Below are 72,089 nucleotides of genomic sequence, written 5' to 3'. Positions count from 1 at the left end.
CATCATTAGCCAAACGGCTACACTATTACTTTACACCATACTTTATCAATTATTTTATCATTCACTTTACCTACTTTAACCACTCTACCCTGAACTTTACAGGAATTATCATTAAGTCTCCGAAGACAACCGGAGGCATCATTTGGCTATTCAGCCGTTTCTGCATTAGCCGAACAGCTACGCTATCACTTTACTTTACTAATTATCATTTACTTTACCAACTTTAACGACTTTATCCTGAACTTTACAGGAATTGTCATTAAGTCTCCGAAAATAACCGGGACATCATTTGGCTATACAGCCTCATATGCATAAGCCAAATGGCTACATTCTTATCATTTACTTTACCTATTTTAACCACTTTACCCGAACTTTACGGGAATTTGCATCAAGTCTCCGAAGACAACTGGAGACATCATTCACTTTACCTACTTTAACCACTTTACCCGAACTTTACGGGAATTTGCATCAAGTCTCCAAAGACAACCGGAGACATCGTTCACTTTACCTACTTTAATGACTTTACCCTGGACTTTACGGGAATTTGCATCAAGTCTCCGAAGACAACCGGAGACATCATTCAGTTTACCTACTTTAAAGACTTTACCCTGGACTTTACGGGAATTTTCATCAAGTCTCTGAAGATAATCGGAGACATCATTCACTTTACCTACTTTAACGACTTTACCCCGGACTTTACGGGAATCTTCATCAAGTCTCCGAAGACAACCGGAGATATCATATGGCTATACAGCCTCATTTTCATAAGCCAGACGGTTTCACTCTTATTTCACTTTCTACTTCATCAATTACCTTATCATTCACTTTAATAACTTTACCTTAATTTCGCAGATATCATCGACTCCCCGAAACAACCGGAGACATAGTTTGGATGTAGGGCCTCATCAACATATCATTTACCATCAAGTCCCCGAAAGCAACCGGAGACATTATATGGCTATACAGCCTCATTTTCATAAGCCAAACGGCTGCACTTTCACTTTACTCTCTATTTTATTACTTTACTTTATTATCCACTTTACCTACTTTAACGACTTTACCCTAAATTCCATAGACATCATTTATCACCAAGTCCCGGAAGACAGCCGGAGGCCTTATTACTATCATTAAAATCTCCAAATACAACTGGAGATATTATTACATCTTCGGTATAAACATCACGCATTCATTCAAGTCCCTGAAGACACCAGAGACAACAATTGGCCACACCGCCTCATTATAAGCCACACGGCTTCACCCTCATTTTCACATTCATATTTATTATCATTTTTACATTCTTTTATAAGTTTTACATTTTCGACTTTATCCCAGACTTTATTACTAGTTTTGACATGAATTTCAGTTTTGACAGAAATTACAACCTACATACAGAGACACAGCGCAACGTGGAACTTTATCTTATGCAGTGAACTCGGGCAAACATGCTGAAGAGGAATATCAAACTCACAAGCAAAGGTCACGGATCTACTCTCGAACTCAACTCCGCCTACGTCCACAAACACGTGATACGTAGGTTAATCTTTCTGTCATATCCACCGTTAAAACTCTACTCAATCAACTCCTTTCACAAATCTTGTAGTTTTACTATATCCCAGTCTAACTATAATTCAACACTGGGGCAAAAAGCGTAGTGTAGGTATCGATTCGCTTCTTTCGAACTACATACAGCTTGATTCTCACGAAACCTGAGATATGTAGGCAACTCAAAACCGTGGTTTGGCCATAATTCTTTCTATCCCATAATATTTGCCACCAATTCTCCTAATCCATATATTTCAAGTTCGTACCTTTTTGTCGGAACAAAATTGGCTACTACGTCAACTTCTTCACCCGGAAACTCTTACATCGTCTTCGGTTGAAAAGGGGCATCTATTGACACCCAATTTTTCCCCTTCTTTATTCCAATTTATTTCCTTGGGTTTCTGAATTTATTAACAATCTAAATATTTTATTTTCACTACTATTTTCATTTTACTACTATTAATATCATTACTTTCATTTTCACTATTCTACTATCAACATTACTAGTATTACTTTATCACAAATTTTAAATGGTTCGTCATCGTTTCATTTTAGGATTTGTACTCGTTAAATTAATTTTACTTTATTAAACCCTTTACTTTCTACATACTAATTATTATTTGTCTTCACATAATATTATTGTACTAGTTGTTAAATTAAAAGCCCAAAAAATAATTTAAATAAAGAAAGAAAAACCCATATTTTCGGACCAACATTTGAGCCCAATCATGGCCCAAATGAAACACTTTCATCAGCTCACTCCCCTCAACCGACCATCCCACTTGATTTAACCCAAATCAGTCCATACTTTATCCCTTCAGTCCAGCACAACACCTTACCCGATCCAGCCCACACCAAATCCCTTGACCCGTCCAGCCCACTATGCCTATTCATCTAAAAACCTAAAGGAAAAGAAAAGAACAGCCGCAGCTCATCCTTTTTCATTCCTTTTCTCTTTCCCTCTGCTCTCTTTCTCGTCGTCTTCCTCCATTTCTAGCAAAATACAGCTCCCCTTTAGCCATGGCAGATATTTGCCACCCCTTTTTCGTGCTAGTAGCTACGGTCAATACAAGAGGCCAAGCTGTTGTTTTGAAATCTGATTTTATACAGCGAAAAACCAAAAAAGCATTTCAACCCGTGACACCCTACATTCAAACGGCTATCTCACTTTCAAAATCCCGCTAAAATCGAAACCCTAGGTTTGATTTGCACCTATAAATGTTGTCTTAATGGTTCAGCCGAAAAAAGGAAAAAAAAAACCAACAATCGGGGACTGCTCACTATACACGAGGGAAGCCACTGATCAGAATACACGAGTGTTTTGTTACAAAGTCTTTTCTGATCTTAACCCTCTCTAAAAGTATTCATACTTATCACTATATCTGGAAAACACTGATTGGAGGGTTTTTTGGATATCAAGAATCACCCCTAAAATACTCACACTTTTTCAGAGATTTTTTCTAGTCTATAGCTCACCCTCAAAAATTTGATACACTTTGATCAATTACCTTTTATTCTTGAACATTTCTCTACACAAATTATTCTGGTCTGTTTCGATCTGATTCGATTTTTGTTTGAGCGTAAATCCGAGACCTCGAGACCCACTTCACTGTACCCACAAAAGGTCGGTAAATCTCTCTTCGTTATCTGTTTATTAGTAGCTTAAATACTTTCTTGTTTGTTTCATATGTTGATGTGTTTCATTTGTTCGATAGTTAGCTGTTAGGTTGGTTTGATATTTGTTAATGTTAATAGATAATTGTGCCAGTTTCTTCTTAGATTCGGCTTTTATAGGTTCATATATGTTTAGCATATAAATTAGTTAGTTAGCTTAGCCTTAATGTGTGTTGATATATGTCTATTTGAATATCAGATTTAAAGGGATAATTTGTTGGCATGAATGTGGCCATATTTGAACACCTCCTAGTTGATATCTGAATCATTGTTTAGTTGCTTACCCTCTTAGTAAAATGACACTTGGTTACAGAAACTTAATAATAACGGCTTGAGTACTCTCGAATGATATTACTTAACTTTGTTTGAACACCAGTGTATACGTGATAATTTAACTATGTCCAATCTTAAAAGATGTGTTAGCCTATCAGTTAAAGCATGAGGTCCTAAGATTGAACTGAGAGTCAACAAATGAAGATTTGTGCAGTTTCTTTAATGATCAACTGAATAAAATGAACTAGGAATTGGTAACAGAACTTTATAGACCTTGTATATGAGTTAAATCTCTGGTAGTTCTGGACAGTGTTTACATTGAACATGAGTTTGTAGAATGAGATTTCTTTCAAAGTTGCTCTCTCTCTCTGTTCAACCATCTAAGAGTATGAATGAAATGACTTAGTTAAATGTGCAGTTGTAGGATTAATAATGGAACAATAGTGCTGGTAAAAGTTTGCCATGTTTGTTTTTGTCTGAAAGGACCATGTTTGTAAAACATTGTCCTGATTTGGTTCATGTGAGGGAAGCGGGTGACTGTTGTCTCCATATTTATGACACGAAATGCTTTGTGTTCTGTTTGTTTTGCCTCTGCAAGTGATTAAATTGAAGTATCGATTTAAGTATTTTCGATGGCTATGAAAACTGGCAGTAGCTTACTATATGAATGAGAATATCATGTATATATTAGGATGTATACATGAGAGTATACCTGGTACACATACGAGTCGCTTAGTTTGGAAGCTAAAAACTGCCCTACTTTATTTGTTTCTTTGTTGCTTGGACATGTTATTGGGCCGGCCCCCTGTTTTTTCATTTGGCTGCTTGTCTGATATTTGGACCTTACTGCCCATTTCATCTGTTTTATAAGACATTAGTTACGGCTGAAGCTTTGTTTTGGACTGGATATTTCTTTGAATTTACATTATACATGTCACTGATCTGTCCCATTTCACTGATCTGTCCTTTCTTTGAATTTACATTATACATGTCTAGCCCTATTCATTGATTATGTACTAATTCTTTTTCTTTCCTTTTTATGCATGATCATCTCGCATACGAGTCAAAGGGACTCATCATCTCCCGCATTCGTTGGTGGGATAAAAGCCCAACGCAATTTCTCTTCTTGTGTCAGCCAACCCACAGCAACATATTAAATATGTTGGGTCGAAACCCAATAGCAGCGGACAGCAGCAATTCTAAAATGGGCTGAGCCCATTTAAATCATTTTACTCCTCTGTTTCATGTTTTTATTTTGTGCATTAATTTGTATTGTGCAACTAGTACTTTACTTTGTTTGTTTTGTCTTAGCTAGAACGAACCTTAGCGGGACTAGTGGGTTAGTTTAGTATGATGGGTAGCTAATCTAAAAAAGAAACTAACAATTATTCCTATAGGTTTCATTCCCTTTTTTTTGATAAATTATTTATAGCATCTAAAATATTCTTTATTAGAATGATTAATTTCCAAATAGCATGACTACACATTTCGAGTTAAAAGAATCAAGATTCACTCTTACTATCTTAGAAATTTAAAATGTTACATAGTTTACACTAACGTTAACTTATTTTTGAGAAATAAAAGGCAAACTAGTTCTGTGGACAACTTCTTCACTTTAGCTCTTCTTAATACTTGAAACATGTATTTGTTAAAACAACCTTTACATAATCTATATTGAACTAATAATCTTTCTATAAACACTTTAAATTTACCGATATTAATCTTACAATAACGCTTTTAAATTTGGTTAGTCGGTATAACCTACTTTCTCCAAATACAATTAAAACGTTACACATCCCGCTTTTTTTAGTTTATTTATAACTAAGCTTTTTTTATGCAAATCATTATTTTTTACAAGTTTTATTTAAAATAGCATGTTTATATTTCTATTATAACCTTAGCAATACTTATAAGAATATTTTATTAAATATTATAAAATATTACATCTACATTCTTAGCCTAATTAAATTTGAGTCCGGTCGGTTAACCATTATTAATGGAATTTTGAGGATGCCTGATACCTTCCCTCTAGGTTAGTTGAACCCGTACCTAGAATCATTTGGTTTCGTAGACTTTAAAATAAAATCAACTTTAGATAATTACTTTAATGAACTTTAGGTGCCCTAATTCACCATAAATAATTAGGTGGCGACTCCTAACTTTAACTAACCCCGGAATTACCGGGATGTTGTAAATTATTTTGACTCCGGTTAAAATAGGGTATAACAGCGGTTACATTTCTCAGTTGAGCAATACAAATATAGTTTAATCTCGTTCCTGTTCATGAAAATTAATAGATAGAGAACCTTTATATTCATGATTTTCACCCCCAACTTTGCTTTAAAAATCAAACTTCCCCCTCAACTATGAACAATAGACATTCTCCCCCCCCCCCCCCCTTATCCTATGCAATGTCTATTTTACCCTTGACATTTCAATCCTCCTTCTACGTAATACCTTTTTATATATAATTTTTTTTAACCTAGGTATTTATAGATTTTTATTTAAATTCATATTATAATAATCCTTTTATGAATTTATCACAAAATATAATGTTACTTTTTATGGTTGATAGTTTAATACACACACACACATACACATATTACCTGTTTATTACACACACACACACACACACACACATATATATATATATATATATATATATATATATATATATATATATATATATATATATATATATATATATATATATATATATATGTATGTATGTATGTATGTATATTTAGTGTCACTACTCTCTTATTCTCTATTGTCAATATATAAATGATATTTGGTTGTCATTAATGGAATAATTAAAATTCATTTATAATATATATAGATAATCTTATAGGAATTTGTTACGGAATATGCCTCTAATTTTATTAATTATTTTGTATTACCTGCATTGAAAGATATTTATCAAGTTATTATTACCTGTTATTTTTACTTGTATAAATAGAAATCAGAGTTTTGATTATTATCAATAAAAAGAATTTTTTTTCTTCTCATTATTTAGAACGACATTAAGTTATTTACTCAACTATTATTTCTCTTTTATTTTCCGTCTCGAAAGTAATATTTCTTTTTTGTAAGAAATTATTTACATAGATTAAAGAGATTACAAAAATCATGATTTTAAAGAAGTAAAAGTAAAAAAGACAAATTGATAATGTAAGGGTAAAATAGGAATTTTAAAATTTCAATTAGGATAAAGTGTAGAGAATGACTATTGTTCAAAGCTGAGGGGGAAGTTTGATTTTTAAAGTAAAGTTGGGGGGTTAAAACGATTTTCACTCCTATATTTATAGGAGACAACTGACTTGATCACAAAGTCACTAACCCTAATTTTTCTCCTAAAATAGACATCCACAATAACAAATAGTAATATTTATAACACTCCCCCTTGGATGTCTATTTGATATCATGTGTCTCATTAAAATCTAGTGGGAAAAATTCTAGTGAAGGGAAAACAGTACATATTTCTAATACGCTAAATACACAGACAATCCCTTAAACTTGATAAAATTTCTACTTAGACATCTCAACTATGGCTTGTTACTATTTAACACTTGAACTAAATTTAATATGTATCTATTACACACAAATTGCTGAAGTGGCATAGTGAATGTCACACACCATCCTTGAGAGCGTGAAAAGACAACAAATTCTTCTTTTTTCCTTCTTCCTCCTCCTTCCTCTCTTTCTCCCAGTTCTTTCCTTTCTTCTTACTTTCTCTCTGCCATTACCAACAGCATCCGTTAAGCATCTTCTACTCAAAAGAAAATTTAGTTGAGATGCTTCTAATTAAAAAATAATGTTTTCTGATCCCTTGTCATTTTAATTTACACTAATAAGAGATAAATTCACTTTGGAAAATGTCCACCCTTTATGAGATCACCATAACCATTAACCACCCTTTTCTTCATCTTTAATTTTTTTTAAAAAAAAAAAAAAGAAGCAAAAGAGTAGGAGACACACAGCTCCTTCTCTGCCATTGATGAATTCTCGACTATCACTCTTTCTTAATTTTTGGTTTTGTTATTTATTATTTTCGTCTCTCTTTCTCTTTATTTTATTTTCTCTTTTTTTTTTTTGCTGACATGGATCTTTTTTATTGGTCTAGGCTGCCACTCAAAAGAGACCGAGTTTCACACACGAATTTTGATATGATTCTGTTAAATTTGTGTTCAGTTGACACATTTTGTATGAAGTTAAAGTGTTCAATAGGACAAATTATAATTAAGGTGTCTAAATGAAAATTTATGTCTAAGTTTAACGGGTTGTTTATGTATTTGGGCTTTCTAATAATACACATTTTAGCTGCTTCATTAAAAACCTTACCAGAAGAATCCAAATAGAATAAACCTTGGTTAAGGGAAAAAGAGAACAACGCATTTTAACTCTCCCTGATGAGAACATCAATGCGGAACTTGAATCTTCGCATTCCAATCTTGTGCATCATCTTCTCAAAAGTTGCAGTTGGTAGAGACTTGGTGAATAAATCAACCATATTATCACTTGAATGAATCTGTTGCACGTTGATATCACCATTCTTTTGAAGATCGTGTGTGAAGAACAACTTTGGTGAAATTTGATTTGTCCTATGAATCCTCTCTTTAGTTGGGATATGTATGTTGATGCATCTTCAGTCTTTGGATAGAGTTGCATCGGCATATAATATTTTTAAAATCACTCCAAGTGCATTACTGATTTGCTTTATAAGCATATGCTATTTTTATATGGTTTGACTGTCGTGTAGAACAACATCGTATGATTATAATCTCTCATAGTTATAGCAAAATATATAAATGCATCAATTGCATACAAATATGACACTTCAGGACCAAAGAATTATGCAAGTTTCTCATTTCAATTTCTTTCAGGAGATAATATACTGCTTTTGAGAACTCTTCGAGAGTTTCAATAATATTCAAGTCGTCAACTTGCACTAACAATATGACAGATTTTGATTTTCACAAAGACGTAAGGATAAATAGACACTTAATTAATGAATATTCATTAAGCTAATTAAATCGCATTCACCTTGCTTGATTTAATCATATAAGAATTATGAACAAATTTCTAGAACTTGTATATGCTTCAGGCATTTAAATTTTTTTAAGACTTTTCATATGAATTTTTTCAAGTAATTGATCATATAGGCTGTGACAACATCCATTTATATTTAAATGATGTGAACATCTTCTGGTGTCTATACAACAGGTCCAATAAGCTTTCTGCTTACTAAGATGCGTCATTTCACTTGAAAATATTTTAAACATTAGCATGCTTTAATGGACTTAGAATTTAGACTCTCACAATCTTTTACAATATTGCGCGCTATATTGTATCAAAGATATCATCGACGATATATTATCTTGTGTCGGTTTGCAATAGGACATAATTTATTGAGATCTTATCACTTCCATTATTTTTAGGTATCTAAACCTCTCATGAGGTTTCGTGAAGTGTTATGTCGTAGGCTCTTCAAGGCACAATGCCTTCTTATTATGACCATTTTGATCATTTGCTCCTCTTCCTTTTTAAGTATTATTGTGTTTGGAACCGATTGGTCTACCACGCTTCATGCATGCTGTAGACATTGTCCTTCAGGGACATGAATCTAATGGGAGCATTTTGCAGCTGAAATATGAAACTAGTTTTGGGTTAGCAAATGCTTCTAACATTTAAGTCGAATTACTTTTTGAATGAGGATCATATTAATAATAATTCATAACATATTTCCTAGCTACTTATACTCTCTCCCTTTCGTCAGAAAAACTAATACATATCCCATCTTCTTCGGGGAAATCCATCTTTATGCACCGTGATAGATTTTAATTAATCATATACCACACATAAAAACTGTTAGATGGAAATATCTGGTTCCTGGCCCTAAACCAATTGTGATTGGAGAATTTATCATGATTTATTGATCTGAAGCATACAAGTGATGTTGTATGCAATATGTCATATCTCATACCAGCACATGAAGCTTTATTCTCATAAGTAATTGTTTAGCTATTTATTGGAGGCATTCAATGCTAAACTAGCTTGGATATGAACCAGCATTATAAAGATGAACTGTCTTGATTACATAATCTGAAAATTGTACTCTTAACTCAATTATTTTGAGAAAACAATTATGCAAATGTCAAAGTGCAGGTTGACAATAAGTTCACATGTAATCATCTCATAGATGCATCTATTTAATATCACATAACAAGTGAACAAGTCCATATTCACCTTTTATATATTTTTAGAATTTAGGGAATTCAATCCCAATATTAACTAGTATAATCAACTTATCTTGAAAACAAGTAACACAAATAAATCCTTGAAGAATCTTCTAGTTCTTCAATATATGTTGAATAATCAATCTCCATATCATATTTGAATCGAGATGGATAAATTGCTCATGCCAACTGATAAAAGTTATTTATACGAGTAAACTTCAACTTTACCATGCCATGTATTATTTTTTAGTAAACTTCTAATTTTGTATGACATGAATTGTTTTTTGTATCAATAAACTTCTGGTTTACCGTGACATTTGATTTCATCATGCTTATATGTGTAGTACAATTGGACAATAAAGAGGATAACCTTTCACATACTTATTTCTTATCCACTATGATTTTGAAGAAATTTAATCCTCCAATCATTTATAACTTCAATATGATAGCCATTTACTTAAGTAAACTTCAGGTTAACTACAACTTATGTTTTGATCATGACAACTTCGTATATTACAATCTAGAACGAATGACATAATAGTATTTTAAGCTATTCAGGAGCCTTTAATTTATTCTCCATAATCACATGTTGTTTGGACACTACTAGTGTCATAATCTTCTAGATAAATAGTTAGCTCTTTTGGAGCTCTTAATTGATTTTGTTCTATCAAATATAACCCTCACATTGCTGGTGTCATGACAAAAAAATTGAAACCAAATGAATATTACAAAAACATTCTTAAATTCAAAAATGACAAAAAGTAAACATTAAGCTATACAATCTTTCTATCATCAATTTCTATGGTAAATATCTCTTTCAGTGAGAAAGCGGCAACCACATAATTATTTCTTTCTTCATGAAATTTTTGTACGAATTGTTATTTCCTTCTGGAAAATCAGTAGTAACATAATACATTAATGTGGTTATAGTACAAAGTATTCTCCAAAATTTGTATCATTTTGCCTTAGAATGATACATAATAAAAGTATCCAAGATGATTTGACGTACGACATGTAGGTGCAACAATGACCTTTATACCACAAAATAACACTTATATCTTTTGTTATTTTATCTCTTCAAGAGATGCGTTGTGGTATTTCTTCATTCACTTCGGGGAGTGAAACTTGGTCATTTAGATGAGCTTTATATATAATTTTCAATAACTCATAATTTCCCTCGACCACAAGAAAATACCGCTTCAGTATATTTCTCAAACATTTTTCTGCTTGTCAAAATTCATACCAATACTTCTAGACCACCAAAATGCATATAGAACCATTCCTGAGTAGTACATCCTAACACTTTAAGAAAATTGCAACAAATTAAATATAAACATTGCTTCATCATTTTTCCACCTTAAATAACTAAAATCGTAGCTTGCAATTTTTTTTTTTTTTTACATGCATTATAAAGTAACATATTATGGGGAGAAAATTCCATTAGTTTACTATTTTAGAAGTAAATTTTAAATTTGAACTTTTTCGAGAGTATAAGTTCAACACCTTACTACTTTGGGAGTAAAGTTTAAAGTCTAATTACTACAAGAATAATTTTTAAAGTTTTACTACGGCAGGAGTAAATTTTATAGTTCTACTACTTCGGTAGTAAATTTTAGTATTTTACTACTTTAAGAGTGAATTTTCAGATTTACTACTTCAAGAGTAAGTTTAAAAACTACTTCAGGAGAAAAGTTCAAAATTTGCTACTTTGGGAGCAGTTTCAAAGTTTGCTATTTCACCATAATTATAACTAATAGTACTTATAATAATAGTTACTCCCTCCGTAAAAACTTTAAATTTTTCGAAATAAAATTTACAAATTTGGAAACTACGTAAAAAATACTTTAAGTCACCATAATTAATAATTTAAAATATTTAAAAGACATATGAAAAAATTATGATAAAAAAACAACTCGATTAACTCTCGAAAAGCGAAAAGTGTCAAACAAATTGGGACAGAAGGAATAATAAATTTGAGCCGCAAATGGCGGGCTATGCAGATGCAGCCTGCAAGTATTTTTTGTCTCACATTAGTTCGGTCTCAAACAAATTATTTATTTATTCGTGGGGTACAACTATATCATGACGTTTAGCAAAGTATGCAACTTATAACAGCTGTATCTTCAAATCACGAAGAGTGTATTTAATTGATATTTATGACTCAATATATCCGGTGAATATTTTTCTTTGAAGACGAAGATTCCAACAATATTAATGCACGAAGACAATATTGTTTGCATAGTTCAACTGAAGGGAGAATGCATTAAAGGAGACAAAACAAAGCATATTCTGTCCAAAAAAAATTCTCGCAGGATCTTCAACAGAAGTGAAAAAGATGTACCAACATATATTTGTGCGCAAGTATAAAATTTGGTAGATTTGTTAGTTCACTGAGACATTACCAACATTGACTTTTGAGAAGTTGATCGAAATATATGTTCCAGTAGATATCATGTCTCCATGTTATAGCCATTTTTCTAAAATATATAAATAAATAAACCAGATCTCATAAGAAATAACACGGCGATAAGTGATTTTTAGATGACTATGCCTAAAATTGATAGGATAGAGATCCTATAGCACTATTTTCCTTAGACAACTTAATTCATTTTTTGTCTTAACCTTTTTACCCTTCTCTTTGTTTGAAATATATAAACAAACAGTGCAAATATTAGTTGATGGTGGGAAAGACTAGCAGATGTGGAGATAAATATAATGATGAAATGGATGGTGATTTCATTTTAAAGATTATCACAGCTAGTATCATTTTTTGTGTTGTTACCTTATTCAAATATAATAATTATATGAATTTTGCTCTATATTATTGGTGCTTTATTTGCAGAATTTTAATGAAAATTTTACTTGTACTTATTTTCTCAGTAATAAAATTATAAAATTGAAGATAGATGAGACTTACACTCCGTAAATTCATGGAACTTACACCTCGTCCCGTGTTGCATAAAACGCCCCCCCCCCCCCCCCCCCTAAAACATTGATTAAAACCTACAAAATTCTTTTTATTTTTTTTATTTTTCGAGATGGATGAAAAGCGGTCCTTATACATGGCTAAGGAAATTGACGGGTGAATTGGTCCTCATAATCGTGATATGTATGTTGCTTAACATTAGTAGTATAGTTCGATTAATTGAATAAGCCTAATATAAGAGTGACCATTATATAATATAAAAATATTCTTCACAATTGCTCATAGGAATCCGGAACCAAAATGACCCAAAAAAGTCAAGGTGAACCAAAATACCTCAAAAAAAAAAAGTGTTAAAAAAGTATCTTTGACGCAGTATTTTACTGCGTTAAAAGACTTAATCGTAACGGCACGGTTAAGTCCATTACTGTGAGCTATTCTGCTTCCTCTTTTTTTTTGGTTTGGTTAATTACTTTATTTCTTCTACATTTTCATACTTTTTACGTACTTTAGCCTTAGATTAATCATGCTTCGAGATTCCAAAACTTCAATATTTTATATAGAACCCGAATTATTTTTGTGCGATTAATAAGATAGGCTCAATACATCAAGGATACGCAAAATTTCGGATTGTCGTTTTAGCGGTTGAAAAGTGCTCGAAGTAAGTTTTTGTTTGAAAACTTATTGTCATTAGCTTTAAGTTATTTATTTTTCAGGGTTTAGATTTAAGCGTATTATTTTTTAGTCAAAATTACATCATTCATACCAATCTCAAAATAATTAAATTGCATCATTTATAATAATATGAAAATACTTAAACTAGTTCATTAATAACAAACCGAAACTAGTTAAAATACATTTATGAAAGAAAGAAAAAACTTAAAATACATTCATCATTTCATGTCCTTGAGTAGATGTGCCACCACCGCGAGATCTGCCGCCACCACGAAAGTTTCTTCCGTCATAAGAGGTACTTCCACTGCGAGACGTACTTTGACTACCATGTCGTAAGGGACACTTACGCATATCATTACCAAAATGATTTCAAAATGATCATTTTCGAACGTATCTCCCAGTGAAACATCCATTATATTAGGAATACAAGAGTATGCTCGTTATTCAATTTACAGATAAATACTTTGTTAGCAATCATGAAAAATGAATTCGGTGGCCAATAACACATACTAAAACATTGATTAAAACCTAGAGGATTCTTTTTTATTTTCGAGAAGGATGAAAAGCGGTCCTCATAAAAGTGGTCCTCATAATCGTAAATTCGTAACATGTATGTTGCTCAACATTAATAGTATATTTCGATTAATTGAATAGTCCTAACATAAGAGTGACTATAGTATAAAAATATTCTTCACGATTGCTCGTAGACTGTCGACTGTCGTTCACGTGGAAGCTGGAAAATCATATAAGTCCAAGAACTTTGCCACCTGAATTTGTTGGTATTAATTAATGAGAAGACACTCGACAGCATATACCAACTGGAACTATAGAGTCAAATCATTAAATAATACTTCTTCTATTTCAATTTATGCGAACACATTACTATTTGAAAAATCTACGAGGTGATTCTTTGATCATATTTTTCTTACCTTTTTTATAAATTATTTAAATTATAAATTATAATGACTTATAATATTTTTTATGTAATTTCTAAATTTGACCCTCATACTCTAAAAAGATTCAAATAAATTGAAATGGAGGGAGTACATTTTAGTGCTTATAATATTAGTTACTCTCTCCGTTTAATTGCTTTTAACAGAGAACCTTTTATCCCCAAGGTAATATTTTCAGCCCCCCATTTCAAATTAATCAAGCTCTAAAATAGTACTCAACGTGAAGTGAGAAGGTCGGTAATGTCCCAGTTATAGTTAGGCAAGTGCCAGCCAGTCAAATCTTTGCAGTAGCAGTGCAAAAGGGTTATAGGCGTAATTTAGTCTTAAGCAGACTGTGACTATATCACCACTTCAGATGGTTATAAATGTAAATCTTAGTCATAGTGAGCCTCCAATTGTAAACAAAAGATAAGCAGTAATATACTAAACGGAAAACGGCCAAATATATTCCTGTACTATTAGAAAAGGGTTAAATATACCCCTCGTTATACTTTTGGTTCAAATATATCCCCGCAGTTATACTTTGTGTTGGAGTACAGAACCCCCATGAAAACACAAAGGAAAAGAGAAAGAGCAATGAAGAAGACGGCTTGCAAACACAAGGGTAAAGAGAGAGAGAAGTGAAGAAGACGGATGTGTGTGTTGGTGTTGCTTTGAAAGTAAGAGACTCAACTCTTACTTTGACAGAAACAAGAAACAAAAATGATCAGCCAGCTGGATTCATCTCAGCCACACAACACACACACTTGATAGATTAATTCTCCACCATTAGATTAAAATTATAACAGATTCAAATCTGGTCATGTGACCAACACGTGAAAGAATCAAAGTTTGTTACATATTGGACAAATTAGAATAGGACAAGTGTAATTAGTTTTTTCCATTTCCCTTTTATTTCTATTACATAGCATTGTATGTAAATAGATGTATAGACTGATGAATAAATTACACAGAGAATATTTCCAAATACAGTGTCTTCATCTTCAATTTTCTACATGGTATCAGAGCAGCTCTAAGCTCGATCCAGATCTGTGTCAAAACATCAAAACCATCTTCAAATTCTGGGTAAACTAAAATGCCTGAAACAAATGCAACAGAATCAGGCAGTGGAGAGAAAGGAATCACATACGACAATGGACATCCTTATCAGCTAAACAATTCAGATTCACCTGGTATGACTCTAGTCAACACTGTTTTTGATGGAAGAGGATACCTAGGTTGGAGGAGATCTATCCTCCTATCTCTATCAGCCAAGAGGAAACTTGGTTTTATCAATGGAGCTTGTAAAGCCCCAGATCTGAAGTCTGCAGATTTTGAGCAATGGAGTTGTGTCAATGATATGGTTATATGCTGGATATCAAATGCATTATCTAAGGATATTGCAGACAGTGTGATGAATTCCAAGACTGCAAAAGAACTTTGGGACAGTCTAGAACAGAAATTTGGCAAGTCAAATGGTGCCAAACTCTACCATCTACAAAAGGAATTGACAGGACTAGTACAAGGTAATAGTGACATTGCTGGATACTTCACCAAACTTAAGAGATTATGGGATGAATTAGATGGGATAAATGTGATTGTTTGCTGTTCATATGAATGCACTTGTGAGGGGAAAGCAAAATTAACAAAATCCCTGGAAGATCAGAGGTTAATTCAATTCCTAATGGGACTAAATGATGTGTATGCTCAGGCAAGGGGAAACATACTTATGATGAATCCCTTGCCTGGAATAGATGTTGCATATTCCTTGCTTTTGCAGGATGAGAACCAGAGGGAAGTTTATGCAAATACACACTTCACCTCTGATTCTGGATCATTTATGGCAGTTGGACAAGCAAAACAACCAAACATCACATTATTTGCTGAGTTTGCAGCATTCATGGCTAATGTACAGGGAAGAAATGCACAGAAATTTAAAAGTCAAGCAATAAGAGGGCCAAGCACATATCAGAAATATAATAATTCAAATCAGAGGACTGCCAAGCCATAGAACAAATTTAGGGGCAAGAAGAAATATGATCCAAATGTATCTTGCACATATTGTGGAAAAACAGGACATGCGCATGATGATTGCTACAGACTGCATGGATTTCCTACAGATTTTGAGTTCACTAATTCCAGGAACTATCAGCCCCAGATTAAAGCAAATGCAAGTTTAACTCATGAGGCAGAGGAAAACATGGGAGGACAAGATTTTGGAGTCAATGATGGAAATTTTCAAGAGCAATTTAGCAAGGAACAGATTGTAGAAATGATGCAAATGTACAAGCAAAGTAAATTGACACAAGCAGGAAAGACAGGAATCAATGCAAATGCAGTGGCTGGTACCATTCTTAAATAGTCAAGTTATGTGTTCACTAGTCTTAAACAAAATACTTGGATCATTGATTCAGGAGCTTCAAAACACATGTGTTTTGATCCCAATTCTTTCCTATTTCTAATTCCTCTCCCTATGCCTTTGAATATCAATTTACCTAATTCTTTCAAGGTAAGTGTAACTCATATAGGCAGTGTTTCTATCTTACCAGGTCATGTCATAACTGATGTGCTTCTTGTGCTAGATTTTAAGTATAATCTGCTGTCAGTCCACAAATTCTGTGTCCAGTTTCAATATGATATCCTATTCACAACTGCTGGATGTTTGTTGCAGGACCTTTCAATGAAGAGTCCTCAAGCTTTTGGTGAAGTTAGAGAGGGACTCTATCTATTGGAGCCTAATAGTGCTAAGTCTAAAAGTATTTTCAATTCCAATGATGTATTTTCAATTCCAAAAGGAAGAAATTCCATTTCACAACCAGTTTCAGTTTCTAATCCAGTACATGTTAATGTTGTTCCTAATGTAAAGCTTTGGCATGTAAGGTTGGGACACCTTCCATTTTCAGCAATGAAACATTTAAGTTTTCTTCCTTGTAATTCCAATTCTGATTTTATTTGTGATGTCTGTCCTAGAGCTAAAAAAACTAGACAACCTTTTCCTACTAGTAGCATAAAGTCAAACACATTTTTGATCTCATCCATATAGACACTTGGGGACCCTACAAGTGTAATACTTACAATGGATTCAGGTTCTTTCTCACCATAGTAGATGATTTCAGTAGAGGAACATGGACATTCTTACTAAGCACTAAGAGTAATGCTTTTCCTGTCTTAAAGAGATTTTTATCTATGGTAGAGAGATAATTTAATGCGAGAGTTAAAATGATCAGGTCTAATAATGCTTTGGAGTTGGGAAAAGGCACACAAGAATCAGCTTTTCTAGCCTCACAAGGGATTCTGCATCAACTGTCTTGTGTAGCTACCCCTCAACAAAATGGAATTATTGAGAGGAAGCATAAACACCTCTTAGAGATTGCTAGAGGATTGATGCTCCAATCTAAATTGCCTATGTCCTACTGGGGAGAGTCTATTCTGACTGCTACGCACATCATTAATCGACTACCATCTAGTGTGCTCAAGGGGCAGACACCTTATGAAGTATTGTTTAGACAAAAGCCTACTTATGACCATTTGAGGAATTCTAGGTGTTTGTGCTATGCTTCCACCCTAGGACAAGGAAGGAACAAGTTTGATGAAAGAGCTACTGCTTGTGTTTTACTAGGATATCCTTTACAGCAGAAAGGATATAAGTTGTTGTCCCTTGATACAAAGAAAATGTTTGTATCCAGAGATGTGAGATTTCATGAATCACACTTCCCTTTCAACTCATCTGATAACTCACACACACCTATTTTCCTCAATTCCCCTTCTTCCTTAGATCATCATTTTGATTTTCCATTTCAGACTCAATCAACACCACCAGTTAATGATCCATTTCACTAAGTTACACCCTTAGAACCTCAACATACTACTCCTGATCATTGCAGAAGTTCTGATTCTACACTCTCTCATCTGCCACTAGGTTCTCCTCACCAAATGAATTCTACAGATCAGCCTCTATTACCACAACTTGAGCCTACTTACCCAGGTTCTCCTACCCCACCAATTTCCTTCTATATCTGTTCCTATAACAAATCCACCAAAAAGGTCTAGCAGGATCTCTCATGAACCTGTTTATCTAAAGGACTACATTTGCAATAGTGTGATCTTCACTGACCTGGGGAAAACTTGCTTTGATCACCCTCATAAGCCTAGGAGTTATGCTTTCTCTTCCTTATCTATCAACAATCAGCAACTACTCCATTCCCTTTCTAATATTACTGAACCTAGTTGCTACAGCCAGGCTTCCCAACATCCAGGCTGGAGAGAGGCCATGAACTCAGAAATTCAGGCCTTGGAAAACAATCAGACCTGGAAAGTTGTGATGTTGCCTAAGGGGAAGAGAGCTTTACCTTGCAAATAGGTTTACAAGGTAAAACACCTCTCAGATGGCAGTATTGAGAGACTTAAGGCAAGGCTTTTGGTGAGGGGGGATATCCAAAGAGAGGGTATAGACTATGGAGAAAAAATTTCACCTGTTGTGAAAATGACCACTATCCGGTGCTTACTTACCATTGCAGCTAAGAAGAAGTGGTCTGTTTCACAACTAGATGTCAATAATGCGTTTTTGCATGGTGACCTCCAAGAAGAGATTTTTATGAAATTTCCAGCAGGAATGATACCTCCTAGTCCTAATCATGTCTGTCTTCTAAAAAAAATCTCTATATGGTTTGAAACAAGCTTCACGGCAATGGTATGCTCGGCTTGCAGGAGCATTAAGTTTCAAAGGTTATTCCTCTTCCTTAAACGACTATTCTCTGTTCTTTAAGCAAAATGGGCCACTAATTTCCATCCTAGCAGTTTATGTCGACGATATTCTCCTAACAGGGGATGATTTGAGTGAACTCGAGAATATCAAATTTTTTCTCAATACGAAGTTTAAAGTTAAGAACTTGGGAGAAATTCACTATTTTGTTGGCATGGAAATTTTACGAGAAGAGCATGGTTTTATTGTGAATCAAAGAAAGTTTACCTCAGATCTGCTTCTCGAATTCGATGTCTCTCATTTGCCTAAGGTTGACTCTCCATTGGATCCCTCTTCCAAGCTTCGAGCAGATGACAGTCCTCGCATGGATAACCCCACGCTCTATCGTCACTTGGTCGGAAAGTTGAATTATTTGACCAATACTCGCCCAGATCTGTCCTTTGTCGTTCTTGCTCTGAGTCAATACATGCAGCGACCTTGTTTGTCACATTTTTCCGCTGCTTTACGAGTTTTACAGTACCTGAAGTCAAATCCGGGTCAAGGCATCTTTGTTATACCCCGCATTTTATACGTTCGGAAATTTCGAGGTAGTCGTGGTATGTTGAAGGCAAGACCATTTTTCAAAAATTATTTTAATATACAAGTTGTTATGAATATTATTTATGAACATTATTAGTATGGAAATACTGAGAAAGACTAAGGGCAAAAAGGGAAATTCACAAAATGGTACATGGTAATATTGTGAAAGGCTAGGGGCAAAATGGGGATTTCACAAGTGTTCAAGAAAATTCTTGAAATTTCCAAGATGGCCGTGTGGCATGGGTAGCATGTGCCCACATTTTTATTAAATGGGGGGCTAATTATAAATAATGAAAGAATGCATGGACCAAAGCTTGCTTAAGAGGACTCTTAGTCTTCTTTGACCATTTTTAGAAATTTCAAGAAAAATGTAGAGAGGGGGCATGTGCCCCTCACATGCTTGTGGGAGATATACATATATATATATATATATATATATATATATATATATATATATATATATATATATATATACAACAACAACAACCCAGTGAAATCCCACAACGTGGGGTCTGGGGAGGGTAGAGTGTACGCAGACCTTACTCCTACCAAGGTAGGATGGCTGTTTCCGAGAGACCCTCGACTCAATAAAAACATAAAAAGAGGTCAGATACGGCTAAGAGATTCAAAGCGATATGGAAATGAAGTAACGCAAGCGACACAGATAACATAGAATAATCAAAGCACAGGAAATAACAGATAATAGCATAATAGCATAAATTAGAGCACAAGAAATTATACTACGATAATGCGACTATTAATGCGACTATATATATATATATATGTGTGTGTGTGTGTGTGTGTGTGTGTGTGTGTGTGTGTGTGTGTGTGTGTGTGTGTTAGCAATAAAAAAATCATCTAGAAGGTTCATTTACTTATAACATAAGAAGTTAGAGAGAAAAAAAAAAAGAATAAGAGAAGGAGAGAGGTTCGGCCACCATGGCCGAACTTGGAACCATGGAGAACTTAGCCAAAAAATTATTTTATTCTTGCATTTCAAGTAATTGGAAGGTCCTCTACAACATGGGAGAATTGTTGGAACAAGAAAATCATTCATTTGCACAAATTCATGACCTTAACCAAGAGGAAACTTGAAGGGAACAAGGTAAGAACTAGTCTTCCTTTATATTTTATAGATGGTTTGTGAATATTGTAGTATGTAGAAATGAATGGAATTCATGAACATGCATGTGTGTGGTATGGCCGAATGGGGTATGTGTGTGGAAAAAAATGGATTGAATTCATGTAGTAGTTTGATTGTTGTTGTGTTGTGGATTCCATGATGTTAAATGAAGGTTTGGAAACTTGGAAGTGAAGTTGTAATGCGGAAGTTGTGGCCGTGTATTGTGTGATGTGGGCCGTGTGTGTTGTATTGTGTGGAAGTAATGAACTAATTTCGCCTAGTATTCTAATTGTTGTTGTAGTAAATTCTATGATGTTGAATGAAGATTTAAAGATTTGAAGAGAAACATAAATCGTTTGTGGATTATTGGAGAAGTTAATGTAATGTTAGTATGTTTCCTTATATTTGTATAAATGAATTTGCTAATGTATAGGTTGTGAAAATAGTTCACGAATTTGGAAATGGGGCATGTGTTGGAAGATTGCAAGTTGAGTTGTTGTAATCGAATTTGAAAGAAGGAAGTGTGTTATTATGGTTCTTGTTGCTTTTGGGAGGTCTCGGGTGAAGCGGCATATTGTCTAGATCGTTTTGAATATTGTATGGCTTGTTTGAAGTATTCTTGTATTGTGTTTGTAAGGTCTTTGGCAAGAGTTGTTAATGTTAGAATATATTTCGAAATAATTGTTGAAGTCGTTGGCATAATTGTGGGAATTGATATTGATAATGTGGCCGAGTTCCATTCTCGGGTTTGTTGTTGTTGAATTGGCCGAGTTAGATTCTCGGGGATGGTGTATTTACAAGGGAAGTGTTGCCGAAATTTCGATAGAATATAAGTGAATTCATTTGAAAGTCTGAGACAAGTGAATGATGACGAATCTAATGATTATGTGAATTCTTTTGTATGTAGACTAGCAAGATTGGATAAATAAGCGTAGCTAATAAGGCGTGACACAGGTATGTAAGGCTTACCCTTTATTTCTTTTGGCATGTCTTAGAGACAAGTAAGTTATGATATGTACTTTGAGGTAACTCTACTCTTTAGTTCCGAGTTTGTTATGATTCGTATGCCCTCTCTGATATAAGTATCTAATAATTCGGATATGAGTATTCTGATTTGAGTATTCTGATATAAGTACTCCGATACGAGTAATCTGATATGAGTATTCCTAAATTTTGATATAAGTATTCTGACATAAGTGTTCTGATATAAGAATTCTGATATAAGTATTTTGGTATAAGCATTCTGACATAAGTATTTTGATATAAGTATTAGGATATAAGTACTCTGATATAAGTATTCTGATATGAGTATTTTGATACAAGTATTCTGTTATGAGTAATCTGCTACGAATATCCTGATAGTACGTTCGATTATTCCATCGAGTCTTGATTTGTGTGCATTTAGTTTCTCACTACTCTGCTCGTGCATATGTTATGATTTCCTTCGCCGAGTCCCGGGCCGGTATGTATCGTGCGGATGGTTCGCCGGGTTCCCCGTTTGAGTGTCGGGTGCCATATATGTATTCCGAAGTTAGATGTGTTATGGTGTTATGATGTGTTATGGTTCGCCGAACCACATATGATATGCTATTATGATATGATATTATGATTTGTGACGGGGACTACGGAGCAAAACTTCTGGAGTTAGATGTGAGTGGCGCCGAAAGCAGGGCGGCATCACGTTTTCCCCGGGTCCCGCAAGGGACCGGATACCGTTCTTGGCATGCATGGTCTGTGTTTCCAGTAAGTTGTTTTTATTGATTTGCATATCGCACTTACTCCTGTACTAATCTTCTGTATTATTTGTTTCGCTTGCGATTCTGTTCATTTTATTCCATGCTTTACATACTCAGTACATATTCCGTACTGACCCCCTTTCTTCGGGGGCTGCGTTTCATGCCACGCAGGTACACCCAGATGAGCAGAAGACTTTACTAGGAGGTGTTTCAGTGGGATTGGCGAGCTCCACTTCCCCCCAGAGCGTTGCCGAGTCAGAGCGTACATAAGTTGTGATTTCTGATTTGTGTTAGAGACTTTGCAGGCAGAGTCGTGGGTACAGAACATCAGTTTGTAAGCGGCTTCATCAGCCGATGTGATATTTTGTGATATGTTACAGACTCCATATGTCTACAGATTTTGTTTGATTCGTGAACGATAGAAAGAAAGTTTCTGAAAGCCTTACTGTATGTTTTATGTGATTTGATTTGAAAATCTGAAAAGAGTATGTATGTAATCAGAGTCTGAGGGTTCGCTCGGCTCCGAATATGGGGTCGGGTGCCTATCACACCCTAATAAGGTTAGGGTGTGACAATCTTATTATCTTCTGATCCATCTTTTTCTTTACTGGATTTTTGCGATGCGGACTGGGCATCGTGTAAAGATTCTCGCAAGTCGGTTAGTCGGTTTTTCATTACCCTTGGCGGTGCTCCGATCTCGTGGAAATCGAAGAAACAAATCTCGATCTCTTTGTCTTCCGCGGAGGCAGAATATCGGTCCATGTGTCGTGTTACTGCTGAGCTTACATGGTTAATTCGTCTTCTTGAGGACCTTTCTGCTCCGATTTCACTCCCAATTCCGCTCCACTCCGATAGCCAAGCTACCATCCATATAGCCCGTAATCCGGTCTTCCACGAACGCACCAAACATGTCGAATTGGACTGTCATTTTGTGCGCCAACAGTTTCAATCCGGTCTGATTACTTTTTCATTTGTTCCCTCTAAAGATCAACTTGCAAATCTATTTACTAAGCCTCTTTCTGGGGTTTCTCACAGAGCGATTTTGAACAAGATGGGGGTCATGACTCTCCCCTCCAACTTGAGGGGGGATGTTGGAGTACAGAACCCCCATGAAAACACAAAGGAAAAGAGAAAGAGCAATGAAGAAGACGGCTTGCAAACACAAGGGTAAAGAGAGAGAGAAGTGAATAAGACGGATGTGTGTGTTGGTGTTGCTTTGAAAGTAAGAGACTCAACTCTTACTTTGACTGAAACAAGAAACAAAAATGATCAGCCAGCTAGATTCATCTCAGCCACACAACACACACACACTTGATAGATTAATTCTCCACCATTAGATTAAAATTATAACAGATTCAAATCTGGTCATGTGACCAACACGTGAAAGAATCAAAGTTTATTACATATTGGACAAATTAGAATAGGACAAGTGTAATTAGTTTTGTCCATTTCCCTTTTATTTCTATTACATAGCATTGTATGTAAATAGATGTATAGACTGATGAATAAATTACACAGAGAATATTTCCAAATACAGTGTCTTCATCTTCAATTTTCTACACTTTGAGTTCAAATACACCCCTCATTATACTTTGGGTTTAAAATATACCTCTCATTTTTAACGGAGGGACAGGTGTCACCGTTTTATTGGCCTATTTTAAATTATCCTTTAATTAATTAAAATTTAACCCATAATTCGGTATCCAATTAAAAGACCCATACCCGTACCCGTACCTATACCCGAAAAGTTAAAAGCAAGCTTGGAAAAGCTTCTTCAATGGCTGCAATATTATATGACCAGCGAGCATATCGGATCAAAGCACCATTCTGATCCTAAAGCTGTCCGCTAAACGCACTAACTTGACTCTTGAGACAAAAGGTTTCCATTCTGATGAAACCTTACCAAATAGATAAGGTCCATTTTTTAAGAAAGCCCTACAGAGAATTTCTCAAGGACACCCCACGGTCAGGAGCTGACAATGAATCCTCCCCCCCCCCCCCCCGTCTCTCTAAGCCACTTATTTCTTTTTTCAGTTTAAATTAGTTTGAACTACAAATTTTTTCATAATAACGAAATTCGCTTCATTACATTTATTGATAATCGATTAATAAACTAAGGAATGGGAAACAAGAAATCAGTATTTCCTCAGATCCATTTCTTCCCTACAGATTCCATCAGCATTTAATACGACTATCTCCAGCTTGTCACCCTGTAATAAGGGAGCAAAATATTTAGAAATACAGGATGATAATTTAGAATGGCCATTTCTTCTAGTCATATACTATGGCAGCCATTGAAGAAGCTTTTCCAATCTTGCTTTTAATTTTCCAGGTATAGGTATGGGTCTTTTAATTGGATACCGTATTATGGGTTAAATTTTAATTAATTAAAGGATAGTTTAAAATAGGCCAATAAAATGGTGACACCTGTCCCTCCGTTAAAAATGAGGGGTATATTTAGACCCAAAGTATAACGAGGATTATATTTGAACCTAAAATATAACGGCGGGAATATATTTGAACCCAAAGTATAACGAGGGGTATATTTAATCCTTTTCCAATAGTACAGGGATATATTTGGCCCTTTTCCGTATACTAAATTACTAAAAAGGTTGAGTAGATGTGAATATCTTATATGTCGCGGTACTTAAAGAATTGTGCTTGGTAAAAGAATTTTGGAGATGTCACTTGATAATCATATGGTCAAATTACTGTCATAAATATGCTCATTATGATTCACTATATTTACCTGGATATAATCAGAGGCAGAGTCAAAATTTAAAATTTGTGGGTTCGGAATCCTAATTTTGTAAAGTTATTGGGTTTTAAATTAATAATTTGTACATATTTCACAAAAAGTTTAATATAAATATATGATTTTGACCAAAGTTACTGGGTTTAGCCAAACCCATGCCCGAAGGGCTAGGTCCGCCCTCGGATATAATAGTCTACTTGTCCATGGTCCATTGCAGAAACACTTTGTTGACCAATTTGAACATTAAAAGTAGTAGAGGAAAATATTACCTTGGACATCTAGGATTTGACTTTAGCTTTTGGAGACTTACCCTCAACCTCTCCTCTCGTTCAAGCTCTCTTTCCACCGGGACAATTGTGCATTGATGGCATGTTGTTTACAATTGATGTAACATGTACGTCCATCAAACACAATATGAAGAGACTTGGTTGAGTACCAATTTTCTTATGCAATGCAGTAAGTACGGAAGACGAGATTTTATCGTGGAAAACTCCTTGCTCAAGGGATTAAAAACCACAACCTACCCCAGTAGGATTTCAACTCCACTAACCGAGCAACTTCAAGTTACAACTCTATCGTAAGTTAGGAACTAACTCCCATAATCCCTCACCCTTACAATAACGCTTATGCAACCTAGGAACTAACTCCCGTAGTCCCTCAACCTTTGCAATACTCTGAATGCAAGCACCTCCACTTGACTAACTCTAGCCAAGGAAACTAATACACCTAGACTCACTCTATCCTAGTATACCACTCAAAGGCATCCTTTGAGAATTCAACCCGTGACTTACTCTAGCCATCCACATACTAATACACTTGGACTAAATCTAGCCTAGTGTACCACTCAAGAGCTTGTGGAAGCAAGATTGAGACTTTAAGACACCTACACAGCTCTTCTTTTAAAGAGAATAGTATGTTTACAATTTAAACACAAACGAACAAAAACTCGCAACAATATAAAGAACTTAGACTAAATCTTGTGTCTGGATCAGGTTCTTCAACTTGTAAGTGACTTTGTTCTTGAGAGATCTTGAAACTTGTGTCGGCAACTTTGCACGAATTAGATTAGGTTTTCAAGTCTACTCAATATGTTGCCATTATGTTGTATATATAATAGGAGCATATGGGATGGATAGAGACCACTGATTCACTTTAACCTAAAGCATGGGCCCACTCACAGCTGTACTTGTGTGCAGCAAGTGGCTTGGCTTTATAACTGTTCTCTACTGACTGTGCAAGGTGCACAGAGAGCAGGTTACAGACCAGAGCTCTATCTGGTTATGTAATAGTTTGACAATCATCAAAACACAAATGCACTTGGACTTAGCAATTGTGAAGAAGAAAATCAGTTTCACTTCAACACATTATAGACTCACATTGATAACGTGTTATAAAAAAATAAAACTAGAAGAAGAATAATACAGATAAAGAGAGAAGGGAGGAGAATTCTTTTATTTCTCTTGAGGGATTTTTTTAATGACATAGGGGTAGGGGAATGGGAAATGGAGAAAGAGATTACAACGTGGGGATTCGAACCCTCACCAACAAGGTGAAGTTCAGGTACCCAACCAACTGAGCTACTAAATCCCTACCTTGAGGGAGTATTTACAATGAAGGATAACCTTTATATATATTTACAAGGGAAAACTGACTTGATACCCAAAGTCACTGACCCTAATTTTTCTCTTCAAGATTGACATCCACAATAATAAATAATATTTATAACAAATACTTAATAATAATATTGGTGTCCTGTAGATGTTTGAGGACCGATAGTTTATTCAGTTTTTCCGAGAAGGGTGGAATAGGATTATCCCCCTTGGTTATGTACTGTTTCATTTGGTAATTAATAAAATCTTCTTTAATTGCCAAAATAATAATAATAATAATAATAATAACAATAATTTAATGTAATTGTTATTATTATTGTTATTATTATTACACCTCTCCTAGGGGCTAGGATCATCGAGGCAGCACTCTGTGCAAATTCAGTGCTGCTTTTATTTATCTGTGTTGGGGTTTATGTAATAATATATTTTTTTAAATCTGTTTAAAAAATAATAAAATACTTATATATATATATATATATATATATATATATATATATATATATATATATATATATAAATTAATCTGAATTTGAACTTCTCATTTACCCATAATAAAATAATATAATTTTATCATCACATAAATGTTACTGTATATTTAAAACATAGAGACTTTTATATACCTCTCCCATTGTGCAGTTGTATAATATGCTTTTCATTTACTCCATCCGTTTCAATTGAAGTGTCTTATTTTTGTTTTTTAGCCTATTCCAAAAAAATATTTCTTTCTATATTTAGTAAATTGACAATTCAAACATCCTACGTAGCAAGTTTATAATCACAAGATTCAAATAACTTTTTGCTACTCTACACATCTTTAATTTAAGGCCATAAGATTAAAAATCTCCCCTTATTTTTTAAACTTTGTATTAAATCAAACTAAAACACTTAAAAATGAGACAGAGAGAGTATTATTGTATGTTAACTTGAAAAACTATAGCAACAAATAAATTTTAAATTCTAAATATGTTTACGTCAGTAACGTTATTGTTTATAGTTAGCTGGGCAGGTACCGGCCAGCCACCCATATTGTTGAAGTAGCTGTCCCTCAAAGTGGAATCAAAATAAAAAATGAACACCCGGTCAACTCCACCTAGTACTGTCAACCGGTTGGAACCGGAACCGGTTATGGAACCGGTTAGAAAACCGGCCGGTTCCGGTTCCAAAACCGGAACCGCCTAACCGGTTCCGGTTTAACCGGTTCCGGTTTACCGGTTTTAAACCTCAAACCGGAACCGGTCCGGTTTGGAGTGATTAAAATCTATTTTTTTTTTGTTTTTTGTATTATATATATATATTATAGTATTTATTTGTATATTGTAGCTATATTTTCATATGTTATACAACTTTATAATTAAAGTTTAAATATTTACTGACTAACAGCCTAACAGCAAGTCACCAATACAGAATAGTGCTTTTCGTATACATATATATGTATAACTTACATATACTTATATATAAATATGTACTATATACTATATATACTTATATATATGTATAACTTAATATATATACTATACATACTTATATATATGTACTATATACTATATATACTTATATATATATGTATAACTTATTATATATACTATATATATGTATAACTTAATATATATACTAAATATATGTATAACTTAATATATATACTATATATATGTATAACTTAATATATATACTACTTAATATATATGTACTATATACTCTATATACTTATATATATGTATAACTTAATATATATACTAAATATATGTATAACTTAATATATATACTATATATATGTACTATATACTATATATAGGTATAGCTTAATATATATATATATATATAGATATAACTTAATATATATACTATATATATGTATATATATGTACTATATACTAAATATATGCATAACTTAATATATATACTATATATATGTATATATATGTACTATATACTATATATACTAAATATATGCATAACTTAATATATATACTATATATATGTATATATATGTACTATATACTATATATAGGTATAGCTTAATATATATATATATATATAGGTATAACTTAATATATATACTATATATACATATCTACTATATATACAATATATACTTAATATATATACTATATATACAATATATACTTAATATATATACTATATATATATATATAACTTAATATATATACTATATATATGTATAACTTAATATATATACTATATATACATATCTACTATATATACAATATATACTTAATATATATACTATATATATATATATAACTTAATATATATACTATATATATGTATAACTTAATATATATACTATATATACATATCTACTATATATACAATATATACTTAATATATATACTATATATACAATATATACTTAATATATATACTATATATATGTATAACTTAATATATATACTAAATATATGCATAACTTAATATATATATATATATATATATATATATATATATATATATATATAAGTATAACTTAATATATATACTATGTATACATATCTACTATATATACAATATATACTTAATATATATACTATTTTTTTTTTAATTTTAACCGGTTTAACCGGTTTAACCGGTTCCGGTTCCGGTTTAACCGGTTTAACCGGTTCCGGTTAAAAAAAATTTGGAACCGGACCGGTAAATTAATATCCGGTTAACCGGAACCGGTTAACCGGTATAACCGGTTCCGGTTCGGTTCCGGTTTAACCGGTTCCGGTTACCGGTTAAACCGGTTACAGTTTAACCGGTTGACACCTTTAACTCCACCCATGTTTCAAATTCATCAAGAAAGCAACTGCCAACTCAACAAATGCATGAATCCAGTTTTGTGAACCTCCTATATAAATAGCCCCTCTCTCTACTCTCACTTCATTCCAATTAGTAACACTAAAGCTGCAGAGTAGTAAAAACCTGCTACTGCAAATTAACTAACAATGCCTTCTGCAGCTGCAACTTTGGTCAGCAAATGCACCATTTTCCCCTCCCAAAAATCATCACTTCCTGACCTCAAACTCTCTGTTTCCGATCTTCCAATGCTCTCTGTTCACTACATTCAAAAAGGTGCTCTCTTTACTCGTCCCCCTTTTCCCATCACCCAACTCATTTCCCTTCTCAAACTCACTCTTTCTCAAACCCTCACTCACTTTCCTCCCTTAGCCGGTCGATTCGTGACCGACTCAGATGGCTACGTCTACATTTCTTGCAACGACGCTGGCGTTGATTTTGTACATGCTGCAGCCACTCACATTCTCATTCGTGACGTCATAGGCTCCATTGATGTTCCTCATCATGTCAAAGAGTTGTTTCCGTTTGATCAAAAAGTGAGCTATCAAGGCCGTTTTAGCCCTCTTCTTGCCGTCCAAGTGACAGAATTAGCTGATGGCGTATTCATTGGATGTGCCGTCAACCATTCCGTCACTGACGGGACTTCATTTTGGAACTTTTTCAATACATTCGCTGAGGTGAGCAGGGGTGTCAAAAGGATTATAAGGCAGCCAGATTTCACCCGTAATTCAATATTGATCTCAAATGCTGTGCTAAAACTCCCAGCTAATGGCCCCAAAATCACTTTTGCCGGTGATGCCCCGTTGAGGGAGAGGATATTTAGTTTCAAAAGGGAATCAATTCGAAGACTCAAAGCAAAGACCAACAATCAGAAATTGACTATTGACGGGGAAATTAACACCGTCGAATTGATGGCAAAACAGAGGAACGATCCCCTGAAGTTCGATATGAAAGCAGAAACAGAGACGACAAATCCAATGGCTGAGATTTCATCATTTCAATCGCTCTGCGCATTGTTGTGGCGTGCAGTGACACGTGCAAGGAAATTCCCATCTTCGAAAATGACCACATTCAGAATGGCTGTAAATTGCCGTCACCGTCTCCACCCGAAGCTAAATCCATTATATTTCGGCAATGCAATTCAGAGCATTCCAACTTACGCATCAGCAGGGGACGTTTTATCTAACGATCTGCATTGGTGTGCGGAGCAATTGCATGAGAATGTGAAAGCGCACGATGATGTTATGGTGACGAAGTTTGTAGAGGATTGGGAGAGGGACCCACGGTGTTTCCCCCTGGGGAACTTTGACGGAGCAATGCTAACAATGGGGAGCTCACCGAGGTTTCCAATGTACAACAATGATTTCGGGTGGGGGAGACCAGTTGCTGTACGGAGTGGGAGGGCGAATAAGTTTGACGGGAAGATATCAGCATTTCCGGGGAGAGAAGGAGGAGGAACCGTCGATTTGGAGGTGGTTTTGTCGCCCGAAACAATGGAAGGCCTTGAGTCGGACAAAGAGTTCATGCAGTACGTTACTGAATCCGCGACTTAAATAGCATCAAAAAAAAAAAAGTTAAACCAAACTAATATATAAAAAAAAAAAAAAAAACATAAGTAGTATTCACGCACGAAATTCATGCGTGAAAGGACCAAACTGCAAAAATACAGTTTTGGCCTTTCACGCACAAATTTTGTGCGTGAATGGGGTATCCAATTTTGTGCCTGAATGGGGGGCATCAAAAAAAGAACACGCACAAATTTTGTGCGAAAATGGTTAATGGTGTAGTTTTTTTTTTTTTTTTTTTTTTTTTTTTTTGTGTTACCTTTCCAATCACTTTTTTTTTCATACTTTGAGCAAAGATTAGTCATGTTTTAAAATCCCAAAATATCAATATTTTATATAAAACTTAATATTTTTTTTTGCGCACAATAATGTCGGCTCATTACATCAAGTCCACCTAAACGTTTGGATCGTCGTTTTAGGGGTTCTAAAGTGCCCCGAAGCAAGTTTTGAAACTTGTAATATTTATAGGGTTTTGATTTAAGTGTTTTATTATATTTGAATGTACAAATTTAAATATTTGATTTAATAATAATTCATCCAATACGAGAGGTCTATACTAATTAAAAAATAATTCATTCCATTTAATTATAATACTAATTCAAAGCAACACAATAATAAATTACAATAACAATACAATCTTCAAGTGAAAAAATATATTTTACCCTTTCACGCATAGATTTTGTGCGTACCTAATCTGTTCCTGAAAGTGAAAAAATTATATTTTACCCTTTCACTTGAAGATTGTATTGTTATTGTAATTTATTATTGTATTGCTTTGAATTAGTATTGTAATTAAATGGAATGAATTATTTTTTAATTAGTATAGACCTCTCGTATTGGATGAATTATTATTAAATCAAATATTTAAATTTGTACATTCAAATATAATAAAACACTTAAATCAAAACCCTATAAATATTACAAGTTTCAAAACTTGCTTCGGGACACTTTAGAACCCCTAAAACGACGATCCAAACGTTTAGGTGGACTTGATGTAATGAGCCGACATTATTTTGTGCAAAAAAAAATATTAAGTTTTATATAAAATATTGATATTTTGGGATTTTAAAACATGACTAATCTTTGCCCAAAGTATGAAAAAAAAAGTGATTGGAAAGGTAACGCAAAAAAAAAAAAAAAAAAAAAAAAAAAAAAAAAAAAAAACTACACCATTAACGCACAAAATTTGTGCGTGTTCTTTTTTTGATGCCCCCCCCCCCCCCCCCCCTTCAGGCACAAAATTGGATACCCCATTCATGCACAAAATTTGTGCGTGAAAGGCCAAAACTGCAATTTTGCAGTTTGGTCTTTTCACGCATGAATTTCGTGCGTGAATACTACTTATTTTTTTTATTTTTTTTTTTGTACTAGTTTGGTTTAACTTTTTTTTTTTGTGCTATTTAAGTCGCGGATTCGTACGTTACTGGGTATTGAGTACTGTAATTTTAGTTATTTTCTTTGTCCAAATTTATGTGATACAGTTCAGACTTTGAACATTAAACAATGAATAGTTAATTGGGACTGGTTAAATGGTGAGCTTTCTGTTTCAAGGCGGGATTGTGGTTTGTGGTATGAGGATGTAACATAGGAGCTGTTGTTCTTGTGATTTATAGTCAATTTATATTGGTTGTGATTAATTTAGTTGAGTATAATATGTTCAATAACCTTTGTTTAATTACTAAAACTTTTAATGAAAAGTGAATCACGCAAAAGGAAGAATTTCAAATGTTTTTATTTTATTTTTAGACCACCTTTATTTTACTGCTAAGATATAAAAATCAAAATTCAATCTATTAACTAAAAAGAATCGATTCAATCTTATGTATCGATAGGTACATTTTGAATTTGAATCAGATTTCGGATCAATCTATATTAAGTGATTGTCACCGTTATGTTATTGTTAGCAAATATCACTATTTTTGGTTTTGGATCTTCCAAATCATTCTCGCAGGAGGCCAAATGAGATTGAGTTCTATAAATACATGAAAACTGAATGATTATGTTGTGGAAAGTGGACATAGTTAATTAATATAGGAGGGGAGCAAATTTAGCATTTTGTTATATAAAACACTTGGGGTATAAAAAACAATACATCAACGAGAGTAAACCGTGTCAACAGCCAAAACTAACATAAAATTAGTCTATATATTGTCATGTAAGAATATAGTGGAAGACAAATGAGACAAATCCCTGATCCCATAATCTGTATGGCGGCTGTCTTCTCCTTACATCTACAAAAGTTGGGCTGGAGCCTGGAATTTCTTCCTCTTAAAATAAATACTTAATTCATATGGTGATCCTCAGCCGTCTTTTTTGATTTGCTGGCGCATGCTATTATTTTAATCCAATCATCATTTGGATATATAAACTCTTATACAGCACATAATTATTATTATTACTAGTAAATTTGCCCGCACGAAAAAAGTATAAAATATAACTAAATAAATGTTGCCATATAAAAGAAAATAATTCTCTACTAACAAAATATTTATTTATGATTTTATCATAAATTATTACAATAATTACAATATGTAAAGTGAAATATTTTTTAGACATCAAATATTCATCTATTCTCTCTCAAATAAAAGCTAAAAGCTTGAGATATGATACATGAGGAAGGAAGACAGAGAGAATAATTATGAAGAATAACAAATTCAACTTTGATGTTCTTCCACTAAAGCTGGAAAAAAAACCCCAAATAAAAAAAAAAGATTACAAGTAAATATTTACATCTGAAGAGGTGAAAGTTCCCCGCCAAAACTTGATTATTTAGCATTAATCATCGTCAAGCCTTTTGGTGGTTCTATTGCCATTGCAGGTGCTTCTTCCACCTTGGCTAACGTGCCTTCACAATTCTCAGGAGTTGCAGATTCATCATTTAACAAAGTCTTAAACCACAGGTTGCAAAACGACTTCCTCACCTAAGCAACCTGTCTCCTTACAAATTGATAAACTCTCAGTGGTTACTAATTAAATTTGTATTTGATCAATTTTTGGTTTATATGCTTCTATTCACGATTCAAATGCTACTCTGTTAAGAGCTCGTGATTATATAAAATGTAACTGAAGAGGGAGAGAGTTTGTATTAATTCCTCCCAGAGAGGAAACAAACATGAGTTTTTCATCTAGCAAAAAAAGGGAGAAGTGTTTTTCATATAAACCAATGTTATTAACCGTAAGGTAACTTCCCTTATCCCTATAGTAAATTCTCTCATCTCTATCTCTTTTAAACGGGTCGGGTCAGTCCACATGGGTGACCCACAAGCCAGACCAAGATATCCAACAGCTCCATCTCATCCTTTCATGTTCCTAGACATAAATAATGGAGTAATGACTTTGGAAACTGCCTAGTAAGAACACATATGCTTCTTCAAATAAGGAGTAATATTATCAAAATGAAAATTATAGTCCATCAATCATGCACCATAAAACAGAAAAAATAACTTATTGTAAAACAAAAAGACTGCAGAAATTCAACATCACATTCGATTCTTGAAATAAAAGAAACGTGATAGTTTACCTCTTGTTACCAGCTCCTAAAGAGAAACTTCCTTGCGAAGGACTCAAATACAACTTCCCCTAGAACTTGAAGATATTTGTGACAGAATCAGTAGATAGAATTTTTGTTATGTCAACAGCTCGTAGAAGCCTCGCAAAATCCTTAACTTGGTCCCTAACGCACAGTGATAAGAGATTGGATTAATTTTTTGCAACATGTTCAACATCGTGAGATTCTAAATTATGGCATTAGTGCAGAGATAGCCTCTGCCAGAGCTCATCATGAGATGAACTTAAGAATAATTTGTGAGATTCTAAGATGTCACCTCATTTGAAAGATAGACTGTAAATTCATCAACAATTTGCAAATGCATCACAAACATAATGTACAGTAAACATGAATAAAAAGAAATATACAACTCAATCATCTTAGTCACTAATCATAGAAGTGCAAGGAACCACAAGTTACTTCTGATATCCACTTGGACCAAACAATTAGATTATCCAAACTAAAGTAGCAATAGGGCATCTGTCCAGTAAATTGCAAACCTTGAAACGCGGATTTATCGGCACCATCATATAGAGAAAGATGGTAGATTTCATCTTCATTTTCAGCTTTAGTCGAAAGCAACATCTCAGTAAGCTAAAATCTTGCAAGTGAATCAACATTTCTATCTATGATGAGCTCATAGTACAAATCAAACTCCCGTACCATGCCAAAATCAATAAAATACATAAGAATTGAACCATAGCTCTCCTCTTCTACTTGAAAACCCTGTTCCTTCATTGATTTAAGAAGTTGATAAGCCTTTGAAAGCTGCTTCAACGACACCTCTTCATCAGTAATTTCGCTGGTCTTCTCTATACAGAATCTTATTAGAACGTTATATTCTTTCAGGCCAGTCTCGTCCCAATCTACCAAACACTTTAGTGGTACTATCGCTTCCTCTTCTTTCTGTTAATCTGATTAATCGCACTTCTTTATTTCTATTTATCGCTTTTTGTAAAGCTGTTGTGCCGCATTTTCTGGTGAGAGGACTGTTTCAGATGAATGTTTTCCTTATCCTTCTACACATAATGGTGCCTGATTACAAACACAAGAAGAAAGGATGATATCATGATCATATCATAACCATTTACTAATATCTAGAGTGAAAATGCCAAACCATAGGACTTGGCTTTGAGTACTCAAAGTAAGAAGGGGAAGATAAATTTATCTCGGGACTGGTCCAACTAAAGGTGTCCTAAACATCATCTATCTCTTAGGTACAAAATTCTTTGAATGCGATAGATAAAACTTTGATGAAGCATTCTGTACACCATTTCTTCTTTTTTCTAAGCACCCCGACATCCCACCAAAGTCTTGTTTATATCGAAGCCAGAGAATATAACATATGCTTTAATTCTAATTTGTAGCATTTGCCATATTTTTCAGTTAATCATGGTTAAAACTTATGCTAACACAAGAAAAATTAGATCTAGTTCACATTAGATGCATTCCAGGCAGTATCTCTTTTAATCCAGAAAGAGCACTAATTATCTAGTGTCAATAAACAAACAGCAAGAACACATTCTATACCTTGTATGCATAGGCTCAAAACTTCAGTTCCGAAGAGGACAACAGTGATAAAATGGATTAACAAAAATTTCTATAAGATCATATTTTGTTCCTCTTGACTTCGGCAATGGTAGCCATTGACATGGATTATGGAGAAAGCAAGAGCAAAATGTAAGGCTGGGAAGAAGAAGAATAGAAGAAGAGTAATTACGAAAGTAAAAAATGCCTCTTCGTATTTTGGTTTAACTTAAAAGACGTGACTCTTCCTATATTTTAATGAGCTGGGAAATTGATTTAAATAAGGGAAAAGTCTAAAAATTGGAGAGAAAAGATAACTAAGAATCCCGATTTGTGAGGACACCACATCAACAGGCCTATGTCCCTGCTTTATAAAATGCTATTCTGTTAAGAGCTCGTGATTATATAAAATGTAAGTGAAGAAATGAAGAGCCTTACGTTATGAAGACATGTGGTCTCTAGTAGTGCAGCCAGGCATATCACGCAGACCCTTAGCTTCAACAGTTACATAATTAGGATTTGTTGCTACTAACACGAGAATTTTCTTAGCAGCACACTGCTCCAGTATCTTCTCAAGGACATCAAGATTCATGGAAGTGTGGCACCAGAAGAGGCCCCAAGGGCTCAGTTCCGTTAGCTAAAATAAAATTGCCTTCCTGAAAATTTTCCACAACTTCTAGTCCGAGGCCCTAACATAAAAAAGGAGTCACTTAGTTGAGAAAGACAATATTTTCTTCCATTCAAAGACTACTGAAAAACAGTGGAGACATTGATGCAAAATTCTTCAACCTCGGGACATACGAGTCCCACTTAGCTTGGATATTATTCTAAGGAATTCACAAAGCTTTATATACCTCAAGCGATATAGAACCCCTATCACTTCAAGTCATTTGAATACATGATCTTTCTATAGAGGCAAACCATGCGTCATCTCTCCTGCCCATAAACAAATGTAAAGAAACACATTCACTTACATAAATGAGAAAAACTAATGCAACACCTTATTAATTTCACATTTTCATTTTGGATTCGATAGGAGTAACTGGAAATAACAGAAAACTAATGATGAATAAACGATTCACTGGAGAATTAGTTACTTCACCTGTTCAGTAGTTGATAATCTCCAATTAAATGTGTATATACTGATAGACACGACATGTGATTTGCTTTAGTTTGTGTTTAAATTGACAGTTCTAAAAGACATTGCAAAATAAAAATGACATAATTTGAGGAATGAATGAGAAAAAGCAGCAATGATAATTGTTGGTGGTGACTAAGAGAAGAGTCATTAGGTAGATGAAATTCAAGCACGTCAAATAATACTCTATGACCAACTTTATGTAATATACAATAGATGTAAACCTTTCTTCATTTAAAGGTTCAAATCAAATAGAATTGAGCCGTTTCGAGCAGCACTCCATATTGTCTTCCACTGTCAATCTGAACAATATCACAACATAAAAACAAAACAGATCAGGACTAATCAAAATGGGTTTAAGTTTGACTCTACGGATATGATGAGTAAAATATTCAATTGACCTATGTAATTTGGCAGGTCACAGGTTCGAGCCGTGGAAACAGCCTCTTACACAAATAATGCAGGGTAAGGCTGCGTACAAGAGACCTCTGTGGTCCTGCCCTTCTCCGGACTCCGTGCATAACGGGAGCTAAGTGCACCGGGCTGCCTTTGACTGCCTTTGACCAGACCTATAGAAGAATTGTCTAATTGACCTAAACTATGTCGAGCTTGAGAGGTAATTAATTGACTGAACAAAAATCATTCAAGGACTCAAATAAAGGCAGCTTACCATAACGCTAGTGACGTTGAACAACCGGCATTGTCGATCATGATACTGCAACAGAAGTGGCAAAGACTAATAAAAAAAAAAAATAGTTCTTCAAAATAAAGGGAAATTGTTTGAGGTCATTTGGAAATTTTTGCTGACATATCCGGCAAAGTGGGCGAGAAGATAACCAGAAGAATTTCATTGCTACGATTGAACAAAACGAGGAAGAAAACCGACTATACACGAAGCGCAAGCAAACACGAAAGAAAACCTAAGCTGTTAAGAAAAATAGCCAGAAGGATATAATAGCTACAATTGACCAAAATCTTGAAGGAAATCCATCATAAAATTGTAGGAAGCATGAAGAAAACCTAAAATTCTCTGAAATAGAAACATGAAAGACAACATAAAAATGGTTAAAACTGAAACCTAGAAATCCCAAAAAGAGATATGCCTCGGGCGAGTGAGGGAGGTACGTGACTTTTCCTTCAAAGATGGTATTTGTTTTTTTTTTTTCATGAGAATAAAGCCAAAAAAATTGACAAAAAAGTTAAATAAGAATATTATCTATTGAAACGCCACATCAGCGGGCCTTGCCTACTTATATATATATATATATATATATATGATATGATTTTAGCCTAGCCATTAGTATTATTTTATGATTTGACTATGTAGTTAATGTTGATGCTTAATCTTTTTATCAATAGATTATATAGATAAATTTGACAAATTAAGAACTTAGACACTAAACCAGGGGGAAAAAGGAAAATGCATAAAATGACAGACCCAGTGCATTACGGAAAAGGATTCTCACTTGACCTGATTTATCCTAAAAAAAAAAATATATTAAAGGCGGCAAACATAAACTTAGAAAAAATATGAACTTAGAAGGGCCAGGCGCTGGTCTCCCCTGTATGTCATGGCGCAAGAGGTGTCTGATTGATAGGACCTTCAACACGATCTGCTCGTTCTCATTGCTAAACGTTTGAATTTGATTTGAAGACTACCTAAATTTTGGCATCGTTTGCGAATCCTGGACTGCGTAGCCACCAAGAACAATTTTACCAGTGACCTGCCTGGAATTCCATGGCTGATGTTACCTGAAGAGGATGATACAGGCTGTCGACTATTCTTCGACCTGTATAATGGTATGATTTTGTGATGTTGCTGTCGAATATTCTTCGGCCTGTATAATGGTACAATAGGCAAAAAAAGATACTCCCATTAGTTGTTGTACTTCCGTGCTTCCAAGTATGTTGTGTTCCGTGATTAGGATTGGCCTTGTGGGTCAATTTTCTTAAGAGTGAAGGGTCAAAAACACACCTCAAGTATCACTTTTTATTGAGTTTCCTATCTGAACTATCGGGTGTGAGAGTTTCCTACCTAAACTATCACAAACTAATTAGCAAAACACTCTTTAACGATCACTTGTTCACTTTTCCCACCTCAACTATCATGTAGGAAAGTGAACAAGTGATAGTTGAGGTGTATTTTGCTAACTAATTAGTGATAGTTTAGGTAGAAAACTCTCACACCTGATAGTTCAGGTAAGAAACTCAATAGAAAGTGATACTTGAGAGTTGAGGAGTTGACGCGTATTTTTGACCCTTCACTCTTTTCTTAATGGAGAAACTTGTGGTAGTTCAGAACTTATATTAGTCAGCTGGTGTAGGATGAAAGTTACGATTACTGAGTTAAAACTTCAATCCACCAATTACTGAATATTCTTATACTAGCATAATTTGTTTTCTACAAAGATCTGGTAAAGTCATAAACCAGTTTAATTTTAGAAGAATGAATCTCACTGTAGGATGTTTTTGATATGTTCTTTATGGCTATCAAAGATCAAGTGAGTCAGAATCTATTTCAAATTTTCAATATCGGTGAGGTAGTATTAGTATGAGATCAGCCCATATACTCAGATTGACATTAGGTTGACGCCTATGACTTGCAAATTGATATCAGCATTTGCTGCAATTGATCTTTGATGAGTCTTATTTAGACCGAATACTATTATCTTTTCTAGCTCCATTCATAGAATCTATACGTAATTTATGACATTTATTACCCAGCGATCCTTAGCATTAACACCTAACTCGCAGTGAATACTAAAATTGCAAGGGAGAATCTTAATTAAGAGAGCTTATTGCGTTCATCCGTGACATTGAACCAAACAATCAAAGCAGATCTGATCAACTCACTCGGGAAAATTAATCAGCGTAACCTTGATTGAGGGATGCGCTTGGTGAGCTAAAATGTTCTTGTTTTGTATCTGCCGCGCATATTGTGGTGAATCATTAATCAGTGGAATGATACAGAGAAACCTCTTCATCCCTGCTTTCTCTGAAGAGGGTGAATTATATTTTAACCAAATGATGATCATCAAACTCAATTAAATTAATCACCACAAATACAGGTTGAGTAAAATCACAATTGAACAGCAGCTACTATGTTACACCCTCACGGCCTCACCCCACAAATCACAATCCCGCTTCCAAAACACAAAGCTCACCATTTAACCCATCCCAATTCAAATAGTACTACTAATTAGAATTACTGTTTTCAATAGCCAGTAACATACTGCATGAACTCTGTGTCCAACTCAAGGCCTTCCATTGTTTCAGGCGATAACACCACCTCTAAATCAACGCTCCCTCCTCCTTCTCTCCCCGGAAACGCTGATATCTTCCCATCAAACTTATTCGCCCGACCACTCCGTACGGCTACTGGTCTGCCCCATCCGAAATCATTATCATACATTGGAAACCTCGGCGAGCTCCCCATTGTTAGCATCGCTCCGTCAAAATTCCCCAACGGGAAACACCGTGGGTCCCTCTCCCAATCCTCTAAAAACTTGCTCACCATAACATCATTCACATTCTTGTTCAATTGCTCCGCACGCCAATGCAGATTGTTAGATAAAACATCCCCTGATGATGCGTAAGTTGGAATGCTCTGAATTGCGTTGCCAAAGTATAACGGATGTAGCTTCGGGTGGAAACGGTGATGGCAATTTATGTTAGGATTTAAATCTCAAATCCGACCTTTGTAAGCAGGTTCCCAGGAAAGATTGGAGGGTCACAGCTGGACCACTTAAATACCAACCTCCTTAGACAGAACCTACTTACGCCGTGATGTAAGCGAAGAATAAATAGCACACACAGATTTATACTGGTTCACCCTCAATGTGAGAGCTACGTCCACGTTGCTGCTGCAGATCTTATTAAAGAAGAAATATTACAAGTGTTTACAACACTCAACCTCACAACCCCAATCCCAATTACACTCAAGAATTTTACCACAGAAAATTCTCTCAAAGACCTTCTCTTACTTAGGCCTTTCACTAAGAGTATTTCTCTTAGATTTTTTTCTCTCTTGGGATGTGTATAGCAAATGATCTTAATGATATCTTACAAATGAACCATAAGCTACCTATTTATAGGAATGAATTTCCTATGATGAGGTAAGCGCTTACATCACGACTATTATGAGGTAAGCGCTTACATCACGACTATGTGAACAAAAGAATTGACTTGTTTGGCCAATTCTACACCTAACAAATCTCCCACTTGAAGACTAATTTTAATTTGTCTTCACACTTTGATCGATGCAGCAGCTCTTTCCTACTTTCATACTTCGTGCAGGCCAACTGAAGTTGAGCATAGCTTCAGTTTGTCTATCGTCACTGCCTTTGTCAGCATGTCTGCTGGATTCTGACTCCCTGCGATCTTCTCAAGCACCAGCGCTCCATCTTCCAAAGCTGATCTAATGAAATGGTACCGGAGTTGTATGTGCTTCGTTCGAGCATGGTAAACCGGGTTCTTTGCCAAATGAATGGCGCTTTGGCTATCACAATATAACACACTTCCCTCGTGGTCCTGATCCAATTCCCGCAGAAAAGATTGTAGCCACATCATTTCCTTTGTGGCCTCCGTCACAGCAACGTACTCAGCCTCACAACTAGAGAGAGCTACTATCTTTTGCAACTTGGAAACCCAAGAGATTGCAGTACCTCCGAAGGTGTAAACATACCCGGATGTGCTCTTTCTGCTATCAATATCACCACTGTTGTCAGCATCAACATACCCTTGCAATCCTGTTTTTGATTTTCGGAAATACAGAGCTGAACTCGAGCTGCCTTTCAGATATCTGAATATCCACTTCACAGCCTCCCAGTGTTGCTTTCCCGGATTGCTCATAAATCGGCTGACAACTCCCACTGCATGTGCAATGTCTGGCCTTGTACATATCATTGCATACATAAGACTACCGATTGCAGATGCATAAGGTATCTTGTCCATCTGCTTCTTCTCATCCTCGGTTGTCGGCGACTGATCCTTTGACAACCGAAAGTGTCCAGCCAAGAGAGTGCTGACTGGCTTGGCATCATGCATGTTAAACCTTTTGATAACTTTCCTCACATATTCTTCTTGTGAGAGTTTGATGCCCTCCTTGCTTCGGTCGATTCTCATCCCAAGGATTTGCTTTGCAGCTCCCAAATCCTTCATTGCAAACTCTTCCGATAACCCTTTTTTCAACCGATCAATCTCCTGTAGGTTTGCTCCTACGATTAGCATGTCGTCGACATAGAGTAGAAGTATCATGTACGAGTATTCAAATGTTTTGAAGTAACAGCAGTGATCTGCCTCGCACCTTGAAAAATCAGCTTTCTTCATAAAGCTGTCAAACTTTAAATACCACTGTCTTGGAGCCTGTTTTAGTCCGTACAGACTCTTTTGAAGTTTGCACACCAGATTCTCCTTTCCTTTGATTTTGAATCCCTCCGGTTGTCGCATGTAGATTTTCTCGTCTAGATCACCGTGAAGAAATGCAGTTTTCACGTCCATCTGTTGCAGATGTAGATTTTCCTTTGCTACCAGCCCAAGAACAGTTCTGATAGTCATCATCTTGACTACAGGAGAGAAGATCTCTGTATAGTCAATGCCTTCTTTCTGTTGAAATCCCTTTGCAACCAATCTTGCTTTATAACACTTGCTTCCACTGGGTTCTTCCTTTATCCGATAAACCCATTTGTTTTGCAATGCCTTTTTATCCTTTGGCAACTCGGATAATTCCCATGTATGATTTGCCGATAGTGAATCCATTTCATCCTTCATTGCCAGCTCCCACTTAGTCAATTCATCGACTTGCATTGCTTCTTCATAACATTCCGGCTCCCCTCTATCAGTGAGTAGAATGTAGTTGAGGGATGGAGAGTACCTGTGAAGCGGCTTCCTGATCCTGGATGATCTACGCAGCTCTGTGATTGGTGTTGACACCCAATTTTGTCCCGCCTCTCTGCCAAAATACCTATTTTAAGCTTCTAATATATTTTTGGAAAATAAAAAATATACATTATGTTTACTATAATTATTAGCCTCTTATCAATACCGACACTTTATTATTCTATTATAATAATAATAATAATTATTATTATTATCATTATTATTATTATTACTATTTATTAATATTATTATAATTCACAGTTCTTATCATTTCGGCATTTTACCAGCTTACGCATTTATCTTTGCATAATTAAATAATAGTATTTATTTAGTGCGGATTTTCAAAGAAAAATAACATATATTATTACACGGCTATTATAACACCATATGATTTTATTACCCGAGTCTAATAATCACACATTTGTTTTTGGTATTAAGTAATATTTTGTCACCCTCGGTATATTCATTAATTAAAATGGGTCTCTTATTCAAATTTAGAAGTCAAACTATTTCTTGCACTCAGTCCGTATTTTGACTTACCGGACCCCAAATCAAAGTCCGATTAACTCCTAAATATATTTGGACTAGTCCATATCTCTTATCTCAATTTTTAGAATAATTCGTGTTTTAATTTATTAGCCTATTCTCTTAATACCCGGTCTAAAAAATTGACACAGTCCACAAATGGACCGGGTCTGACTCGTTTTACTCAAAATAAGGGGAACCTTTTAGGGTTTCCCTCATTTTTCTTCTTCCGCCTCATCACCTCCTCTCTCTCCCTTCCTCCACCGCCGCTTCCCCTCTCCACCGCTCTTCCATCACCGCCATCTACACCATCACACCCCACTACACCCATACCGCTATTTCTTTCTCCAACTCCACCACATCTGTCACCCCACTTCACTGTTCGCACCCATACCTCTCCACCTCCCCATCGCCACCCCATCACTCTCTCTCCCACGCCTCCACTACACCCCTGACACCCCACTTCCCTCTGCTCCCTTCGTCTCCCATCTCCCCCACGTTACCTTCTGTCACTCCACTTCACCACGTTACTCCCACGCCTTCCTGTTCCCCACGCCACTGTTGCCCCCACTTCGACGCTGTCCCCGTTTCCTCTTTCTTTCTTCAATACAAAGGTCAAAAGACCTATAAATGGTGGTAGGGTTGAATCGAAAAAGGGGGATTTTTTGGGATTCAGGAAGCTCCCCAAGGATTGAAACCTTAAAATCGAGAAAACCCCCAAAAGAACGAAATCCTTGATTCTGAAAGTTTCCTAAATAACTGATTTTCGGTTCAAGGAATCCTTTGCAAAGTAATTTCTTTTAGCTGTCACAATATCCCGAAAACATCGAATCAAAAAAAAATATTTAAACAATTTTTTCGTCTACTCTGCGTTTGTCGCGAATTCGAGTCTCGCGGCATCAAATTTGAAGTGTTCGAGTGTAAATCGAAGACTCGCACCTACTTCGCTGCGCCCGAAGAAGGTAACCTTTTCTCTTTAAACCATTTTGCTCATAGTCTGGTCTACATATGTGTGTGCTCTGTTTGGCGTTTTAGAGGAACTCGTCTTAATTTGTCTTGTGTACTGATTTTATTTTTCCTGTTTATTATGTGTTTGTTAATGTTTGTGATTGATTGTTAAAAATAATGGCTAGTTTAGCATTGTTAGCAGCTTTAGCATTATAAGTCTGTTCTGTTTAGTTTAATATAGTGTCGTTTGCTTATATGTCAGTTTAGCTGCTATTGAATTATTATCTTAATGTAGTCCAGTTTTCAGTCTGGTGTTAATTTTGGTCGTTATGATTTGTCTTTAAATATGTTGTTAGCTCTTATGTGAGTTTGGATATCACTAAACCATGTGTTTATGGATGCTGTCTAGTACCTTATTTGAATGATGCTCATGTTTAATCCATTTTAGTCATGTATTCTCATGTGATCAGGTCATGCTTAAATGATAATTTCCTCACATGCCTACTAGTTTTGAGCCTAAGTTTGCCTGTACATTTAACTGTTGTCACTTGTTATACTACATGTTTGTTAGTATGTTTATTAGCTGATAGTTTCGTATACCCTGTTTGGTACAATAGCATGCTTAAAGATCAGTTCGCTATGAGGTTCTCTCTTGCTCGACCCTTGTTTGAGTTTAAACCATTACAAAGGGGAACTCATTAATCCATGTATCTTGTATGCGATTAAGAGTATTTTTTTATTGCGCATGATACATGTCTACTGCTTTACACGAATTAAAACTGCTTGCATCTCACCATTAATAGACTTTAAAGTTAAAATATATACAGGTTTGTTTAGGACCTGTCTGAACTAGGACTTCGAATCATTTTGTGATAGTTTGTTGAATAAGATTTCACTAGTAGATGGCTAAATAATGGATTCTCTTCTTTTCCAAAAGGGTCAACATGGTTCTTTGAAACTGTTTGGATTGCCCTATGTTCAGTTAACTTGTTTGCATTACGTTTGATTAACTCCTGTAAAAAATGAGTTTCAAAATAAAGGATGAGACTAGGAAAAGGGTTAAGTTCAATAATGTTCTTGTTGTTTGATTTTCTCGGTATGATTTGGTCTTCTTAGTCCTAATTTCTCTTTTATTGTCATCTGGACACATCATTTAATTTAGATTGTTGTTGGATGTGGTTCCTAATTAGCTCGAACTGGATAGCGACTCTAAATAAGCATGCTTATAGTCTTTTTTTTTCCCTGAATCTGTTTGTTGGTATTTTTGTGTTTTTTTTCCGAATCTATTTTGTAAGCATTCGTGAGGAAATTGCATTCCAGTTGTGTGTTATTAAAAGACAAAGTTGCTGACCCATTTTGATATTCTTCAGCAGTGTATTATCTAAATTAAAAGAACATCCCTCTTACATAAAAGGTTTTAAAATGTACCTCCAAGTTTAAAACAGATTTTTATCATATGATCTTTTAACAAAGGGTACAAGTTTCTTCGATTAGCAAATGTCGTGATTCTGATTTCATCGCTAGATATAACGGAAGTACGTTGTATCTTCTATACTTGTTCGAAATTTCATACGCTTTCACATCATAGGCATACATAGTATGTATACATAATTTACTGATTTGTTTCAAGTTTGCGTTTTATATGGTTAAACTTACTTATTGATCATGTATTAATCCTTTTCTTTCGTTTTTTTTATGCATGACTATCGCGTACGAGTTCGCTCGGACTCGTCTCCTTCCACATTGGGCGTTGGGCCAAAAGCCCAGCATGATCTCTCTCTGTCCAGCCCCCTATCCGCAGTGAAAAAATGAATTCTAGGCCAAGCCCAATAGACGTGAACAGCCCACAGCATGTTTAAAAAATGGGCTGAGCCCACTCCCATCAGCAGCCCAGATTACAGCAGTCTTAAAAATGGGCTGAGCCCATTTAACTTATTTACTCCTCTATTCTATCTTTTTTGCATTTTAATTTGTATTATGCAACTAACTCTTTGCTTGTTCTGTTAATTTAGATAAACCTTAGCAGAATTAGTGGGTTAGTTGAATGGGACGGGTAGTTAATATTTCATTTTGTTAGAATACTTGATTTTTTTTTATAGCATACTCGGAGTAAAAGGAATCATGTTTGGCTACTGTAGAATATCGCTTTGAGAAATGTCACTAATATGCAAACATGAACTCTAGTATATGTTATAAATAGCTCTTCAAGTTTGGAATCAACCATATATTTTTTAAATTAAGCATAGTTAATAAAGGGTAATGGAAAAGAGAAAGAAAACTCCATCTTGTCTAAACTGCAAAATCAATTCGTTTCAAGTATTAAAACGTCGCAACCTGCATTTTCTTCTGTTTATGTGCAAATTATTATATTTTGGCAAATTTATTTTAAATAACACTTTTTAAAGCCATAGCAATATTTATAAGATTATTTCTTTTAAATAGCATTATCATATTTTTAAAAGCAATAGTAACATACGTAAGTTTATTTCAAATAACCTTATCATTTAAAGCTTTAGAAATATTTACAAACCTTATTTTTAACAGCTTATATTTTCCTTTTTAAAACATTAGCCCTATTGCAAACCAATTTCTTAAAATCCAAATGCCACATTTACATCTTTAATTTTAATTAATTAACCTAAGTTTGGTCGGATAACCGTAAGTTAACGGATTCTAAAGGATGCCTAACCCCTTCCCTTTAGGATAATATAGAGCCCTTACCTAGAATCACACTGGTTAAGCAGACTATTAATTGAGGTTTAGTTTTAACTTTGCCTTAGTTAACATTTAGGTGTCCTAATTCACCGTTAAATTAATTAGGTGGCGACTCCTTAAATAAAATAAACAGGAATCACCAATATGTCATACCCCTAAATCGACCCGGTTAAAATGGGGTGCGACAGCTTGGCGACTCTGCTGGGGACTTTAGGCTCTAACCATAACAACTTAAGTTAATAAATAATTTGTGAGATATTTTGTTTGTTTTATTTTATTTTGCCTGTATTGTAGTTTTATATGATTTCAAGTATTATTGTTCCATTCCTTATATGCATTTTTTTTGTTCTATGTAATATGTATATTACTGCTTTCCTTAAATTGGCATTCCGTTTCATATTTCCTCCACTCCTGGAAAATTCACACATATTCACACACTTAAAGCGGCTTCGCAGTTTGCGCCCGTGCACTACTAAATTACCCCTTTAGTTGGATTGGTCTTGTGGATTTAGTCGATCGGCGGTGCAGTCGACGGCCACGGACTTTCCACTTCCAAGTTGTCCGCTTGGGGGAGCCTTGTGTCATAGGAAAACCATTCTTAGTCTACCCAGGTAGAGCGAAAACCAAAACCTTGTAAGGACATGCATCATTTTAAACCTAGGAAGCTTAATACCCTTGGTGTATTAAGTTCATTAGTCAACCTTACCAAATGTCCAAATGAGTCTATGACTCTAAGTGACACTACTCACTATCTATGTGCATTATTTGAAGGACAAATATGTGGAATATGTGGACCTAATACTCTATAGATAAATATTTCAAGGAAACTGACATTTTGTTGCAGGTTGCCGTGGAGCATTAATTAATGCCGGAGGTTGAAGACAACCAAAGGAAATTAGTGAAGTTGAAGTATTAGATATCTTAGGTTGATTTTGAGATGTATTATTGGCATGTAATAATTTTTATTCTTGCAAATTACTTTTAGGAGGAGTTGTGGAATAATACATAAAAGACATGTTTGTCCTTCAATGTTCGTTAGGCCTACCTCTGGCATAAAGAGGTCCCTTGCATTATAAAACGCGATGTATTATGTGCAATAATGTGTTTATATGCAATAATATTATCCTTACCGTATACTGACTCATTTTCTTTTTTCTTTTTTTCTTGTTTTATCTTTTTTCTTTTTAAAATTTATTTTTCAAAATAAAAAGGTTGACTTGTGCTAAAGGGGAACTGGCGGAGCATCCATATTTCACACGGTCTAGAGCCAAAAAATCAGACTCTGACTCATCACTAATCATCTGGTTAACTAAAAAGACTTGTTCTAAAATGGAGCAAAGTTTGATCAATGCAACCACTTCATCTGAGTCATCTCTTAGTTTACCGATCACGAGTGATCCCACATCCTCCAAAGAATCAGAAACACATTTGGAGACCATTGCTCGTCTGGAGCGACGAGTTGCCGAACTAAGTCATATGGTACTTCACAACCGGTCATTTTCTCAAACGCCACCACATATGACTCCATCTCATGGGGTTCGTCAGACTTTGCCTATGCCACCTCCATTCCCAAATTTGGACGAATTTAACCAAGCAAATTATTTTACCACTTCTCAGCCAGTTCGCTCCGAACACCTCACTCAAAATGCTCCCCTTTTATTTACAACCACCTCTTCAAAAACTCAGTTCATACCGCCGGCACATGATGTTACCAATACACATCAAGTTCCGCCAGTATATACTTATACCACAGCTCCACCCATGACACAAATCCAGGGACAATGTCGCACAGATGTTGATCATTATGTCGAAGTTGAAAATGAGGCACGGTCAATTAATGATGAAATGATAAATAGAAAGCTCAAAAGTTTGGAGGATGCCATGAGAAGTTTGCGTGGACTTGGTAGTAACCAAAGCGTGAGATATGAAGAATTATGTGCATTTCCTGAGGTAGAATTGCCACCAGGTTACAAGATTCCAAAATTTGAGAAGTTTGATGGGTCGGGGAACCCTTTCTTCCATTTGAAGGTCTATTGTGAAAAGTTGATTGGTGTGGGGAAGAATGAAGGGATAAGAGTCAAACTATTCAATCAGAGTTTGAGTGGAAAAGCCTTGGAGTGGTATTCTAAGCAAGATACAACCAAATGGCGTACTTGGGATGATTTGGCAAATGCTTTTGTGGATCACTACAAGTTTCATGTTGAGATCACTCCTGACAGAATCTCAATTACAAAGTTGAAGAAGAAGTTCACCGAATCATTTTGAGAATATGCTATACGGTGGAGGGAAGAAGCATCTAGGGTACACCCACCCATGGAGGAGACAGAAATGGTTACTTTCTTCATTCAAGCACTAGAACCGGAATACTATGAACGTTTGGTGACAATGAGTGGGAAAACTTTTGCAGAAGTGATCAAAGCTGGGGACATGATCGAAGATGGCATTAAGACAGGGAGAATAACGAGTCTTGCGGCTTTGCAGTCTACTAGTAGGGCTATACAAACAGGTACTCTCGGAAACGGAAAGAAAAAAGAGAAAGAAGCAGCATCGGTAATGGCTTTGGGAAACACATCATACCACCATCAACGACCCCCGCGATACCAGCCTAACGCTCACCACTCACAATATTTCCAATATTCTCCACATCCCTACGACCAAGCTTTGTCATCTTACCAACCTCAATCACCACAAATATCCTACCCTGTTTACAACACACAACCAGCATATCGAGCTGCACGACCACCAACATATCCAGCTCCACCATCACAAACTCATCATCCAAACAATGCATCCGCACCTCGCCCAAATAAACCATTTCGCAATTTCACACCATTAGGAGAGCCACTGAGCGTTGTTTTTGAAAGGCTGCAAGCTTCAGGCTTAGTATATCCTGTGGAAGGTAGAATTCCAGATCCATTACCCAGAAGCTTTGATCCCACTAAAACATGTGCATATCATTCGGGGGTAAAAGGCCATTCCACTGATCGTTGTTACGCATTGAAGCATAAGGTTGAGGATCTTATTGAAGCAAAACAGATCACGGTCAAACCACCAACACCAAATGTGGTTAACAATCCACTCCCGACCCATGATGGGGCCACGATAAATATGATTGGAATAGATGAAAATGTTGACGACCCAGCCGAATTTATAGTGCCTGTGGATCGTGTGGAGGATCATGATTTTGTAGCCGTTGCTTCTCCGGCTGTAGTGGTAAGGGGTTGTGTGCCTGTCGAGATATTAGGAGCTTCATCAATACCTGTGGAAGTAGTTCGAGCACCAAATCAGTTGCCAGTGCTCGATACAAAAGCCGTACCATGGAATTATCAACAAACTGTGATGGAGTGTCGAGGAAAGGACACGATCACTGACAAGGTTAAGACGTCAGGAATGACAAGGTCTGGGAGGTGCTATTCTCCAGAAGAACTAGTTAGATTGGGGCAACTTAAGGAAACCAACGTACCTCCCAAAAGGGTCGTGACTGAATTCGAAGCAGAAGAATTTCTGAGGAAAATTAAAGCTAGTGAGTACTCAGTTGTGGATCAGTTGAAAAAGACCAATGCTCAAATTCCTATTCTCTCTTTGCTTTTGAGTTCAGATATGCACAGAAATGCACTGTTGAGGATTTTGAATGAAGCATATGTTCCAAGCGAAACAACTAGTGAGGCGTTAGCTGGGATGATTGAGCGCGTGCTTGACAGTCATCGAATCAGCTTCGATAATGAAGAATTGCCGCCGGAAGGATGCATGCATAACAAAGCACTCCATATAACTGTCAAGTGTCGTAACATGTTTGTGGCTAAGGTATTAGTTGATGGGGGTTCTGGACTCAACATCTGTCCATTAACAAGTCTGAAGAAGATCGGATATAATGTTAGCGAGCTCAAGACCAGTGATATGAATATTCGAGCATTTGATGGGGCTCCAAGGCGTCCTATTGGGGAAATAGAGTTGAAAGTGTTGATTGGCCCTGTTGAATTCATTATGGACTTTCAAGTACTTGATATTTCCACGTCATACAATATGCTGTTAGGTAGGCCGTGGATTCATCTGGCTGGGGCTATACCATCTACTTTGCACCAAACTGTCAAATTCGAGTGGGATCAACAACAAATATGTATACATGGAGAAGGAGACACGTCTTTCTATATAGAGCAATCCACTCCATTCATCGAGGCAGAAGGAGGTTTCGACGGAGCAGCTTACCACGCTTGGGAGGTTGTGAATGTCACTAAGGAGAGTGAAGTATGTCAAACTCAAGAGTTCAAAAGATCATGCGCCGCAATTATGGTTGCAAAAGAAATGGTGAGAAATGGGTACCAACCTGGATTTGGGCTAGGGAAAACACTAAATGGGCGGGTTGAGCCAGTCGTTCTCCCTACGCAACAGTTTACATTCGGTTTGGGATATGAGCCAACTGAGGAAGAAGTGAAGAAAGCACGAAAGAATAAAAGGAAGGAGGTTCCATTGCCAAAACCTATTCCTACCATTGATCAAACTTTCTCAAAACCTTCAGATCTGATTGTTGAAGTTGCCTATGATGATATCGTGGAGGGAGTCAAGAACCTGTTCGTGGAAGATGAAGATGATCATGCTGCGATAATCAAAGACTTTGCTGAAATATTGACTTTATAGGCTGCTGAGCCAGGACCTGAGTTGCAAAATTGAACTTCTATCTTAGCCCCGGTTCGTCGGGAGTTTCAGTATTTTCAGTTTAAATTTTCCTTTTGTAGTAGGCCGGAGGCATCAACTAGAACATTTAGTTCCTTTTGTCATATTGCCTCTATGTTTTGTTACGGCCTTTTTAAATTAAGATTTCTGTCATTTTGTTTGTAACGAACTACGTTTGGCCTGACTTCCTGTTGGATACGTAGGCAGCCCATATCGGGTTCGGCCACTCTTTTTAAATCATTTCAGTATCTTTGTTTGTGGTTGGAACTACGTTTGGCCTGACTTCCTGTTGGATACGTAGGCAGCCCACATCGGGTTCGGCCACTTTTTCAAAATATTTCAGTGTTTTGTTGTATGGGTGGAACTACGTGTGGCCTGATTTCCTTTTGGATACGTAGGCAACCCATATCGGGTTCGGCCCCCCCTTTATTAAAAAACAAAACAAACTCAAAAATCTTTATGTTCATCACGAACTACGTCTGGCCTGATTCCTTTGGGGATACGTAGGCAACCCGAGGCGGGTTCGGCCCTTCTATTTTGAAATTTTTTAGTTTGTCCAAACGTTTTGGTTCCTATAAAATACATAAGGATTTTTATACAAAACTTGGTCTTCCCCACCGCTTAAATTCATGTGTCTTAGTATCTTGAAACTGAGACAAATTTTTGAAATCGGTCAAATCATTTTCAAAATTTTTTCATTACAACTTTCTCACTTTTCGATCGTTTAGAACCAAGCGTTTCCAGGACTTGAAACTGGGACAAATTTCGAAGTCGGTCAAATCACTTTCGAAAACTTTAATTATAAGTTCTTATTTTTCAATTGTCCAGAATCAAGCATCTCTAAGACTGAAACTGGGACAAATTTTTAGAAGTAGCATAAAAATGGTCTTAAACAAAAGTCCATCCATATTTCTAAAATGTGAGTAAATTCAAAAATCGAGTCTTCTTAATCATGTTACATATTAGAGCCACTAAGTATTTCCTTTCAAAGTCATCCAAATCTCATTACTTTTATTTTCAAAATACATTTTTTTTTATAACTGAAACTCCCCGGCAAAGCAAGATATGTGGTGAGACATCGAAGAACGTGGACGCGACCGAGACAAAAGTCAATTCAAGGGCCAAGTTCCCCGACATGCACAAGTCAACCAATTTTCTTTTAAACTCACAATTTTTCTTTGTTGAGACAGGTCCAATTAACATGAACACGGTGCATGTATTAAATTATGGGCGTGATCAAAAAGTTAACTTTCTTCAAAATGCAAATACTCTTCAGCGTGGATGCAAAGGTAGCTTATGCCGAACGGTGGGCGTCGTTCCACTCATCACGAAATTTCAATTGCAACAGTGGACACAAGTTCATCTTGTCAACCAAGGGCTGTAAGTATAATTCTTTTAGACCCAGCTATTGATTCTTATCACTAACAGTTGTTTTAGCTCGTGACATTCATCGATGGATCGAATACATATAATCATGGACACTGACCTTGATCACCTGTTATTGGTTAGAATTCCTCAGTTTCGTCATCACTTCATACATGTTCAAATCATTATCAAATTCTTTTAGAATGAAGTATGTTAATAAGATAACAAGATCGAAATATTGCATCGTATATCAAATTGTGGGGGTTAATATATTTAACTTCCGTCACAACGGGACATGGATTAAGATGTGGATATCTTTTTACAATACTATTTCTAAAGTGGACGTGGATTTACATTTACATTGTGGATGCGAGCATGGAAGTGGAAATAGAATTATATTACAAAAAAAAAAAATATACATATAATTGTAGAAAGTGGATACAGATTTATGTTTTCGAAAGTAAAAGTGAATTTATTTTTGCGCCGTATATTGCAGACGTGAAAGTAGATGTAAATTTACTGTTGTACCGTATAATACGTATGTCAAAGTCGACGTGGATTTATATTTTGTACCGTGAAATGCGGACGTAGATTTATATTTTGAACTGTGAAAGTGGACTTGGATTTATTTTTCTGCACCCTGAAAGTGGATATGGATTTACATTTTTGTACCATGGGAAGTGGACATGATATAGGCACCCACCTTAAAATGCGGGTATTTCAATGTTCAATTCAGGCACCCACCTTAGAATGCGGGTATTTCAATGTTCAAATTAGGCACCCACCTTAGAATGCGGGTATGTCAATTTCCAATTTAGGCACCCACCTTAGAATGCGGGTATTTCAATGTTCAATTCAGGCACCCACCTTAGAATGCGGGTATGTCAATTTCAATCTAGGCACCCACCTTAGAATGCGGGTATTTCAATGTTCAATTCAAGCACCCACCTTAGAATGCGGGTATGTCAATTTCAATCCAGGCACCCACCTTAGAATGCGGGTATTTCAATGTTCAATTCAGGCACCCACCTTAGAATGCGGGTATTTCAATGTTCAAATTAGGCACCCACCTTAGAATGCGGGTATGTCAATTTCCAATTTAGGCACCCACCTTAGAATGCGGGTATTTCAATGTTCAATTCAGGCACCCACCTTAGAATGCGGGTATGTCAATTTCAATCTAGGCACCCACCTTAGAATGCGGGTATTTCAATGTTCAATTCAGGCACCCACCTTAGAATGCGGGTATGTCAATTTCAATCCAGGCACCCACCTTAGAATGCGGGTATTTCAATGTTCAATTCAGGCACCCACCTTAGAATGCGGGTATTTCAATGTTCAAATTAGGCACCCACCTTAGAATGCGGGTATGTCAATTTCCAATTTAGGCACCCACCTTAGAATGCGGGTATTTCAATGTTCAGTTCAGGCACCCACCTCCGAATGCGGGTATCTTATATTTCAAATTCAGGCACCCACCTCCGAATGCGGGTATCTTATATTTCAAGTTCAGGCACCCACCTCCGAATACGGGTATCTTATATTTCAAGTTCAAGCACCCACCTCCGAATGCGGGTATCTTATATTTCAAGTTCAGGCACCCACCTCCGAATGCGGGTATCTTATATTTCAAGTTCAGGCACCCACCTCCGAATGCGAGTATCTTATATTTCAAGTTCAGGCACCCACCTCCGAATGCGGGTATCTTATATTTCAGTTCAAGCATCCACCTCCGAATGTGGATTCAACTTTTGAAACGGGGGTTGCAAGTGTAACTTCTCCAACTCTGGCTTATTTACTTATATTTCTTTATTGATAACAATTGTTTTTAGCTGATGGCTTTTGACAATATCGAAGTTGGCATCACACATCAAATCGTGGAACTTTTTCTTCGGCAGCGAACTGGGGCAATTCGTCGGGAAAGACAATCAGACTTCCCGACACGGGTCAAAGATCTACCTCGAACACTCGTCTCTAATCACAAGTATTCTTTTGCAATTCAATCTTCAGAATTCTCAAGTTTCTATCACAATACCCAGTGTTATCATAATTCAGCACTGAGACAATATTTTGCAAGTATCGCGTCAATTGGGTTCACGTGTCGTAATTATCCCAGAACTACACTCGACCTGATTCTCGTAAAGCCCGAGATATGTATGCAACTCAGAGACCGGAGTTCGGTCGTAATCCTCTCAAGTTTCCTTTAGCCGGGACAAAATAGGCTACTGAGTCAACGTCTTTGCCCGACAACTCTTTTCATCATTACCGGGCAAAGAGGGACAAGTTGTTGACACCCAATTTTGTCCCGCCTCTCTGCCAAAATACCTATTTTAAGCTTCTAATATATTTTTGGAAAATAAAAAATATACATTATGTTTACTATAATTATTAGCCTCTTATCAATACCGACACTTTATTATTCTATTATAATAATAATAATAATAATTATTATTATTATCATTATTATTATTATTACTATTTATTAATATTATTATAATTCACAGTTCTTATCATTTCGGCATTTTACCAGCTTACGCATTTATCTTTGCATAATTAAATAATAGTATTTATTTAGTGCGGATTTTCAAAGAAAAATAACATATATTATTACACGGCTATTATAACACCATATGATTTTATTACCCGAGTCTAATAATCACACATTTTTTTTTGGTATTAAGTAATATTTTGTCACCCTCGGTATATTCATTAATTAAAATGGGTCTCTTATTCAAATTTAGAAGTCAAACTATTTCTTGCACTCAGTCCGTATTTTGACTTACCGGACCCCAAATCAAAGTCCGATTAACTCCTAAATATTTTTGGACTAGTCCATATCTCTTATCTCAATTTTTAGAATAATTCGTGTTTTAATTTATTAGCCTATTCTCTTAATACCCGGTCTAAAAAATTGACACAGTCCACAAATGGACCGGGTCTGACTCGTTTTACTCAAAATAAGGGGAACCTTTTAGGGTTTCCCTCATTTTTCTTCTTCCGCCTCATCACCTCCTCTCTCTCCCTTCCTCCACCGCCGCTTCCCCTCTCCACCGCTCTTCCATCACCGCCATCTACACCATCACACCCCACTACACCCATACCGCTATTTCTTTCTCCAACTCCACCACATCTGTCACCCCACTTCACTGTTCGCACCCATACCTCTCCACCTCCCCATCGCCACCCCATCACTCTCTCTCCCACGCCTCCACTACACCCCTGACACCCCACTTCCCTCTGCTCCCTTCGTCTCCCATCTCCCCCACGTTACCTTCTGTCACTCCACTTCACCACGTTACTCCCACGCCTTCCTGTTCCCCACGCCACTGTTGCCCCCACTTCGACGCTGTCCCCGTTTCCTCTTTCTTTCTTCAATACAAAGGTCAAAAGACCTATAAATGGTGGTAGGGTTGAATCGAAAAAGGGGGATTTTTTGGGATTCAGGAAGCTCCCCAAGGATTGAAACCTTAAAATCGAGAAAACCCCCAAAAGAACGAAATCCTTGATTCTGAAAGTTTCCTAAATAACTGATTTTCGGTTCAAGGAATCCTTTGCAAAGTAATTTCTTTTAGCTGTCACAATATCCCGAAAACATCGAATCAAAAAAAAATATTTAAACAATTTTTTCGTCTACTCTGCGTTTGTCGCGAATTCGAGTCTCGCGGCATCAAATTTGAAGTGTTCGAGTGTAAATCGAAGACTCGCACCTACTTCGCTGCGCCCGAAGAAGGTAACCTTTTCTCTTTAAACCATTTTGCTCATAGTCTGGTCTACATATGTGTGTGCTCTGTTTGGCGTTTTAGAGGAACTCGTCTTAATTTGTCTTGTGTACTGATTTTATTTTTCCTGTTTATTATGTGTTTGTTAATGTTTGTGATTGATTGTTAAAAATAATGGCTAGTTTAGCATTGTTAGCAGCTTTAGCATTATAAGTCTGTTCTGTTTAGTTTAATATAGTGTCGTTTGCTTATATGTCAGTTTAGCTGCTATTGAATTATTATCTTAATGTAGTCCAGTTTTCAGTCTGGTGTTAATTTTGGTCGTTATGATTTGTCTTTAAATATGTTGTTAGCTCTTATGTGAGTTTGGATATCACTAAACCATGTGTTTATGGATGCTGTCTAGTACCTTATTTGAATGATGCTCATGTTTAATCCATTTTAGTCATGTATTCTCATGTGATCAGGTCATGCTTAAATGATAATTTCCTCACATGCCTACTAGTTTTGAGCCTAAGTTTGCCTGTACATTTAACTGTTGTCACTTGTTATACTACATGTTTGTTAGTATGTTTATTAGCTGATAGTTTCGTATACCCTGTTTGGTACAATAGCATGCTTAAAGATCAGTTCGCTATGAGGTTCTCTCTTGCTCGACCCTTGTTTGAGTTTAAACCATTACAAAGGGGAACTCATTAATCCATGTATCTTGTATGCGATTAAGAGTATTTTTTTATTGCGCATGATACATGTCTACTGCTTTACACGAATTAAAACTGCTTGCATCTCACCATTAATAGACTTTAAAGTTAAAATATATACAGGTTTGTTTAGGACCTGTCTGAACTAGGACTTCGAATCATTTTGTGATAGTTTGTTGAATAAGATTTCACTAGTAGATGGCTAAATAATGGATTCTCTTCTTTTCCAAAAGGGTCAACATGGTTCTTTGAAACTGTTTGGATTGCCCTATGTTCAGTTAACTTGTTTGCATTACGTTTGATTAACTCCTGTAAAAAATGAGTTTCAAAATAAAGGATGAGACTAGGAAAAGGGTTAAGTTCAATAATGTTCTTGTTGTTTGATTTTCTCGGTATGATTTGGTCTTCTTAGTCCTAATTTCTCTTTTATTGTCATCTGGACACATCATTTAATTTAGATTGTTGTTGGATGTGGTTCCTAATTAGCTCGAACTGGATAGCGACTCTAAATAAGCATGCTTATAGTCTTTTTTTTTCCCTGAATCTGTTTGTTGGTATTTTTGTGTTTTTTTTCCGAATCTATTTTGTAAGCATTCGTGAGGAAATTGCATTCCAGTTGTGTGTTATTAAAAGACAAAGTTGCTGACCCATTTTGATATTCTTCAGCAGTGTATTATCTAAATTAAAAGAACATCCCTCTTACATAAAAGGTTTTAAAATGTACCTCCAAGTTTAAAACAGATTTTTATCATATGATCTTTTAACAAAGGGTACAAGTTTCTTCGATTAGCAAATGTCGTGATTCTGATTTCATCGCTAGATATAACGGAAGTACGTTGTATCTTCTATACTTGTTCGAAATTTCATACGCTTTCACATCATAGGCATACATAGTATGTATACATAATTTACTGATTTGTTTCAAGTTTGCGTTTTATATGGTTAAACTTACTTATTGATCATGTATTAATCCTTTTCTTTCGTTTTTTTTATGCATGACTATCGCGTACGAGTTCGCTCGGACTCGTCTCCTTCCACATTGGGCGTTGGGCCAAAAGCCCAGCATGATCTCTCTCTGTCCAGCCCCCTATCCGCAGTGAAAAAATGAATTCTAGGCCAAGCCCAATAGACGTGAACAGCCCACAGCATGTTTAAAAAATGGGCTGAGCCCACTCCCATCAGCAGCCCAGATTACAGCAGTCTTAAAAATGGGCTGAGCCCATTTAACTTATTTACTCCTCTATTCTATCTTTTTTGCATTTTAATTTGTATTATGCAACTAACTCTTTGCTTGTTCTGTTAATTTAGATAAACCTTAGCAGAATTAGTGGGTTAGTTGAATGGGACGGGTAGTTAATATTTCATTTTGTTAGAATACTTGATTTTTTTTTATAGCATACTCGGAGTAAAAGGAATCATGTTTGGCTACTGTAGAATATCGCTTTGAGAAATGTCACTAATATGCAAACATGAACTCTAGTATATGTTATAAATAGCTCTTCAAGTTTGGAATCAACCATATATTTTTTAAATTAAGCATAGTTAATAAAGGGTAATGGAAAAGAGAAAGAAAACTCCATCTTGTCTAAACTGCAAAATCAATTCGTTTCAAGTATTAAAACGTCGCAACCTGCATTTTCTTCTGTTTATGTGCAAATTATTATATTTTGGCAAATTTATTTTAAATAACACTTTTTAAAGCCATAGCAATATTTATAAGATTATTTCTTTTAAATAGCATTATCATATTTTTAAAAGCATTAGTAACATACGTAAGTTTATTTCAAATAACCTTATCATTTAAAGCTTTAGAAATATTTACAAACCTTATTTTTAACAGCTTATATTTTCCTTTTTAAAACGTTAGCCCTATTGCAAACCAATTTCTTAAAATCCAAATGCCACATTTACATCTTTAATTTTAATTAATTAACCTAAGTTTGGTCGGATAACCGTAAGTTAACGGATTCTAAAGGATGCCTAACCTCTTCCCTTTAGGATAATATAGAGCCCTTACCTAGAATCACACTGGTTAAGCAGACTATTAATTGAGGTTTAGTTTTAACTTTGCCTTAGTTAACATTTAGGTGTCCTAATTCACCGTTAAATTAATTAGGTGGCGACTCCTTAAATAAAATAAACAGGAATCACCAATATGTCATACCCCTAAATCGACCCGGTTAAAATGGGGTGCGACAATTGGCGTCTGTTCATTTGTTTCAGAATCAGCACTTTCATCAGCATCTTCTCGGATTGTTTGTTCCTCTGCCTCGGTTGTACCTGGCTGCGGCTCAGGTGCCGGAAAGTCCCTCAAATCGACTATTTCCGATTCCTTGTCCTGACATTCTGAATTCTTTTGCAGCTTGTCTTTGTACAGTACCTCTTCGTTAAAGACAACATTCCTGCTTCGGATGATCTTCCGATTTTGTTCATCCCAAAATCGGTACCCAAGCTCGGTGTCACCATAGCCAATAAAGTAACACTTCTTTGATTTTGGATCAAGCTTGCTTCTAGCCGTATCATCATTATGAACATATGATAAGCAACCGAACACTTTCAGAAATGAAAGATTTACCTTCTTGCCACTCCAGACTTTTTCTGGAATTCTGAAATCCAAGGGAACTGATGGTCCTCGGTTAATTAAGAAGGTCGCGGTATTGACTGCATCTGCCCAGAATGTCTTGGGCAGTCCAGAGTGTATTCTCATACTCCGAGCACGCTCGTGCAACGTTTGGTTCATTCTTTCGGCTACTCCATTCTGTTGCGGTGTTCCAGGAATAGTCTTCATCATCTTGATCCCATTATCGGCACAGTACCGTTTGAAATCACCATCAGTGTATTCTCCGCCGTTGTCGGACCTTAAACACTTCAACTTGAGGTTTGTTTCATTCTCGACCATGGCTTTCCATCTTTTGAATACACTAAACACATCGGATTTATTTTTCATAAAATAAACCCATACCTTCCTGGTTGAATCATCAATGAAGGTCACGTAGTAGTGTGATCCTCCAAGGGAGGGTACATTGGTAGGTCCCCACACGTCTGTGTGCATCAATTCCAGCTTTTCGACCTTCAACTCTCTGCCTGCACTTGAGAAGCTTACTCGCTTTTGTTTTCCGAGAATGCAGCTCTCACACGTATGAAGGTCCACCGTCTTCAGCTCCGGAATTAAGCTATTTGTCACCAACAGCTTCATCCCCTTCTGGCTGATATGCCCAAGCCGACAATGCCACAAATCTGTCTTCTTTGTGTTGTCAACCACAGCAACAATATCACGACAGCTATCCGTCATGTAGAGAGTGCCAATCTTCTTTCCTCGGCCAACTACCATAGCACCTTTCGCCACCTTCCAAGACCCATTACCAAAGTTGAGATCATATCCCTCATCATCAAGCTGACCTACTGAAATCAGGTTTCGCATCAGCTTTGGAACATGTCTAACTTTTGTAATCTTCCACGAGGATCCATTTGACATCTTCAAATTAATGTCTCCCGTGCCAACAACGTCTAGCGGCTCTCCATCGGCTAAATAAACTTTGCCGAGATTCCCAGCCACGTAGTTTGTCATTATATCATGATGTGGGGTGGTATGAAAGGACGCTCCTGAGTCAAGCACCCAAGAGTCTATCGGGCTGTCAACCAATAGCAACAACGCATCGCCAATGTCTTCCGTAGCAGCGTTGATTCCAGCCCCCTTGTTGTCCTCCTTCTTTGGCGCCCTGCAGTTCTTCTTGAAGTGACCTGGTTTTCCACAGTTCCAACACTCATGTGTTCTTCCTGGTCTGGATTGACCCCTGTCATTCCTTGACTTCGATCTGCCCCTATTTCGGTTGTAGTTTCTGTCATAATTTCTGCTTCTGTTTTCAACATTAAAAGCAGAACTCGTCGATGCCTCTCCCGAATCTGTCCTGCGCACCTCCTCAGCAAGGATACGATCCCTAACATCGTTGAACTTTAGTTTGTCACTGCCGACAGAATTACTAACCGCTGCTCTCATTGGCTCCCAACTATTTGGTAGGGATGCCAACAAAATTAGAGCTTGTACTTCATCATCGAAATCAATTTTTACCGATGACAATTGATTTACAATGGTATTGAATTCATTTATGTGTGCAGCAACATGAGCATTTTCCATCATCTTTAGATGAAATAGTTTCTTCATGAGAAATACCTTATTATTTGCCGAAGGTTTCTCATACATGTCAGACAATACCTTCATCATATCTGCGGTGGTCTTCTCCTTTGCCACGTTGTGAGCAACGTTCTTCGACAGCGTCAGTCGAATGACTCCCAGAACTTGTCTGTCGAGGAGATCCCAATCTGCTTGTTTCATCTCCTCTGGTTTCGGACTCAGATGTTCATGAAGCTTTCTGCCATATAAATAATCTTCAATTTGCATTCTCCAGAACGCAAAATCTGTACCATCGAATTTACCGATGTCGTGCGTCGTACCATCTTCGCCTCCCATCGTTTCTAAATCACAACACAACCTGTTGCTCTGATACCAGTTGTTAGGATTTAAATCCCAAATCCGACCTTTGTAAGCAGGTTCCCAGGAAAGATTGGAGGGTCACAGCTGGACCACTTAAATACCAACCTCCTTTAGACAGAACCTACTTACGCCGTGATGTAAGCGAAGAATAAATAGCACACACAGATTTATAGTGGTTCACCCTCAATGTGAGAGCTACGTCCACGTTGCTGCTGCAGATCTTATTAAAGAAGAAATATTACAAGTGTTTACAACACTCAACCTCACAACCCCAATCCCAATTACACTCAAGAATTTTACCACAGAAAATTCTCTCAAAGACCTTCTCTTACTTAGGCCTTTCACTAAGAGTATTTCTCTTAGATTTTTTTCTCTCTTGGGATGTGTATAGCAAATGATCTTAATGATATCTTACAAATGAACCATAAGCTACCTATTTATAGGAATGAATTTCCTATGATAAGGTAAGCGCTTACATCACGACTATTATGGGGTAAGCGCTTACATCACGACTATGTGAACAAAAGAATTGACTTGTTTGGCCAATTCCACACCTAACAATTTACAGCCATTCTGAATGTCGTCATTTTCGAAGATGGGAACTTCCTTGCACGTGTCACCGCACGCCAGAGCAATGCGCAAAGTGATTGAAATGATGAAATCTCAGCCGTTGGGTTTATCGTCTCTGTTTCTGTTTTGATATAAAATTTCAGGGGATCGTTGCTCTGTTTTTCCATCAATTCAACAATGTTAATTTCTCCGCCAAAATTCAAATTCTGATTGTTGGTCTTTGCTTTGAGTCTTAGAATCGATTCCCTTTTGAAACTAAATATCCGTTCTCTCAATGGGGCATCACCCGCAAAAGTGACTTTGGGGCCATCAGCTGGTAGTTTTAGCACAGCGTTTGAGATCAATATTGAATTACGGGTAAAATCAGGCTGCCTTAAAATCCTTTTCACACCTCTACTCACCTCGGCGAAAGTATTAAAAAAGTTCCAAAAAGATATCCCGTCTGTAACGGAATGATTGATGGCGCATCCAATGAAGACGCCGTCAGCTAATTCCGTCACTTGGATGGCAAGAAGAGGGTTAAAATGGCCTTGATAGCTCAATTTTTGATCAAACGGAAAGAACTCTTTGACATGATGAGGAACATCAATGGAGCCTATGACATCGCGAATGTAAATGTGAGCGGCTGTAGCATGTACAAAATCAACGCCAGCGTCGTTGCAAGAAATGTAGACGTAGCCATCTTGGTCGGTAATGAACCGACCGGCTAAGGGAGGAAAGTGAGTGAGGGTTTGAGAAAAGACTGAGTTTAAGAAGGGAAATGAGTTGGGTGATGGGAAAAGGAATGAGTTGGGTGATGGCAAAAGGAGGACGGGTAAAGAGAGCACCTTTCTGAATGTGGTGAACAGAAAGCATTGGAAGATCGGAAACAGAGTGTTTGAGATCAGGAAGTGAGGATTTTTGGCAAGGAAAAATGGTGCATTTGGAGACCAAAGTCGTAGCTGCAGAAGGCATTGTTAGTTAATTTGCAGTGGCAGCTTTGTACTACTCAGCTGTAGTGTTATTTTACTTCGAATGAGGAGTGAAAGCTGCTAAAGATGAAGTGAGAGTAAGAAGAGGGGCTCTATATAGGATATTCATGTAACCGGATTCATGTATTTGGGAATCTGACAATTGCTATCTTGATGATTGTTGATAAGTTTGAAACACGGGGGAAGTTGACCCAATGTTCATTTTTTTTTATTATTTCAATTTTGGGGACTGATACCTTAAAATATGACTGGCTGGCCGGCACGGGCCTAACTTTAAATAATACCCCAATGTTATGTTCCATTCGGTGTTTGATGCTCGCTTTGAGCCTCAATAATTTGAATTCTTATCAGAAAGTTTTATATTTAGTATAAAGTATTCAAGATGACTTTATTTCTAAAACATAAACTTGAGATCTTTGATTAAAGTCACGCTAGAATTGCTACTACTCCGAAGAGCTGATTCAATTACGAAATAAAGATTTTTAAAATTTACGATTTTATATATGTTTACATGGCTAAAAAAAATCACGTCATTAAATAAAATGAAATTTCAAATTTTGATTATTTTTAAATATATAAAAGGTATTCTTATTTTTAAAATAGAGTAAAAAATGCTGAGCAAAAACAAAAAAAGAAAAATTATTTGCATTGCTGTGAAAGAATATAGAAAGAGAATGAGACAAATCCCTGATCCTAGCTCATAATAGTAATCCATGAGTGCCGTTGTGACCTGCCATTCTCCTTAAGCTTATAATAATATTCAGTTTGTAATCAGAACACTTTTTATTACTAATTAATTCCACTTCTAATTAAAATACTTTTTCTAATAATTGACCTTAGCTTCTGTAAAAGTCAGCTTATTAATGCACAGATGATCCACAAAACCGTCTTTTTGATTCGTCGGCGTATGCTATATTTTAATCAAGTAACACTTAGATATCTAAACCAAATAACAGAACACAGTAGTATCTACAAATATTATTATACGTACTACGGTCTATTATTTAATGTTTTGACTCTATAGTTCCACTTTGATATATAAGCTGTCTTTTCATTAATTAATAGTACTCCCACCTTCTTAGAATGTTTGTTTTACTTTCATTTTTAGTCGGTTTAGAAATAAATGTCTCTTTTATTTTAACAACTCTTTAATTCAACGTTTTACATGACATATTTAATATCACAAGATTAAAAGATATTTTAGTACATTCAACATATCTTTAGTTAATAACTGCAAGATTCAAAAGTCTTCTTTACTTTCTTAAACTTGTCTGTGTCAAGTCAAAATCAAATAAACATTTTGAAACGACTAACAAACTAGGCAGTATTGATAGGGACAATCCCGAGCTTAATGATTTTTATTCAGCATATATTCGTATTTTACGTTGGTCTAATTACCACTGAATAAGATATTTTACTATCCTCTACCTTCCAAGATGATCTGAACCCATGAAAGTGTGACACAGCGATATTTTTATAACAAAATATAATTTATACCTTTTTAAGTCCACCAATTATTTGGATCTTCTTTGTAGAGTCAAATATGTAAACAAAAACTTGGAACAACATTATTTTGGCTATGATTTTGTTATTTGGCTAAAGACAATAATATTATAATCGAGTTATTTTTATTTGGCTAGAGAAGGGAAGCAACTGGGCTAGACTGCTGATCTTCTGGAGTAGCCTGACCCTGGGAAAGAGACTAGTCACCAGTGCCCAGATTTTCTGTCTCTGCCAGCTCGTAACCTCGCTCCTGAAGAAAAATACACCGCTGAAACGAATAGTCATTACATGAAAGGAAGAGATATACAGTTCTTTTTCTTCCTCTAGAAAATGCACCGTTTGAACTTTATTTAAACACTGTGAGGTAAAATATGCAATGTATATTAAGAAAACAAGGAGAAATATTGGAAAAAATAAATTATTATATTTAATTATGCGATAATAAATTTGAAAAGTGCTGCACTTGAAGGCTAACGTTTCGATTTTTGTTCCCCCTCGCGCGCCTAAAAGTCTTTTTAATATAAGCATGCAAGGAGGGGGTGGGGGTGGGTTTTGTGGCTATCAAATTGCTAAAGTTAGAGGGATAATTAGGCTAATGCAAACTTTCAATATGCATCGAACAAAAGTCAGTCAAGTTCAACAATGTCCCCATCCATTCTGCCCAAAAACTAAGTTCAACAATGTCCCCATCCATTCTACCCAAAAACTAACATAAACTAGTGTATAAGTGAGAATATATAGGGAGACAAATAAGACAAATCCAACTATATAACATAAATTTTTTAGTGTATAAATGAGAATATATAGAGAGACAAATAAGGCAAATTCCTGATCCCAGAATCTGTATGGTGGTTGTCATTCTCCTTGTACCTACAAAAAGTTGGCTACCTTGTCTCCCTCTTGCAATAGCCAATATTTATTCCAAAGACTTGTAGTCAAACTCTGCATAATCAAACTATCGCCTGTATTCAAACTATTGCCTACCACTTTTTAACTACTCCCCCATCCCAATCTATGTGATATAGTTTGATTAGACACAGAGTTTAAGCAGTGGTGTACGCAGAATTTTTCATAAGCAATGTCACCATGTAAAAAAGTGAATAACTGAATAAATCATGTCATATTATAAAAACACAACTCAAATCATATTAATAAAACTCATTTTAAATACATTATTAAAATTCTGCTCGACGAGATTTCATCTTTTGAAAGATATCCATATTAACCTCATTAGAAATATCACTAAATACTTCTTTTTGTATTTAAGGCACCAAATTGCAAGTAATTAATAAAATATTATAGTTAAGAAAGTGCTAATCCGATGCAGCAATAGGTATAAGGAACGAGAAAAACTTATTCTAATTTGAAAAGTGGACAATCATCAACTATATTCTAATTGATAAAAGAACTTTTAAGGACTTATGAGTTCTTTTAGGGTTTTAACTTTTAAGTCACCTATTTAGTGTAAAATTAGAGTAGGAAAAGCCGCTACAGTGTTTCGAACTCGCGACCTCGCCCCAAAATGAGAGTGCCAGACCAACGCACCAGCGCGCGACATTCCGTAGAAGCACTGTCACATTATTCATTTTATCCTTTTACTTCTGCTCTATTTATTATGTATATTTAGTAAAATATTTAGACGAAGCAGTGTCACCTGACACCCCTCGGAACAACATAAATCCGCCCTTGAATTTAAGAAAAAAAAAGACTTTTAAAACTTGTGGTCTAAAACAAGTCATAGAAATATGTGTGACTGTATGTCTTGTTGATGCTTAGTCCTTTTATTAGTTAATGAAAATTGTGACAAAGAACTTGGCCAGTTCAAGAGCAATCGTGAAATATTTGTATAACACTTCACTCATTGTACCTCAAAACCTTTATATTAGGGCTAATTCATATCATTAGACCTGCAAACTACTCCCTCCGTACGAATTTATATAGCGCCATTTGACTTGACATAAAATTTAAAAAATAAAGAAAGATTTTTAAAATTTGTGATCTAAAATAAACGTTGACATATGTGTGCTTATAAATCACTTAATTAAGGGCAAAAGGAAATTTTAAAGTTAAATTATTTATCATCTCATTATTGAAAGATGACATTGGGACAAATTAAAATGGAAAAATTGGGGGACGGGAGAGTAGTAACTACTAACTAGTCAGTACCACGATCAACAATTCAACTGTCTGCAAAACCAAAATGAACAGGGGTCACATATAAAGCACTCTCAATGTGACCTTAATATCCAAGTTTTCATTATCAAATCCATAAGAATTGTGCACATTACTAATAAAATTAAATTAATCACAAGATAGCACAAGGAAAATAGGGAGTGATATGTCAAACTCATCCTTTAATACAAAGCTGATCGCCATTTAATTAGCCCATCCAAATTTACTCAGGAATTACCGCTTTAACGCCCAGAAACATATTGCATGAACTCTGCATCAGACTCCAAACCTTTCATTGTTTCGGGTGACAAAACCACCTCCAAATCCACACTTCCTCCTCCTTCTCTCCCCGGAAACGCTGATATCTTCCCATCAAACTTATTCGCCCGACCACTCCTAACTGCAACTGGTCTTCCCCACCCGAAATCATTCTCGTACATTGGAAACCTCGGCGAGCTCCCCATTGCTAGCATAGCTCCATCAAAATTGCCCAACGGAAAATACTGTGGGTCCTTCTCCCAATCCTCTACAAACTTCCTCACCATAACATCATCGTGTGCCTTCACATTCTCGTTCAATCGCTCCTCACACCAATGCAGATCATTATACAATACTTCCCCTGCTGTTGCGTAAGTCGGAATGCTCTGAATTGCGTTGCCGAAATATAATGGATTTAGCTTCGGGTTGAGACGGTGACGGCAATTTACAGCCATTCTGAATGTCGTCATTTTGGAAGATGGGAACTTCCTTGCACGTGTCACTGCACGCCACAGCAAAGCGCAAAGTGACTGAAATGATGAAATCTCAGCCGTTGGATTTAGCGTATCTGTTTCTGCTTTCATATCGATTTTCAGGGGATCATTTCTCTGTTTTGCCATCAATTCAACTATGTTAATTTCTCCGTCAAAATTCAATTTCTGATTGTTGGTCTTTTCTTTGAGTCTTAGAATTGATTCCCTTTTGAAACTAAATATCCTCTCCCTCAAGGGGGCGTCACCGGCAAAGGTGACTTTAGGGCCATCAGCTGGGAGTTTTAGCACAGCGTTTGAGATCAAAATTGAATTACGGCTAAAATCAGGCTGCCTTATAATCCTTTTCACACCTCTACTCACTTCAGCAAATGTATTGAAGAAGTTCCAAAATGATGCCCCGTCAGTGACGGAATGATTGACGGCGCATCCAATGAATACGCCGTCAGCTAATTCCGTCACTTGGACAGCAAGAAGAGGGCTAAAATGGCCTTGATAGCTCACTTTTTGATCAAACGGAAAGAACTCTTTGACATGATGAGGAACATCAACGGAGCCTATGACGTCGCGAATGTAAATGTGAGTGGCTGCGGCATGTACAAAGTCAACGCCAGCATCATTGCAAGAAATGTAGATGTAGCCATTTGGGTCGGCCACGAATCGACCGGCCAAGGGAGGGAAGTGAGTTGGGTGATGGGAAAAGGGGGACGAGTAAAGAGAGCACCTTTCTGAATGTACTGAACAGACAGCATTGGAAGATCGGAAACAGAGAGTTTGAGGTCAGGAAGAGATGATTTTTGGGAGGGGAAAATGGTGCATTTGGTGACCAAAGTAACGGCTGCAGCAGGCATTTTTAGTTTGCAGTAGATTTTTCAGAGCTTTTGCTATAGGTTCTAATGGAAGCTCTGTACTCAGCTGCACAGTCTCACTTTGAGGAAATTAGAGGGCTGAGGATGAAGTGAGAGTAGTATTAGGGCCTTTATATAGGTCTGCCACCGAAATGTTATGAGACTGTGTTCATGCATTTAATGAGATGGAGATTCTTGATTTGATTTTTGTTGGCTGTCTTCATTTGATATTAGGAGAAGTTGACCTAGAGTTACTATTAATTATTCGGAAAAGGTCCAAAAATACTCCTGAACTATTGAAAAAGGCTCATAAATACCCTTCTTTCACCTTTTGATCTAAAAATACCCTTAAGGTTTATTTTTGGCTCAAATATACCCCTCAAACTAACAAAGTTAAAGTTAACTCTTTTAAAAAGTCAAATGACATTTTGTGATTGGACACATATATTATTTAATTTAAAAATTAAAAAATATGAACAAAACTGATTTTTTTTTTTTGCATTTCGTGAATTAATCAACGATTTTTTATTTTTTTTTTGCATTTCATGAATAAAAAAATGAAATAGAAAATTATATTTTTTTTTTTTGCATTTCGTGTATTGAAAAATGAAATAGGATAAAAAAATTAATTTTGTTCATATAAAAACAAAATTGGAAAATATATTTTGTCCAATTTTCCAATTTCGTTTTTATATGAACGAAAAAAAAAATTATCCTATTTCGTTTTTATATGAACGAAAAAAAAAATTATCCTATTTCGTTTTTTAATACACGAAATGCAAAAAAAATTATAATTTCCTATTTCGTTTTTTTATTCACGAAATGCAAAAAAAAACATATTTCGTTGATTAATTCACGAAATGCAAAAAAAAAAAAAAAACAGTTTCGTTCATATTTTTAAATTTTTTAGTTTTTAATTTTTAAGTTTCCACACAATTTTTTTTAAAACAAATATGTAAATTACGGAATTTTATTATTGGCAATTTTTTTTTTAAATCTGGAATTTTAAATTACTGGAAATTTATTATTGGCAATTTTTTTTTTAAATTTGGATTTTTTTTTAAAATTACGGAATTTTATTATTGACCAATTACAAATTGTCATTTGGCTTTTTAAAAGAGTTAATTTTAACTTGTTAGTTTGAGGGATATATTTAAGCCAAAAACAAACCTTAAGGGTATTTTTAGACCTAAAAGGTGGATGGAAAGATATTTTTAGACCAAAAGGTGGAAGGAGGGTATTTATAAGCCTTTTTCAATAGTTCAGGGGTATTTTTGGACTTTTTCCGTTAATTATTTGAATGGGGACTTGAGCTGCTGAGGATGAAGTGAGAGTAAGAGGAGGGGCTATTTATAGGAGATTTAAGGAACTAGATTCATGCATTTGATGAGGTGGCAGTCTTTTGTCCTTGTTTGGCAAGTTTGAAATATGGGGGAAGAGTTGACTCAGAATTTACTTTTTTATTTTGATTTCGATTTTGGGGGACTGCTACTGCAAAGATTTGACTGGCTGGCACTTGCCGCACTATGACAGGAACATTACCGACCATCTCACTTCGCGTTTAGTACTATTTTAGTGCTTGATTAATTTGAAATGTGGGGCCGAAAATATTACTTTGGCATAAAAGGTTCTCTATTAAAAGCAATTCTGTTCTCAAAGCTCTAATTGGAGATCTATTGTGAAGAATAAGTGATGGACTCAAGAGTTAAAATTTATAAATTTTGCTAATGATAAATAAATAGATCTTTTATAAAACCTATTTAATTGACCCAAAATAGTAAGTCGTAACCAACTATCTTATTTCTATTAAAAATAAAGAGGTACTTATCATCCTACCGCAACCATTGATATATAGCTTGCTGACATTAGCGATATGGATTTTAGCTGTTGATCGGCACGAGACAAAAGTTTATATAATTTACATTCTAAATTTGGCAACTTGGACCTCAAAAGTCACTACAACATTATGTATCTATAGCTACGAAGTACATTATAGCTAATTATAAAAAATTTTGTGGCTAAACACTCTAGCCACAATTTTTTGTTCCGTAGCATTCGTAGCAAAATGTAGCGTAGCTAAAAATTAGCTACAAACTTTACATGGTCCGTGACTAAGGACTATTACTTATTGCTACGGATTTTTTTTGTGTTGTAGCTGTAACGGTAAAGAGCTTCTGCCACAAAAAAATATACTTATAGCAAGTGATTTTATTCTTTTGCCACGACAAATAAAATTTGTAGCTATCTTCATATTGTAGCCGCAAGGTATTGCATTGTAGCAAAATATTTAATTTATTTGCCACGTAAATGCAAAATTTGTGGCTATTTGTACAGTCTAGTCTCGTGGCAATAGTACTCATATTTAGTTACGAATCAAGAAATTCATAGCTATGATTTGAAGTATTTGCCACAAATATTTTTATATTGTAGCTAAGAATCTATATTATTAGCCATGAAATATATAAAATTATAGCTAAAATGGTTCTTCATTTGCTACGGAAAGTGAAATAATTTTATAGGGCAATTATATATATCCAGCTACATGTTCAACAATTCCTTGATTACAAATTAAATTTTCCACAAGCATTGTTGGTAACAAGAATTTTATAAACAAATTCATTTTTTTATTCCAAAACACGTCTCAACTTACAGATAATTGTACTTGATCTAAAAAAAAGTTACTGATAATTATATTTTTCAATTTCAAAATAGTCATAATACATAATTTTTGTATGACACCATCTTGTTTGAGTCCAGAGCTGTATAATCTTCCCCTTTCTCTCCCTCCACGGTCTTCAACTGCACCTTAGCTTGATCAACATTTGTCTTAGTTTGTCACTTATATGCTCTCATTCCACAGATCTACCTGTTAATAATGATAAATTATTTTAGCACTAAAAAACATAAACAACTAATTATATTTGTGTGGA

At 35.7% G+C, this 72,089-nt stretch overlaps 2 protein-coding genes, 1 long non-coding RNA gene and 2 pseudogenes across 7 annotated transcripts; 2 read left to right on the top strand and 3 right to left on the bottom strand.

The window, feature by feature from the left end:
* The first annotated feature begins 15,351 nt into the window (after nucleotides 1–15,351).
* LOC132639166 (uncharacterized) lies at nucleotides 15,352–18,615 on the top strand. Its single transcript, XM_060355645.1, has 6 exons — nucleotides 15,352–16,195; nucleotides 16,331–16,600; nucleotides 16,670–16,764; nucleotides 16,882–17,135; nucleotides 17,483–17,945; nucleotides 18,241–18,615. Exons 1-6 carry the CDS (start codon nucleotides 15,352–15,354, stop codon nucleotides 18,613–18,615), a joined length of 2,301 nt encoding a protein of 766 aa, XP_060211628.1.
* An 11,018-nt stretch (nucleotides 18,616–29,633) lies between these two features.
* Nucleotides 29,634–31,323, top strand: LOC132640384 (uncharacterized acetyltransferase At3g50280-like). Its single transcript, XM_060356962.1, has one exon. It carries the CDS (start codon nucleotides 29,706–29,708, stop codon nucleotides 31,107–31,109), a length of 1,404 nt encoding a protein of 467 aa, XP_060212945.1. The 5' UTR covers nucleotides 29,634–29,705; the 3' UTR covers nucleotides 31,110–31,323.
* Nucleotides 31,324–33,574: 2,251 nt separating this feature from the next.
* On the bottom strand, nucleotides 33,575–39,164 carry LOC132640383 (uncharacterized). Of its 5 annotated transcripts, none has more exons than XR_009582219.1 (7): nucleotides 38,004–39,161; nucleotides 37,735–37,902; nucleotides 37,050–37,635; nucleotides 36,634–36,884; nucleotides 35,169–35,703; nucleotides 34,642–34,794; nucleotides 33,580–34,430 (listed from the first exon to the last, which is right to left on the bottom strand). It is a non-coding gene; the product is annotated as an uncharacterized LOC132640383 (long non-coding RNA). The 5 variants fall into 5 exon arrangements; XR_009582220.1 differs by having other exon boundaries at nucleotides 33,590–34,051; XR_009582218.1 differs by having other exon boundaries at nucleotides 33,575–34,794; nucleotides 38,004–39,159.
* Nucleotides 39,165–40,264: 1,100 nt separating this feature from the next.
* On the bottom strand, nucleotides 40,265–63,870 carry LOC132640382 (uncharacterized acetyltransferase At3g50280-like; annotated as a pseudogene).
* A 3,754-nt stretch (nucleotides 63,871–67,624) lies between these two features.
* On the bottom strand, nucleotides 67,625–69,419 carry LOC132642269 (protein ENHANCED PSEUDOMONAS SUSCEPTIBILITY 1-like; annotated as a pseudogene).
* Between the last annotated feature and the right edge of the window lie 2,670 nt (nucleotides 69,420–72,089).

The sequence above is a fragment of the Lycium barbarum genome, chromosome 5, assembly GCF_019175385.1.
Source record: "Lycium barbarum isolate Lr01 chromosome 5, ASM1917538v2, whole genome shotgun sequence".
NCBI lineage: Eukaryota > Viridiplantae > Streptophyta > Magnoliopsida > Solanales > Solanaceae > Lycium > Lycium barbarum.
The sequence above is the reverse complement of the archived record's forward strand: the minus strand, read 5'-3'. Positions and strand labels throughout refer to the sequence as shown.

Bases quoted from the DNA above. Each gene is read 5' to 3' on its own strand.
- LOC132639166 (XM_060355645.1), top strand. From the start codon at position 15,352: ATGCCTGAAACAAATGCAACAGAATCAGGCAGTGGAGAGAAAGGAATC. The intron at 16,765-16,881 runs GTAAGTGTAACT...TTCTGTGTCCAG, and splicing joins ATTTACCTAATTCTTTCAAG to TTTCAATATGATATCCTATT. The intron at 17,136-17,482 runs GTTGGGACACCT...TAAAATGATCAG, and splicing joins GTAAAGCTTTGGCATGTAAG to GTCTAATAATGCTTTGGAGT.
- LOC132640384 (XM_060356962.1), top strand. From the start codon at position 29,706: ATGCCTTCTGCAGCTGCAACTTTGGTCAGCAAATGCACCATTTTCCCC.